Here is a 60,948-nt window from a genome sequence, read left to right on the forward strand (position 1 = left end):
TCGAACTTTTCAGTCTCGAAGCACTTTATATTACATGACATGTTTGTTTACGTCTCATCCTTTATGTCAAAAATTGGATAACGTTAGCGTTAGCGTTGTTATGATATACTTCGTAGATTGGATACTAGCGACACTCACGTCTCTTCTGGAATTCTCAGTTGACTACTTTCAGGAATAATGCTGGGGAGTAAACATTGGTTCCAATCTAAACAAGAGTAACAGAAGCATGACTGTCGCTATTCCCGGCCACGCCCATCTTTACCATAACTAGGGATAGGGAAGGAAATGTTGATGTAGTACTTACTTAACGATAGGCCACCGACTTAGCGACACCCTCATAAGTGCTACGGAGTTGGAGGGTTGGGAAGGGTATTCGGTTAGGATTCACCTCAAGTTGGCGATGCAACCAAAAGTATGTATTGTTTATTTGCTGTTTATTTAATCTCTCGATAGCCGGCTATCGAAAGAACATATTCATTTTGTTTAGTGATCATGAATTTTAAGAGTCATGACGGAGAGCTTGGGATTAAACCCATGATTTTCTGCTCAGTAAGCAAAAACGATCCCTCCAGGGTCATCGAGCATCTCAGAACCATAACGCTTCGCAAAAATACAGGACTACATTTTCGCCTGATATGCAAATAGTTTCCGAGGTTAATGTTCAATATCAAATATACAAATGATGGTGGCGATTTATTGTGCTGTGGAAGAGCTTGGGGTTAAATCCATGATTTTCTGCTCAGTAAGCAAAATCGATCCCTCCAGGGTCATCGAGCATCTCATAATCCAGAGCGCTTCGCATCAAAGTACGAATATATGGATAAAATATCTATTATTGAATAACTATTATTTACGATAATTACATGAAAGAAATAAAATATAAACTACAAACAAAACGTGACTACTAAAATCTCAAAAAGATATTCTCACAAATATATTTCACGCAACCAGGAATCTCAAAACCATTAGACGCTATAATGAAACTCTGCACATGTTAGACACAAAAAGAGGCCAAAAAGCAAGCGTCCGACACACAAAACCCGCCAAATCCACTTGCAGTCACAATCAACGATTCTACGAATCGCGAGCGCTCACGAATCATAAAACCGCTGACTGCGACACTCTGAAAGCGAAATTGACAGGCTCTATGCGTCAAACACCCATCCTCCAATATCCTCCTGCATCCAACAACACAAATCTCCATTACAACATCTAACGCATTCAAAACTCCGAAAATCACGCTTCTATAGCAAGTGAGTGGAAGCAACCCTACATGCAACCATTCTTCATGATAAACTTTTTCTGCCTATCTTTCTATTAAGCCTGTGGACATGCGTTAGCTTCGAAACTTCTAACCAAACTGGAAAAATTTTCAGATCACAAAAAAAACATGAAAAAAACTTTCAAAGGTTATTACAAGTAAAATAAATTTTGATTTTTTTACGCAAAAACGAGCAAGTAATATTAAATCTCTTTTATTGTATGCTAATGCTAATTGACTGTAACAAAAATAATATGCTTAAATAAAATAAAATATTAATAAATCCACTATCCACGGACTCCGTTTTCTTGTATTGGACCGCAGCTTGGTATATCTCATCCTCCGTTCATGCGGTCTCCACTAACATCCTGCGATGATGAATCTCTCTAACCAAATCTTACATCCCCCGGTTGTGTGTGGCATTTTTTTTTATGGATTCCTTGATACCTGTGTTTTTTTTTTTTGGTATTAAAGATACCATTTGCGGTTAGTATTCTTACTACCAAAAATCAGACAGCTAGGAATTGGGAAAATGGAATACCAGCTTAAACTCCATCCATTGCTTCTCACAGAATCCTCCCTCTATGATGCATGGCATTATAAATGTATCACCCTTTATCTACATATTTTATTCGTGTTATAAAAAGTAGAATGACACCTTTCAGAACCATTTGTTGGCTTATCACTGGTAATTTAATATAAATCTCGCGAAACATGTGAAAAGGCCTATTAAATGTTACGCGAGAAATGCTATTTTTTTCAGTTTTATGTCTCAAAAATCACTATGACAAGAATATTTTTATGGGATTTACATCACAGATTTTCTGGAAAAAAATAGATTAAAAGATTTTTTAGAACTTAAATACATATCAAGAGCAAATTTTCATTACGTCGAATGTAACAAAGGTAAACAAAGTCGAGCTATCAGTGTCAATCGATTCTCCTGCTATTACACTATACTGCCGGTAATCGCAAGTCAGTCCCATCTGCATTTTTATCAATTTTGAGTTAGCATCATTATTCAGTTTATCTTTCTATGTTTTTTGAGATATGCTATTGAAAAAAGGTGGTTTGTTCAAGGAAAATGAAAAACAATACCAAGTCAAATTGTCCCACAGCGAAAAGTAACCGCAAGTCAGTCCCATTAGAAAAAATATGTTAGAAATGTTAGACAACAAATCGCATCATGAGATTTGTGTCAAGACAGATTTTGCCCACTTTCCCTATGGTATTTGGAACATGTCCGGATGTGGCCAATATAGTGGTTACGATACTCAGTTTGACCGCCAATCGATTTAGCTTTGCATTATCATGTGATTTGATATATAGCTTGATGAAAAAAAACGGATGTACCACTCCCCCGGGGATACCCGGAACATGTTCGGGTGTGGCCAACATGGTGCTGGTCACTCATCATGACTCTTATTGATCTTATTTTTGAATTGTCATGTGAATTGATTTATCGCATGGGGGTTTGGCTCGTTTATAAAAAGTTCTGGTCTGATGAAGACCCATACTCACCGGAGTATGTTTCTGCCATTGCTTTGGAACCAGCGGAACAAATCCATGTTTCAATAACGTTCTATGGGACCATGGTATCTTTCTACTGTTCAATACTGAGCTAAACTAATGCAGCATCGTCATGGAATTGTGACTGACTTGCGGTTATTTTTCTCATTCACGTTAAATGTAATCGCAAGTCAGTCCCACTCAGATTTTAGCCATAAAATAAAGATTTTACGATATTTTTCCAATATTTTTGGGTAAACATAGATCCATTCTATCACATTATATGTTTATTTTTAAATTTATCCCTCCAACATAAGTGTCAAATCAGAAAACTTGAAAAATCTTTGAACGCCGTTTTCTCATTTCCAGTTTTTTACAGATGGGACTGACTTGCGATTATGGGCAGTATATACTGTCCGAATATAGGATCAAATCCCATTTTTAAATTTATTTACTAGTCAAATTGCTTTTTGACGTAATCACCTTCCGATCAAAATAGTTTTCGATGTTACTTAAGTCACCCAATTTCTATGGAGATGCCGTTTGACTTAAGTAACAGTGCTGAGAAACCCGTGAAAAGTGTACGTTCGTCGTTTCGCTTTCTCATTATTAAAGTGAATAAATCGAACTGTTTGTTGCTAAGATGATTTCGGTGGTCCTAAAATGATGAATGGGCTGCACGTAAGGAGACGTAATTGATAATTCTCCCGAATATCCTGGTAAATACACTTTGACTTAAGTAACAACAGGGGCCACCAAACGACGTATAATAACTTTTGACTCAAAAACCAGTATTTTTTAGCATGAAAGCTAGCGATTTGCATTTGTATGATTAAAACCCTGCTAAATATGTTAAACATTGCTATCACTATGAGATTATATGTGTTTACTTGGAAATAGGAATAACTTTTCGGTCATCAAAACAAAACTTTATTTTTCTCGGATTGGTGCGAACGTTACTTACGACATAATGAAAATTTGCTCTTGATATATCCTTTGACATCCCTGCAAACGACACTTATATCACACATGTTCACTGCATATATCCCTATATCAGTCCCATATGGAAAAAGTAGGCATTGAGAAAATGGCCGTCGAAGTTACAAAGTGCAATTTCCATGTAAATATTTAAAAAATCAAAGTTAATTTGGTGATATTTTTCAAGTGTAAATCAGTTGCAATGAAGCCTGCATGTTTTTTTTTTTTATTTACAGCGAAAAATATGGCGATTCGAAATGTAGAACTTTAACTTGGATTATGAATTCATTCCACTGCGTCCCAGCAAGAAGTACGGTCGACTTAGTTCGCGCTCCGCTATTTTGGAAGTTTTCTCGCTATTCGCTTGATTTAAATTGTCAGTTTTTTCTCGCTTAGAGTTCCCAGCTAAATAATTAACTAAAAGTGAGTTTTTTTCTGAGAAGAAAGTGTGTTTTCGGCATCATCGGAAGGAAAATTGTTTTTACGATTGCCAATTCGCCAACCATTTTGCGCACCATCGGTGCGTGGTAACGCATACCTGCACACGGATCATCGTCATCGAGTGTCAGCATCTGCCTCCGCATTTACACCGCTCATCTATCATCGTGTGTTCAGCTGAGTGCCGACCCTCACATAAGCACACACCAACGAAGACCACCCGCACACGCTGATCGAAGATCATCCACGCTGCGCGTCGCTCCGCTGCTGCCGTTTATACGCTCGGTGGTAGTAGTATAGGATTATCAGATAAGTTTTTGTTCTTGTTTCTCTCTTTCGCCCACAGTTAAATTTTAAGTTTGTGTTCTGAGTTTGTAGTTTTTTTTTTTTTTGTTTTGTGTCCGAGTGATTATCGTTTCAGTGGTAGAGCGTTTTTCGCTCCCACTAGTACGGCAAAATGGACATTTTGTCGCAAGACGAAATGGACGTTTTGTCGGAAGATGACACCACTTTGCCACGCGATGGCAAGAAGGGTCGAAAACGTACGTCATCTCTCCCTGGTTCATCGTCTCAGTCTGGCAAAGGACAGGCTCAGATAAACCCCCGATCGCGAGCCTATCCAGATGACTCGACTGGCCCATGGGTTGTCTACTTTCAGCCCAGAAACAAACCTTTGAATGTAATGCAAATTACTAATGATCTGACGAAGCGATACTCGGCCGTGACTGAAATCACGAAGGTTAGGCACAATAAACTTCGTGTCTCCGTCTCTAACCTGAAGCAGGCTAACGAGATTGCTGCCTCCCAGCTCTTCACGCTCGAGTACAGAGTTTACATCCCAGCTCGTGATGTGGAGATCGAAGGTGTGGTCACCGAAGCGAGTCTGACCCCCGAGATCTTGGAGAAGCAGGCGGTTGGCCGTTTCAAGAACCGTTTGCTTCCTCCGGTGAAGATACTGGATGTCCAAAAACTGGGCTCAGTATCTGTCAGCGAGGGTAAAAAGAGTTTTACCCCCACAGACTCGTTCCGTGTGACCTTTTCTGGTTCAGCCCTTCCTCACTACATCGAGCTGGGAAAACTTCGACTACCTGTGCGTTTGTTCGTTCCCCGGGTCATGAACTGCCAAAACTGTAAGCAGTTGGGACATACGGCCTCCCACTGTGGCAGCAAGGCACGCTGTTCCAAATGCGGAGAGAAGCATGGGGATGACACCTGTGCAGCTACCGCACCAAAATGCGTGTACTGTAAGGGAACTCCTCATGGTATCTCGTCATGCCCGGTGTACAAACAACGCGGGGAGAAATTACAACGCTCACTTAAGGAACGTTCCCGGCAGTCTTTTGCAGAAATGCTGAAGACGGCCACGCCATCGACCAACGACAAAAATCCCTTTTCTCTTTTGTCAGATGACGAGACTGACTCTGACTTGGCTGAGGAGGGAACTTCTTTCTGTTTTTCAGCACGGAAACGAAAACGCATCCGTTCGCGGAAAGTTGAGAATGAAGAACCCCAAATCAGCTTGCCCAAATCAAGGAGTGGTGGAAAAAAGGAAGTTTCTACTCTTCCTGGATTCAGAAGAACTGACTATACCCAGGATTTTCCACCTCTCCCGGGGACATCCAAAACCCCTGATGTCCCATTTTTAAGAACAGAAGCCCCTTCTTCATCTGGGTTGTTCTCATTTGATAAAATTGTGGACGATATTCTCAAGTACCTGAATATTTCTGATCCTCTCAAAAGCATTGTTCTGGCAATGCTTCCTACTGTGAAGATCCTCTTGAAGCAATTGACATTGAAGTGGCCCCTCATTGCAGCAATCATTTCCTTCGATGGATAATTTTCCAAACGAGGTTGGGGATTTGATCACAATTCTACAGTGGAATTGTCGAAGTCTTATTCCTAAATTAGACTCTTTTAAGTTTTTAGTTCACAATAATCATTGTGATGCATTTGCTCTTTGTGAAACTTGGCTCTCTTCAGATATAGATCTTCCTTTTTATGATTTTAACATTATTCGACTGGATCGTGAGGATTCGCGTGGAGGAGGGGTACTTTTGGGGATCAAAAAGTGCCATTCTTTCTATAGAGTGAATCTTCCACAATTTACGGGTATTGAAGTTGTCGCATGTCAGGCTATTTTTAAAGATAAGAGCCTTTGTATTGCTTCTGTTTATATTCCTCCTAGAGCCGTTGTTAATCGAAAACAACTTTCAGATATATGTTCGGTACTTCCTGCTCCACGGTTGATCATGGGAGATTTCAATTCCCACGGTACAGGCTGGGGGGAACTGTATGATGACAACCGTTCTACTTTTATATATGACCTCTGTGATAACTTCAATATGACAATACTTAACAATGGAGAAGTAACACGTTTGGCTGGACCATCTTCGAATGGAAGTAAATTAGACCTCACACTTTGCTCTAACTCATTATCGTTGGATTGCACGTGGAATGTGATCCAGGATCCCCACGGTAGTGATCACTTGCCGATCAAAATTTCGATTGCCAGTGGGTTCAATCCGTCGGAACCCGTTAACGTCGCGTACGACCTCACCCGTAATATCGATTGGACAACGTTCAAGACCGCGATAGAGGAAGCCGTGTCGTCGGTAGAAGGGCTTCCACCGTTGGAGGAATATAACTTCCTCTCCAATCTGATCTTGGACAGCGCGCTTCGAGCTCAAACTCGGCCGGTTCCTGGAACGTCTTTCCGTAGGAAACCTCCTTCCCCTTGGTGGGACCACCAATGCACTGAGGTTTATCGTAAAAAGTCCGACGCGTTTAAGCTTTTCCGGAAACGTGGAACACCCGGGTATTTCGAAGCGTACTCGGCTCTTGAACGCGAACTCAAGAGCCTCATCAAAGCCAAGAAACGCGGATACTGGCGGCAATTCGTGGACGGATTATCGCGCGAAACGTCGATGAATACGCTTTGGAACGCGGCGCGAAGGATGCGTAACCGGTCTTCGAACAACGAGAGCGAGGAGTACTCAGATCGTTGGATTCTCAAGTTCGCGCGAAAAGTATGTCCTGATTCCGTGCCGGCACAGATGATTCCTCGCGAAACGACGAATTCTGTAGACGAGATCAGCCAGCCTTTTTCAATGCTGGAACTCTCACTCGCGCTCCTTTCGTGCGGCAATTCGGCTCCGGGGGCTGATAGAATCAAGTTCAACTTGTTGAAGAACCTCCCAGACGTCGCTAAGAGGCGCATGTTGAACTTGTTTTGTCAGTTCCTGGAGCTCAATATTGTTCCGGATGATTGGAGGCAAGTGAGAGTTATAGCCATTAAAAAGCCTGGAAAACCCGCTTCAGATCATAACTCGTATCGTCCCATCGCGATGTTATCGTGCATTCGAAAATTGTTGGAGAAAATGATCCTTTTTCGCTTGGACAAATGGGTTGAGACGAACCACCTACTCTCAGATACTCAATTTGGATTCCGTAGGGGCAAGGGAACGAACGACTGTCTCGCGTTGCTTTCCACAGAAATTCAGTTGGCTTTTGCTAAAAAAGAGCAAATGGCTTCTGTATTCTTGGATATCAAGGGGGCTTTTGATTCAGTATCGGTTGAAGTCCTTTCAGACAAACTCCACGCTTGTGGCCTTTCTCCATTAATAAATAACTTTTTGTACAATTTGCTGTCAGAGAAACATATGAGCTTTTCTCATGGAAACTCTACAGCTTCTCGATTTAGTTACATGGGTCTCCCCCAGGGCTCATGTTTAAGCCCCCTTTTGTATAATTTCTACGTCAGAGAAATTGACAAATGTCTAAGTGACAACTGCACGTTGAGACAACTTGCAGATGACGGCGTAGTTTCTATGACAGGGCCCAAAGGGGTCGACCTGCAAGGACCCTTACAGGATACCTTAGACAATTTGTCTACTTGGGCTATTCAGCTAGGTATCGAATTCTCCACGGAGAAAACTGAGTTGGTCGTTTTTTCTAGGAAGCATAGCCCAGCACAACCAAAGCTTCAACTTTTGGGTAAACCGATCACTCATTCTATGTCCTTCAAATATCTTGGGGTCTGGTTCGATTCAAAATGCACCTGGAGATCCCACATTGAGTATCTGAGACGAAAATGCCAACAAAGGATCAATTTTCTCCGAACAATTACCGGAACGTGGTGGGGAGCCCATCCGCAAGATCTTCTAACGTTGTACCGGACAACGATTTTATCGGTTTTAGAATACGGTAGTTTTTGTTTCCAGTCGGCGGCTAAAACTCACATCATCAAACTGGAACGTATCCAGTATCGTTGTCTTCGTATCGCGTTAGGATGCATGCACTCGACTCATACGATGAGTCTCGAAGTGTTGGCGGGCATGTTGCCACTATCGGATCGGTTCTCGGAATTGTCCCTCAGGCTCCTCACCCGTTGCGAAGTTATGAACCCACTGGTAATCGAAAACTTTGAAAAGCTTCTTGAGCTGAACCCTCAAACTCGTTTTATGTCATTGTACTACGTGTACATAACACAGGATGTCAGCCCTTCACAGCATAATCCTCATCGTGTATGCTTCTCCGACTTCGGCAATTCAGTTAGTTTTGATTTATCTATGACGCGGGAGATTCGTGGGATCCCAGAACATCATCGTTCAATGATTGTTCCGTCAATTTACGCTGCAAAGTTTGGCAAAGTTGATTCCGCAAGATCGTTCTTCACAGATGGATCACTAATAGAGTCGTCCGCTGGTTTTGGTATTTTTAACGAATTTCATAGCGCCTCTCGAATGCTTCAAGCTCCTTGTTCCGTATATGTTGCTGAGCTGGCGGCAATACATTATACGCTAGAAACGATCGCCTCACTTGCACCAGATCATTATTTTATTTTTACGGATAGTCTCAGCTCTGTCGAGGCTATTCGCTCTATGAGGCCGGTAAAGCACTCCTCGTATTTTCTCATGAAAATACGAGAGCTTTTAAGTGCTTTATCTTTAAGATCTTTTGTCATCACCTTTGCATGGGTCCCATCTCATTGCTCGATTCCGGGCAATGAGATGGCGGACTCACTTGCTAAGGTGGGCGCTATGGAAGGCGATATTTACGATCGACAAATCGCCTACGATGAATTTTTCTTCATTTATCGTCAACAGTCACTCGTCAGCTGGCAGAATAAGTGGAGTGAAGGGAGTTTGGGACGATGGCTATATTCGATCATCCCTAAGGTGTCGAAGAGTTCTTGGTTCAAGGGGTTGGATGTGGGTCGAGACTTCATTCGTATGATGTCTCGCCTCATGTCCAATCACTACTCGTTAAACGCTCACTTGTTCCGTGTTGGGCTGAAGGACAGCAGTCTCTGTGAATGTGGACAAGGTTACCAGGACGCTGATCACATCCTTTGGTCTTGTGTGGAGTATCGTGGAGTCAGATCACATTTTTATGATTCCCTTCGGGCTCGAGGTAGACAACCTAATGTTCCAGTTCGGGATATTTTGGCTAGACGCGATCTGGAGTTTATGAAACTCATATATGTTTACTTTAATAATATTAACATTAGATTGTAAGTTTTATTAACCTTGTGTTTAGTTTGTATTTTGTACGTGTGGGTTTTTTTTATGTTTGTTTTCAAGATGAATAGAAATTAGTTCATGTTTTAGGATTAATTAAATATTTGTATCGTAAACCACATTTCAAACCTCCCTTTCCCTTTTCCCATCCAAAAAAAATTGTAAATCCCCACTAACCTCGAGACAACCGCGAGTATCCGGTCCAGCTCCTTTAACTTTAAATATAAGAAATCAATAATGTATAACAAAAATGATAACTCGGCTCTGTAAAGTTTATTCGATTGAGCCTGTACAAATAAAGTAATTAATAAAAAAAAAAAAAAACTTGGATTATGAACGATTAAATTTCAGGATGGGACTGATATGAGATTATTTTGATTGATAAGACAAACTGACTTGATGTTGTTTTAACATTTTTCATAAACAAAGCCGATCAGATAATATGAAAGTAGATGCCAATTGATAGTTGTTATCTATATATATTTACGAAAATCCATATGGGACTACGATACAGTATTCAAGAGTGATGTAAATTGTATATGTTAAAACGACCCTCATCACTGATTCACTTCTGACTGGGATCGTAAATCGTTTTCAACAGAGTAAAATATGAAAACGATGTACTCAGGATCTGGAACGACAAAACAAAAATGTCCACTTGAAACCCGCTCCCAACCGCCTGTTCTCCTTTCAAACTCACCGCCGAATAACTCGCCAACGAAACGACGGAGAACTTCATGGCCGTCAGCTTTTGCCACTTCCCGGCGCGAGTCATGACAAACAGAAGCGATTTCTGGTACCGTACATCTGCCGTGTTCCAGTTTCCTTCGAAAGCGCAATAGGCGATTTGTGAACTCTGGAAATTTAGAATGCTAATCAATGATCCTATTTAGACAATTACACAATTTCATAATACCGCTTCAATCAGTTTGTTCCCGTAATAGCACAGCAGAAACACTTGAACCAGCGACGAAATCAGAAACAGTATAAATTTGAACAAATCGAACGAGCTGATATCGGATGTCGCCTGGAATCCAACCAGGCAAATGATGACCGAACTTCCGACAAAATTTACCAAAATTGAAGGTGAGAAAATTCCCTCCAACTGATTGCACAGCTCAATTACTGCTTGGTGCAATTTCACGCACAGTTCCAGCTCCCCATAATCGCCTTCGGCATTCCTCAGTCGGTAGGCCAGTATGTCAAACTGCAAGCAAATCAGCAAGATGATCGCACAAAACAACAGATCCGTGCTGAGGTTGTACACTGCCGAGTCGAATGCTCCCCAGTTCTGGTGAAAGAACGTTATCTCGTAGTAGCCTTCCCGGTGCCAATCGTACCAGTACCACATGAAGTACGGCAGTTCCTTTTCCAGCACTCCATTGGACAGGTAGTTCACCAGCATCGAAACCAATGGCAGTAGATTGAAGATCCAAATCAAGATCATGTACAATATGGAGAACGATTTCATCACCACTTGCGATTCGAGGTTGTACTGATAGGTCCGGTAGCGTTCCTGGTCGACATGGCTCCTTGGAAAGAGCTCATTCAGCCGATCCAGTATACCGTTTAGTTTTGCTTCGTTCGCCTTGATGGTCATGATCTTGACGATCGAGAGCGCCGTAAATCCAATACACGGAGCCAGGGCTGTCAGTTCCAGGAAGTTGGTGAAATTCCCAGCTGCTTTTATGAAATAGATGTGTTCGATGATGAGGCAGAAAATCGTATTAGCGTACGAGCTCCAGAAGAACGCCTGCTTCAGACGAGCCTTCCACGTATCCCGAGGTTCACCGTACCGCGTGATGCCGATCATGTCGAAGAAGATCTCCGGCACCCGAATGAAAGATTCAAACTTTACCAAATCGTTCATCTTTCTTCGGTTGAAAGCTGCAATGGCGCGAGTGAAATGTTCACTCAGGTTGCATGGGGAATTTATGGCATTCAGTTTGGTCATTGTCAATCAAAAAGCGATTAGCAAAACAAACAAAAAACTTGAATTATTCAATCAATTTCAACTTGATGACTATCTCCTGCGATGTGTCTTGAACAAGGACCAATGCACTAATGAAGTGTGAAACTGCGCTTTAGGTTTTCTTTTTCGAGCGTGAGAAAGCGGACACTTGTCAAGTCAGGCCTAAACCGGTAATTAAAATAATACACATCCACGGTAAGGGCACTAAATCCGAATGTAATCTTGTAACCAATTGTAATCTTATTTCGGTTTTAGGTATGACATTCATACCAATATTTTGAATCATTGAACACGTCCTGTATGTAGTGGTATGAAGCTTATAGCATTTCCCAATTCAATATCAACATCCCAAATCAATCGAAACCACACGTACCACCCCTTATCCTGATTTATTTTTAAAACCTCTTCTAATTTGGCTGCTCCGCAACGGCCGCCACCGACGATGCCTCAAGAACTGCTCAAACGTGCGTCCTAGTGAGGGCGTTTCCTTCGACATAAAGGTAAAAATAATGACGGACTGGATCGCGAATCACACGGATAAGGATATCACACAATGTCGATAATTAAGAATTGTATGCGTCCCATGCACACACACACACAACCACAAAAAAACGGTCAGACACATGGACAAGCAATCTCCGGTTTGGGATAAGAAGGATTTTATGTAAGTACAAACGACCGCTGGGTGTACGACGGGATTTTACACTTTTTTTTCTCTGGCTTGTTAGGAGCATCATCTCAACGTTCAATGATAAGTGGATGCTTCTACACCGGCACAGACAAACAAACGTAACACTTGCATATGTTTTTGTCGAACAGGTATTAGACACTTTTAAAGTATTAGCACAAGACACTGAAGAAGTCTGAACATTGTAAACAAAATACGCGTATCTGAAAAAGGATAATCAATTAAGTTCTGCTGTCTTTCTTGATACCAGGTATTCCACTATAGACGCCCTCATTCATCAGGAGTTGGCAATTTAATGTTTTCTTAGTTGGTAGTAGCGCCACCTGCGGTGCGCATAGTCAATTCCCTTGCGTTAGACCTTTCACACTACCGCCATCTGTTGAGCGTACTGCCCGTGACAATATGCTCAACAGATGGCGGTGGTAGTGTTTTAGCTACGATGTTGTACTGTGAAAAATATTTAATGCGTTACGTCTGGTTGTCTGTGACTACAGCTTGACTTGAATATACTACGCTATGGGTCCTTGAGTAATACAACCGATGCCAAAAGGTACAGGTTACAGAGTGGAAGCTTCGGGATGTTTAATATTTCCCTTCATAATGATTGTGTTAAATTAAGACTATAACAACTGCTTACACCTTAATAGTAGACTGAACTTATAACATAATAGAGGACGAGAAAAAAAATAGGGGAAAATTATTTTTTTGAAGTTAAAATCTTGGGAAAATCGAATGCAAGTGGTTTGAGGTAAACTGAGATACAATAAGCAGTGCTGCAAAATCTCGAAAATACACGGTGAAATTCACAATTCTACTTTGGTCACTCATTTGAGCTAACAGTCATCGTCAAGGCAAACCATGTCAATTGTCAGTGACAATGCTGTCAGTGAGGAACATGTGTAGATTTTGTTTATTAACTAAATGTGTAACGAAATTAAATGACTTGAGTAAAACAATTACATGGAGCCCATTAACAAGCAAACCAAAATCTCAAATCTCAGAACTGTCAATAAGTAAAATGAGTTCACAGAGCCGCGCGGTGTTGGTCTACAATATATTGAATTGGTACCGCTTTTTGGTAGATCGAAATTCTATCCGCCAGACTATAAATATAGCGACTTGTAAAATATTTCAACAATGAACTCGAACAAACTGTTACACTAAAGGCTGGAACACGCAAAAATTGGTCGACAAAAATATCGTTTCTTTCTGTCAAAATTCATATAACAAAAAATTTCTTATTTTTCTTTTGGTAGTTCAATTCATATATTTAAAGGAAAAAATGATCGTTTATTCTTTTGGTTTGCCAAATCCGAACTGCCGTGCCTTCCGCTTAACCCCTTCCATTTAATTTTGCACAGTGGTCACTGTGCGGTATCAAATACCCTCCGCATAGAGATGCGAGCCGCTCACTATCCATCACGCACATAACCCTGCGTACATAACAATCGGCAGACGCGACCGGTGACAACGAGAACACGCAGCAATCGTCTCTTGACCTCTTTGTCCTCGGACCACGACCGCGTTCGGACGCATAGGTAAGCTCTCCGGAGAACTCTTACAACAGACACCAAACCATTCCTCGGGACAATCAGGCTTTTCTCCGGATAGGTGGAACCCCACATTGGTGATACTGCCAGGAGGATTACTATCCCGAGAACTACCATCGGATTTTATTTTTTTTTCTCTTGACTGAAATATGGATGTGTCTCGCAGACCATCGGAGTATCGAAATAACCTAAAAATGCGGTGGCGTGTCTATATGACCGCCAGAATAGTGGTGTCAGTGGTTTGTGACCTACAATGTTACTCACAAATGCTTTGTTACATGAAATGGTCCAAGGTGCGTCTAGAAGATCACCGGTATGATGCTTATAAACGGTTTGTGGCCATTGACATGAAATAGTGTAAGGTGCGTCTGGAAGACCACCGGAACAATGGTCGGAAATTAAATATGGTGCGTCTGGTAGACCACCGGAACATTGATCGAAAGTAGATCCTGATGTATTTGGAAGAACACCGGAGTAAAGCGGTAGAGGAAGTTGACACTCTACACTTAGTTTTATTGCATTTTTTTTTAAGGAGTGTGGAAATTGTGAAAATGCCTTCCATTTTTCCATTTGGTAGATAACACGGAATGTTTGACGAAGGAAAATATGTTCTAACCCCGATCGTTTGCAACGATTCGGTGGATGAGTTGAATGTAGATCAGGTTGATGGATCATCTTATCACGCAGACGAACTCGAGGTTGCTGCTCACGAAACCGGTGAGAGTACGGATGAAAGATTGCGCCATTTGGAGGAAATGGTGGGAAATTTTTCGGAAAATCGTTCGCCTATAACTGTGCCAGTGACGGACAATCTTGACCGAAGCGGAAGAAATTACTTCCAACCATATTTCCACGCTGGCCTTGCAGAAAGAGGATACAATATCCGTTGGGATCTTATCCCTAAGTTTTCTAAGGACATTCCATAAACTATGGGAATCTTGGCAAAGTTTCTTTGAAAATTTCGAGATAGCAGCGTCGTTGTCCACTTTCACTGGGTCATCAGAACGTGCTAAATTGTTGTACCTCTCGATGGGAAAAAGTCTTTAGGATATAATTAATGCAGCAAAGGTAAGCACCTACTTCAGGTCGATAACTGACACGACCGCGGAGCATGAAGCCTTCCAAGCAATGCATCAAATGAAAGGTAAATCAATCGTTACGTTCCATGCCATATTGACCCAGAAAGTGCGACTTTGTGATTACAGCACGATCGACCAAGCGCGTTTTATTCTTACTCAGCTGCTCAAAGGCATGGAAAACCGGAAGCTAGCAATGACTGCTAGGACATACGGACACGACGCGAGCTATGTCGTGCATGCAGCTACGAGAGTTGAAGCATACGATGCAGGAGAGCAAAATCCACGCAAGCATCTTCCACATGGTTGGACAAAGGATTCAGGTATGAATTCGATGTATTTTACCCTAACATGAAATGGAAAATTAAGATTTCCAGGACTACTCTCCGAACCCTATTCGGTTTTGCTCATATCCGTTATTGACAAGGAACAAAGTGCCACTGAACTGTCGTCAGATTGAGGTTAACCCCGACGGTGCAAAACCTTATATAAGTAATGTTTAACAATTGAACAAACCCAAAATATGAGTTAACTACACGGTAAACTGAGTGTACCCAAAGTTGGGTGAATCGCTGAACGCAAAGATGGATAGTTTTATGAATATCATTTATTTACATCAAATCAAACAGAGTGATGTTTCTTTTTTAATGTAAGAGGGGAATGTGCGGTATCAAATACCCTCCGCATAGAGATGCGAGCCGCCTACTATCCATCACGCACATAACCCTGCGCACTCCTCAGCATACGCGACGGGTGACAACGAGAACACGCAGCAATCGTCTCTCGACCTCTTTGCCCTCGGACCGCGACCGCGTACTGACGCATAGGTAAGCTCTCCGGAGAACTCCCACAACAGACATCAAACCATACCTCGGGAAAATCAGGATTTTCTCCGGATAGGTGGAACCCCACAGTCACATCGACCTTCGCCGCCGAACGCCAGTTAGATTTAAACTGCTGCTCGTTTCCATGGATTTATTAGTTTTTTTAGATTCCGTTTGACCAAGGCCCAATACCGTTCGATAGGGCGGAGTTCTGGGCTGTTGGGAGGATTGTGATCTTTGGGTAACACAACCACGTTGTTCACATCGTACCAATCGATTGCCATTTTCCGATAGTGGCAGCTCGCCAAGTCCGGCCAGAACAGCAAAGGTCTATTATGTTGCTTAAGGAATGGTAGCAGCCGCTTTTCCAGGCACTCCTGGACGTAGATTGATTGATGGTTTCCGTAGTAATGAAAGTACCGCTTTTTAGACCACACGTGCATATGGCCTGCCAGACGAGATATTTTTTCGGGAACTTTGATAGTTTGATGGGTATGAAAATTTCAGCCAACTTCCCTTTTCCTGATGCGGTATAAAACTCCTATCCCGGAAGCTGCTTGAAATCCACCTTCACATAAGTTTCGTCGTCCCTGACGACACAGTCGAACTTTCTGAGCAGATTCGTATACAGCTTTCGGGACCGCTGCTTTGCCGACGTGTTTTGTTTGTAATCTCGGTTCGCCTCCTTCATCTTCTTAAGCCTTGACAACCCGGCTCGTTTCTTGGCCCACTGCACAGTAGTATGGGAGACATTGAGCTTGCCAGTGACGTCCCGGATGGAGAGGTTAGGATTCCGCTTATATTTCACCGCCACCTTCTTCGTCGTCGCTGCCACGTCCGGATTACGATTGCCACCGCTTCCAGGCTTCCTGGCGGTCGACAGACGCTCCCCAAAACACTTTTAAAACGTTTGTCACGGTCGATTTGGCCACATCCAGCAATTTTGCCAACTTGGCGTGTGAGAACGTCGGATTCTCTTGCTGCACGAGCAAAATTTTGACACGCTGCTCCTCTTGCTTGGACGTCATTTTGAAAACTAGAGAGCAAACGAAAACTAGAGAGCAAATGAAAACTCATCATAGCAACCATATATACACTCAACTTCCAAATGCAGCATTTCAAGTTTTGTTTTATGCATTTTTAACAGAAATACAACAATTTGAAGTTGACCAATTTTTGCGCGTTCCAGACTTTATACTTAGCGCCAGTGCAGCTAGATAGTTCATTTTCTGCTTGCTACTGCTTGGATGCTGCTATTGATGCGATGATGCTGATCAAATCACTCGACGACTGGGTAAAGTTGTACAACCCAAATCCCTAAGGTCGTCCACTTGTCACTTAAACACTGTGGAAAAAAATGTTTGCGGATCTCGATTCAGCAAATCGTTTTACTGAATTTGAAATTTAAAATTTTGTGTGTAGGAATACTCCATGAAATTTGTTTTGAAACTCTCCTACGAACTCTCCACAAAACTACTACCATCAAATACTCCTCAGAATCGCCTTAGAATTGTAGTCACAACTATCTTGAAGTTCAGATTAGACTTCACTGAAGTTATCCATTAGTATTTTTATTTGAATTTGAATTTCCATAGATCCCTTATTATTTTAGTCTTCTAGTCAGAATAACCTTAACCTTACTGCTGCAATTTGAACACCAGGCCATCATGTCAGACATTGTCGAACGCTTTTTCAACGTCCAACAACGCCATGGTAGATGTTTTCGAAACAGACTTGTTCCGTCTGAAAATGTTTGATACTCGAATCAGCTGGTGGATGGTCGAACGACCTTTCCGAAAACCAAACTGTTCCTCGAGTAACAAGTTGTTTTCATCGGCAGATGTTAGGAGCCGGTGGTACAGTGCTCTTTCGAACAGTTTTGATAACCCTGAGAGAAGGCTGATTGGTCGATAACTTGAAGGAGAGAACGAATCCTTCCCAGTTTTCCGGATGGGTATGACTTTAGCTGACTTCCAACACGAGGGGAAGTAGCCAAGTCTGAGGCACTGATTTTTTTGAGACGGTTTGAGTTCCAGATTCAGGATGTTGTCGAAACCTGGGGCCTTCATGTTTTTAGATGATTTTATATAGGCCAACAGTTCGTCAGCCGTAATCTGGGATTCCTCTGGAAAAATGTTAGGAATCTGAAGAACTTTGGTTGCATTTTCAGCAACCTCAGACTCATGAGGGCTGACGATGTTTTGTCCGAGATTATGGGAGCTGACGAAGTGTTGACCTATCGCGGCAGCCTTCTCTTCAGGAGTTATCAGATAAACCACTGGATCGCCGGGACGATCCAGTGGGGTCAGTGGTGGAATGGGCCTAGGCTTGTTTTTAAGAATTTTTGTAAGTTTCCGGAAGGGCTTAGCACAATCTGGGAGAGAGCGGATCTTACTAGCAAAATCGTTATTTCTGAGATCCACCATCCTGGCCTGAATGATCTTTGTTAATCGATTACAATTGGTCTCCAAGTTAGGCAGGCCAGTACGCTGGTACTGCCTACGAATGATGTTACGGAGTCTAATGAGATCTTTGGTAGGGCTGTCAAGGTCAAGAGTGTTACTCACCTGTCTGGATACTGGCACGTGTTGTTCCCTGGCCCGGGAGATCGCCTCCTCGATGGTTTGTAGACACCGGTCAACATCTTCTGACGTCCCCGGTTGGTTATCGTAGTCGATGGTTGTGTCGACGCAGTGTTGATATTGCGCCCAGTTGACTCGATGGTAGTTGCGCCGGGAAGCTTCGAATCGGTTTACCGAGGATCCAACTTCGGCCACCACCGGGTAGTGGTCCGAGCTCAGCTTCTGGAATGCCACAGGTTGCGAGATGTTGTGTCCCATGTTGCTTACGAAGATGTCGATGGTCGCATGGACCCCAGACCGACTCAACCGGGTGGGAGAGTCCGGGGCCAATATTGTATAGTAGCCCTCTTGCAGGTCTTCATTCAGGATGATGCCGTTTCTATTGCTCAGACCGTTGCCCCAAGCTTGGTGTTTTGCGTTCAGATCGCCAGCGATGATAAAGTTCCCGCTCCTCCTGTTGAGTTTGATGATGTCTTTCCGGAAGGCCACTGACGACCCGTCCCTGATGTTGGCTTGCTTGGGGCAGTAGGCCGCGATGATGGTGATTGGACCAAGTGATGTGGTCACCTCCACTCCAATGGTTTTAATTGTTTTCAGCTGGAAGTTTGGTACCAGCCGGCAACTGATGTTCCGTCTTGCAGCGATGGCCACTCCTCCACCTCCAGAGCAGGTGCGATCAAGTCTGACGAGCCGAAAGTCGGGAAGGAATATGTTCAGTTCGGGCTTCAAATGCGTCTCGGTGATGATAGCAATGTCGACCTCCTTGGTGTTGAGGAAATCGAGTAGCTCTCTATGCTTGTTCGTCAGTGAGCAAGCGTTCCAATTTTAAATTTTTATAGCTTCACGGTCCATACTTGGTGACGAGTGACAAGGCAGCATGAAGCTGTTCAGATCGAGTCTTGCAGGTACGCATGATGATGATGACCTCGGCCACGAGCGTCACAAGTTCCTCCGAGGTGAACGGAGAATCGTCGACAGATTCACCTGAGACAGCACCAGCGTATGATAAACCAGGGGCGGTGGATGAACCTGGAATTGGCTGGGCCGCAGCAACAGCGAGACGATGCTGAACTGTCCGACTGTTGGGAACCATTTGGATACTCGCAGGATTGGCTTGTTGGTTGTTGAGCGGAAGCGGGGCTAGGTTCGGAACATGTCGACGGGGCTGGAGAGCTGGGTACTGGACTTCCGTTAGTACAGGAGGCGAACGATGATTACGAAGGCGACCGAGCTGGTTATTTATTGTGGCCTTCCGACGGATATTAATGAACTCCACTCGCTTGGGACATCCAAGGCAATGCAAGAGCATAAAGGGTGATACGGTCAAAATTTGGTCAAGGGAAAACGCGTGTAAATCGGTGAAATCGTTTATTTAAAAAATCAAATTAAATTTCTTTTTCAAGTTCAATTAGTATAAAATTCAGGAAAAATATTCAGTTAGGCTTCCGCTTTTCCAAATCCGAATTGCCGGGTCTTACGCTTGACCCCTGCCATCAGATTTTGTACAGCCACCTTGTCCACCTTCTTCGCCGCAGAAAGCCAGTTTGCCTTGAACTGCTGCTCGCCCTTAGCAGTTTTTTTGGTCTTCTTTAGGTTCCGCTTGACAATAGCCCAGTATTTCTCAATTGGGCGGAGCTCTGGTGTGTTGGGAGGGTTCTTGTCCTTGGGAACCACCTGCACGTTGTTGGCGGCGTACCACTCCATGGCCTTTTTACCGTAATGGCAAGATGCCAAATCCGGCCAAAACAGTACGGAACAACAGTGTTTCTTCAGGAAAGGCAGCAGACGTTTATTCAAACACTCTTTCACGTAAATTTCTTGGTTGACAGTCCCGGAAGCTATGAAAATGCTGCTTTTCAAGCCACAGGTACAGATGGCTTGCCAAACCAGATATTTCTTTGCGAACTTTGACAGTTTCATGTGCTTGAAAACATCTGCTACCTTTCCCCTTCCTTTTGCCGTATAAAACTCCTGTCCCGGAAGCTGCTTGTAGTCGGCTTTGACGTAGGTTTCGTCGTCCATTACCACGCAGTCAAACTTCGTCAGCATCGTCGTGTACAGCCTCCGGGATCGCGCTTTGGCCGTCGTATTTTGTTTATCATCGCGATTTGGAGTCACTACCTTCTTGTAAGTCGATAGTCCGGCTCGTTTTTTGGCTCGATGCACGGTTGTAGACGATACACCCAGCTTATTTGCGGCATCTCGGAGAGAGAGGTTAGGGTTTCGCTTGAAACTACCGGCAACTCTCTTTGTCGTCTCAGCGGCTTCCGGTTTTCGATTTCCCCCCGATCCAGACTTCCTGGCTGTCGACAAACGTTCCCCAAACACTTTAATTACATTTGTAACGGTTGATTTGGCAACTTTTAGCGATTTTGCCAACTTTGCGTGCGAGTAGCTCGGATTTTCGCGATGCGCGAGCAAAATTTTGATACGCTGCTCTTCTTGCTTGGACGGCATTTTGACAACTGAAGAATGAATTCCAAAATCAAAATAGGAGCAACATTCTACACACACACACCTTCAAAATGAGGGGTGTTCAGGTTTTTTAAATGCAAAATTGAAAGAAATACGTCAAGTTGATATTGACCAAATTTTGACCGTATCACCCTTTAGTGGGTGGGACATGTTGTGAGAATGCCAAAATTAAAATCACGAAATACCATTGTATGCCTCGAATCCAGTTGGTTCAAAATAAAGACGAGCACATGTCACAACAGCAGCACAATACAGATCGAAAGAGCAGTAGGGATCATTCATCATACAAACTTGGCCCACCCTAATGCTCATGGATCGATGGGAGAAAACTGAACTCCACCTGAGATGAACATTGCGACCGACGCAGTATTGAGTAAGTGGTATACAGCAAAAAATTCATTTTAATATTACATCCAAGAGGATGCACTTCAATCATGTCGAAAATCGCATGTGTAATTTTTATGGCCACAAAAATAAACAAATGCAGTAAAAGCAGCGCAATGTCAGTTCATGAACTGTAATAATGATAATTTTGTCCCGTTTTGGCAAGTAATATTACACCATATTTTTGACACGATTGAAGTGCATCCACTTTGATGTGATATCACAATTCATTTTTGCTGTGTAGGCATAAGATCCTCTTAAATCATGAGAGCTAGAGAGCTAGCGAGCTAGAGAAAATTTCTATTTTTAAATCTTGATAAATTCTACGAAGGAATTTCTGAATCAGCTGTGTATTGTCCCACTTCCTGGCGCTAATTTCGATTTTCCCAAATCAAAAGAACCCATTCTATTCCACACAAAAACAAATCCGTCTCTGACCATTTTGCGGGCAGCAGCGTGGTAAATTTCATCATTATCAAATTTACGAGTGGCAGTTCGTTTCCTGCATCAATTCGCTTCAAGTCCTTCCCAACATTTGACTACTTCCTCCTTCCCGCTGTGTTTACCAACGAGAAGGAAGCTTTTGTTACACTGCGGATCCCTCTCTTTTCATCATCATCATCGTCGTCATCATCATCACCGCTTGCTGCTCTACCTTCGCCACGTGGTCTATCGGTGGGTCCGTTTTTCCCCATTGATGTGTGCATTGATACTCTATGTATATCTATTTGTGGATGGCCATACTTTTCCCCACTTATCCTTCTCATTATCCTCACTGCTGCTGACTAGCGAAAGAACACGCCAACAGGGTAACGAAAAGAATGTTCCTAGTTTGCCAACCACCCAAAAGAGTCGGGACGGGGAAAGGAAAAGTGGAGGCAGCTTCTTTGAGCCATCATCAGCAGGACGGCAGCAGAAGCAGCACAGGAACAACAATGAGGATCAAGGACGCGTCGCATCAACCTCAGCATCATCAGCAAGCAATCTTGAACGCAATCCTCACCGAGACGCGCAACGAGAATCTATTTAAACCCTCGCGGAGTCACCCAATTGCTTAGTTATAATTTTAAACTCGCTCGCGTTGGATCGGGAACATCGGGAGTAGGACACGAACCTCGTCGTTGTCAATCTAGGTGACAGTGTGGATGTAGTGAACAGTTAAAATGCACTGACTTCTTTGACCAAGAATATTTTTAAGGGACATCATGAACTGCAACACAACAGGGAATTTAATATTTTTAGTGAAAATGTTTACTAGCATCTGATGTGTAGTGAGCGTAAGATAAAATATTAGTGAAAAGTTCAATGAGTGACAGTTAGTGAAACAAATCGCAACGTTAAGTCTGGATTAACCGTCATATCAATTGTCCCAGCATCTACGGAAAAATTTAACAATTTGTAAGTAAGTGTTTCTGGCGAGCGAAATCCGAAGTCGAGATACCTGGACGTCTCCATGAGGCAAAATCAAGTGCAAAAAGTCTATCGGAAATAAGTTTTATCGCTGCTCTCATTAGATTATGTTGTTTATGTAAATTATGCTATATTATGATGGCTTCCAAGCTTTTGGGATGATTTTTACAAAAGAGTTATAGAATTATCAGTTTTTATTTGAATACCTACCTACTTTGTGAACAAGTCAAGATCTGCAAAGTGACAGTTTCGCTAATTTTTTGTAACTAGAGTACCTGCATCTTGATAAGTTTACCTAGAATAAAGTTTGTTTAGTTTTGTTTTTATTTTTAGTGAGTTTCAGCACTGATGAAGCAAAATGGCAAAATGCGTATATGTCAATATGCATATATTGTAGTGGAATTAAATGGAAATACTTCTCCATATTTTTGCTTTAAAATAATATTCCGCTAGTAATCTCTTCTTTTAATTTTATATTTTTTATGGTTTTCAACACTCCATGTAGTTCGGGTTTTTCTTCTACAAAAGTTAGTTTAAGGTGATTCGCTGTGACAACCTTATTCTCGTAACCACTTCGAAACTTTAAGTGCACAAATATAAGCTTCTATGACACGTGCAACATTTAAATTGTTACTCCACGTTTGCTGCACTGCAGCATATATAAAGTAGCAATTTTAAATGAAATGGGGCACTGATTTCCGAGATTTGTGTACTTGAAAATTCGTAGTGGAAGTGCATGTATAGCCTACGTGGTGGCCATTTGTGGACTCTACAAGTAATCACCTTAAGTGCTTGAGGGATCGTTTAAAAATATTCCATTCCAGAGATGGATTAAACATAATCTATTCTACATTTTATTTAACGGATCTTAATAAACTTTGCCTATTGTTTAAGATTTTATGTATAAACTCGATTCGTAATGAATAATAACACGTGCTTGCCAATATCATCCGATTTCTTAGATTTCATCCACTATTCATCGTAATCTTGGATGAGTCAAAATTATCTATCTATTTATATTTACCCTAATAAGTTTTAGTGCGAGAGCACGCACTAGCCTTTCAATACTACGCAGCCTGCTGTCCAAATATTTAAAATCATGTCATTACTGCATTCATTACTTTAAATACACTTTCAATTTTATTAAATACTTTAATTTGCAGTAAAATCGGTAATTCAAATTATTTTCAATACTTAAAAGTATTCAAATTCAAATGAGTACAGTATTGAAATGATTACGACGTGTTTTAAATGTCACGCACTCATACCAGGAAGTCCGTGCCCCTTGTTTTAGTATCACGGCGAATGAGAACAACTCAAATCTGAGTTTTGTTCACTCATAATCGCCAAAAGTGCAGGAGCTCAGCGATGAGTTAATTTGCCTCATGTTTTCCCAGGTTTTTCCAGGATTTTCCAGGGAAAAATTTCCGAATTTGAGAAAAGTAAAGATTGGATTCACTCAGTCTATTGGTACTACTCCGAAACTGAATAAAATTTTCGTCAATTTCCTCATTTTCCGGTAGATTTTTTAGGTTTTCCACAGGAAACCATGAGACAAATTTAACTCATCGCTGCGTTCCTGCACTTTTGGCGATTATGAGTGAACTAAACTCAAATTTGAGTCGTTCTCATTCGCTGTGTGTGTTTATGTTTACTGTCAGTTTCGTGATCACGCCTGGTGCATCCTCTTTGTGATATTTTCAAAAGGCTATAGACGAGTGCACGGATGGATTTGAGTTCACTCGCTCGACAAAAAGTGACACAACAGCGGGACCCTGTTTACTAAAAATGAACACATATGCGTTTATTTTTAGTAAACAGGGCCCCGCTGTTGTGTCACTTTTTGTCGAGCGAGTGAACTCAAATCCATCCGTGCACTCGTCTATGCAAAGAAATTAAAACAATATTAAAGGGCCACCCACATTAGATCTGTTTGCGTTGCGTTGACCTAAATTTGACAGTAGATTTAGCTGTCACTTTGCCGCAAAGCGTCCGATCCGGATCTAATGTGCGTGGGCCTTGACCCTCCGTTACTCGCGCTGTCGTACTTTGTAAAACACACATATGAGTTTACCATTGCCATTTTGTTGCTGAGTTACCAATCGATCTGAAACCAACGAGTATGCCTCAAAAAACTTGTTTTGATCGAAACAAGCTAAACTTTGATTACAGTAAACACCTAAAAATGCGGATAATAGGGAAAATGTAAATGGAAACCGCGTAAACTGTGACCATATTTACTATGTGGGATTTGATTTAATTAATTACAATATGGAAAATATCGAGATCCTGACCAGATAGAAAGTTACTGTCTTGGACAAAGTTGTTCAGGAGATCATAGCCTTGTCGCTGGTGGACAGTAGTTCAGAATTTTCTCACTACGTAGCGCTAACATACATGTGAAATTCTTGCATGTGATATGTCTCGAGATCCTGACCAGATAGAAAGTTACTGTCTTCCACAAAGTTTTTCAGGAGGCCAAAGCCTATTGCTTGGTGCTCAATAGTTCAGAATTTTCTCACTACACGACGCTAGTATACACGTGAAATTCTCATATAAAATATCTCGAGTTCCCAACCAGATAGAAAGATACTGTCTTCGGCATAGTTGTTCAGGAGATGATCAAGGCCTTTTCGCAGGTGAACAGTAGTTCAGAGTTTTCTCACTTCGCGGTGCTACCTTACATGTGAAATTCTCGCATATAAAATATCTCTAGATCCAGATAGAAAGTAAATGTATTCGGCATAGTTTTTCAGGAAGTCACCCAACTAACAATTTTCGCAATGTAAACGCTTTACTCATTTCATTTATACAGTCTCAAGCTGTATTCAAACGTTATACGATATGAGGAAACCTTTACTCAACCTCTATACAAGCAAATTTGGCGAACTTAGTCAGCTACTTATGGCTGTTGGAACGGTCGGGAGAAGCTCTTATTGCATATCCATTAACGCTTCTATACAGCTGTTATCCTGCTGTTTAGTTGTATGTGAACTTGAAAGGCGCTTATTCAACCTTTTCCCGGTTATCCAATAATCCTTACACAGCTTTCTCTTGAAGCCAGGGTAAATACTGTTTACGCTTTTTTATATGAAGGAATTTATTGAGTTTATTTTGCTGTGAATCAAATTAATCGAAATTAGTTACATTTCATCACCAAATTATTCACCGGAACCTGGAATCAAACTCGAGACGACCTCATTGGCAATCCTTGACACTACCAACTGTGCTACGCCAACACTTTGAACTTATGTAAACAAATCAACATTCCCTCCTACAACAAAATCGCTGAGTAGAGGCTTTATAATAGTGCACATGAATCACTTTTCTCGACTAGTTATAAAAGAGCAGAGTAAAAGCTGTAAAACTGCACACGTCTAAAAATAAATCTAGTTGACTGTGAAAATGCTTCCGAAGTTGCTCTAACACAGTTTATAAGCTGAGTACAGGTTTTTTAGTTGTTGAAAAAGCACTTTTGATGTTTATGTTATTCAGCAAGAGTGGTTGGTTGTGTAGAAGCCATCAAATGAGTAATATATTCACTTTGTTAGTTTTGTTTTGCAGCTACAAGTTGAAAGTTGGGTAGTGTGTGTATAGAAGTGACATTAGCGTTTATTGGCTGATGTTATTCAGTGCGACTGACAAATTGAATAATGGTTGTGAGAAAGTTGAGTAAACGCTCTCCAAAACTATTTTGCTAGCTTTTGCTTGTAGCTGTATCTGCAGCTTCTTTTCAGCTACTTTACAGCACAACGTTGGAAAAGTTGGCTTACAAAGCTGAAAATGTTAGTTGGGCAAGATCTTTTTGTTGGGTGACAAAAGTTCAGAATTTTCTCAATATGCGGCGCTAGTATATACGTGCCTTTCTCGCATATTCAGCTCGAGATCTTAATCAGCTAGAAAGTTGATGTCTTCGTTGAGATCCAGCAGAATAAAATACCGAGCTGCTCGGTGGTGCCCATCTCGGCAAAAAATCTAAGCGTTTAGGTACATCCAAAGTCATAAAGAAAAGGCCTGATAATATGAAACTATCATCTCTTTCATTATACCGCAATTCCTACGCTGCTACGAGTGTGACGTCGAATTTATGGTTACATACACCTTATCCTAAATCTAAACGAGAACAATCTACTCAGTTCGTCTAAAATGTGTAATGTAATGTAAAATGTATAAAATATATACACACGAGTTAGCCAGTCGAGCCATAGGACTATCTCAGTCGTGAGATTGTTTTACTCAGTTGTCTGGAGAAATTTTCAAAATTGTAGTTCGTTCAGCGTTGAGTAACACACACTCCCGATCATAAGCTTAAATACACCCCCAAAATACATGCAAATGTGTTTTGTTCAAAGCTCTCTCATTTTACGTCCAATTTTTGATCTCCTTAGGTTATTTGAATGGCATGAATGGTATAGCATAAGCACAGACAAACAGACATAACACATTGAATATTTCTCACTGTAAAACATCGTCGCTAAAACATTACCGCCATCTGTTGAGTACACTGTGGTGGGCACTACACTGAACAGATGGCGGTAGTGTGTAAACGTCAAACGCAAGCTAATTGACTATGCGCACCACAGGTGGCGGTACTACCAACTACGATACGTTTAAATTGTCCGTTAAATGCTTGTTCGATGAACAACTTGCGAGTGTTGTGTCTGTTTGTCTGTGGCAAAAGGGTTCTACTACTACTTTTAATTTCAAATATTCTGAGAAAATCAATTCTGATTCTTCAGAGTAAATTTTGAAAAATAGTGTAACTTTAAATGAACCTTTGGTATACAAAATTTGATATTATATTAATTTACTTCTTCGTATTTCCATTCAAAATCTTTCAAATGTTCTAAAAAACCAAAATTGTACGTAAAATGACAAAGGTATGAACATAACACATTTGCATGTTTTTTGGGGGTGTCCTTAAACTTATAATCGGTAGTGCAAAAGTGCCTCACTCTCTGAGTTAGTATCGTTGTCCGTGCACACGTAAATACAGGAATTTTTCTTTTTGTTCTAGACCCCTTGATAAGACATTTTGAAATTAGCCTAAAATGAAAGGGAGACACTAAGCATTCATTTGGTGGAAGTTTCAGCGATATTGATCTTTTAAGATAATGTTTTCCATCTGAGATACGTGTTACCACTAATTCATCAGAGGTATACAAGTTGAACGACTCACCCCAATTTATGTATCAACAAATCTGCATGAAAATCTTCACCAGTAAAAGAAATCCAGCATATATTTGTCTTATTCCATTTAGGATGATGTAAATTGTATTTTTATTTTATGATATTTGATATCCGAGAATTGCCCGCCAAGTTTTGAGAAATTTCTGAACTAGATTTCATCAGCCAAAAGATCTTTATATCCTAAACAGCTTTGCCAAAAACAGTAAATTTCTAGCTGTTCAGGATCTCGAAATATTATACATGCAAAGATTTCATGTATTTCTTAGCGCCGCGTAGTGAGAAAATTCTGTACTGTCGACCAGCGAAAAATTTTTGATCTCCTGGACAACTTTGCCGATGACAGTTTAGCAGGTCTCGAAATATATCTAATGCGAGAATTCTACGTGTATACAACCACAATGATGTGAAAAATAAAGAATTTCTGTACATCAGCCAAAAGGCCATGGCCTCCTGAACAACTTTGCCCAAGACAGTAACATTCTATTTAGTCAGGATCTCATGATATTTTATAAGTGAATATTTCACGTGTATACTAGCGCCGCTTAGGAAAACACCAAGCAATAGGCTTTGATCTCCTGAACAACTTTGTCGAAGACAGTAGCTTTCTATCTGGTCAGGATCTCTAAACAAACCACATGCGAGAATTTCACGAGTATACTAGCGCTACGTAGTGAGAAAATTTAGAACTACTTTTCACTAGCGAAAAAGTTATGACCTCTTGAAAAATTTTGTCGACGACCGTAACTTTCTATCTGATCAGAATCTCGAGATATTTTACATGCGAGAATTTCGCGTGTATAATAACGCCACGTAGTGTGAAAATTCTGAACTATTGTGCACCAAGCAATAAGCATTGACCTCATGAAAAACTTTTTCGAAGACAGTAATTTTCTACCTGTTCAGGATCTCGAGCTATAGCATACGTGAGAATTGTACACGTTTACTAGCGCCACGTGGTGAGAAAATTCTGGGCTATTGTCCACCAGCCAAAAAGTCTTGACCCCCTGAACAAATTTGCCCAGTAACTTTCTATCTGCTCAGGATCTCGAGCTATTGTATATGCAAGAATTGCATGTGTATACTAGCACCAGGCATGGAAAATCATTTACATTCATTTCATACATTCATTTACATTCATTTGCCTCTAACTTTTTTCATCAACAGCATTCTGCAAAATGATGTATCGAGCTTTTGTAGGTTTTGTTATTAACTGCAACTTTTGCTCATAAATCAAATCTATATCTCTGATGCATCACGAACTAGAGCGGGCAGAACTTGTTACTGTTTTTCAAAGAATGTAAAATACATTCACTGAAAAACAGTTGTGGCTCTGTTCGCTCTGGTTTGTCATGCATCAGAGATACGGATTTGACTTGTTAGCAAAAGTTGTAGCTAATAATAAAACCTACAAAAGCTCTATACATTATTTTGCGGAATTCTGTTGATGAAAAAAGTTAGAGGCAAATGAATGTAAATGAATGCACGAAATGAATGCAAATGATTTTCCATGCCTGACTAGCACCGCGTAGTGAGAAAATTCTGAACAACTGTCCACCAACGAAAAGATCTTGACTTCCTGAACAACTTTGCCAAATACATTTACTCTCTATCTGGTCAGGATGTATCACATGCGAGAACTTAACATGTATACGAGCGCTACCTTGTTACTGCCTAGCCAGAAGGGCTAGTTTAAAGGTTCCCCTAACCTCTGGTCTAGCCACGGAGATCGTCTGGGGTGTGCTACATCCGCCTCTTTTTACTGGCTAGCTCGAGCTTGAGGCCTCTCACTCTCAGGGTCGGCTTTTATCATGGAATCGCTATCCAAGAGTCCAATCTTTCATAGATTAAACGACACACAAATTCACTTTAATCCTTTTTATTTCCTAACTAACACTTACAGTGGGTTGGGTGTGTAATGGTTGGCCGGCCGGCTGCTGAGGGGACACGTGTTCGCGGGCGAGTGGTCGGGGGGGACCGTGATGATACTGGGCGCCGTCGTCTGGTTGGGTGCGCTCAGGGAACCAGTCAGTGTGATTGATCGTGGTTCGGGCTACGGCCAGGGTTACCGTCGGGCGTGGCTCACACAGGGAAACAGCACGCGATGTCGGGATGAGCGTCGTCGGTTTAACCTCAAAACTCGAGGGCCGGCTTGGATTGCCGAGATTTGGTCCACAAGGGAGTAACACTGGGAGCTAGCGTGGGTCTTCGCGTCCTGATTGGCGACAAAACACAAGCCGATAAACTTCAGGATACGCACGGTACAGACTAACCCCTTTGGTTCCGTGGGTGTCTGGGGAAAAACGGCCACAATCGCTCACGAGGTTCTAGCTTCGTCTAGCACGATGATCTGTTCACTTCCGTGGTACTTTGGAAAAAGCCTCGATTGTTGCTCCAGTCCCAGTAGCTAGCCCTTCATTTCTTCTTCTCCTTTTTCTGTTCCTTGCTTTTTATTCGTCCTATATCCACCCGCGACAATCCAATAACCGTCCCCTGCAGCAATTTTAACGTGTTGTTGTGTGTACTAAATGTGTATTTTAACAAACTTTGTTCTTGCTTTTATTATGCATGTATATATATAACATTTTAACTTGTAGAGTGTGCAGGTAACTTGTATATTCCTAACAAGAAGTTTATATTAACTATCATATTTATTTTTAGACATATACACATAAAAATTAGACATTTAACAATTAATAATTGAAATTTTAATACGAATAGTTTTTTATTCGGCAAGCAAGTTGGGATATTACGTCGCAACGGTAACAACCTAGTGATGAAGATTCTAAACTACTGTTCACCATCAAAAAGTTTATGATCTCCTAAACACCTTTGCCCAAGACAGTAACTTTCTATCTGGTCAGAATCTCGAGATATTAAATATGAGAATTTTACGTGTACACTAGCAGCGCTTAGTGAGAAAAATCTGAACTACTGTCCACCTGCAAAAAGTCCTTAACCTCCTGAACAACTATGCCGAAGACATTACCTTTCTATCTGGTTGGGAACTCGAGTTATTGTATATGCGAAAATTGCACGTATATACTAGCACCACGTAGTGAGAATTTTCTAAACAACTCTCCACCAGCAAAAAGGTTATGATCTCTACAACTTTGCCGAAGACAGTAGTTTTCTATCTGGTCACGATCTCGAGATTTTCCATGTTGTAACCAATTAAGTCAAATCCCACGTAGTACGGACACCGTTTACGCGGTTTCCATTCACATTTTCTTTATTATCGGCATTGTTTGGGAGTAAACTGTGATAAAGTTTAGCTTATTTAGTTAAAAACAAGTTTTTTAAGGAATGCCCGTTGGTTACATATTGATTGGTAACTCGGCTGCAAAATGGCAATGGAAAACTCACACTGTTGTACAAAGTACAACGCGCGAGTACTCGTGTTACAAAAGTTGGCGCGAGTAACGGAGGGTTAACGATAGTTTCATCGGACTGCAGTGGATTGATCACCTACAAATAAAGCTGTAAATCGAGCAGCAACAACAACCGCCCTCATTGACCGATATTCCGCCCAGTAAAGCAATCGGTTTTGGAAAAATATCAAAAAATTAAATCTCACCAAAAAACAATATCACGCTTGATTTTCGTAGACAAAAAATCAACAAGGAAACAATAGCGGGTGATATTGCAAGTTGTGATATCGCTGCTCGGAATATCAAGATAACCAAACTCACCAGCAGCAAATCTCACCAAACTGTGGTGAGATTGAGTTTCATGATTATTGTTTTACACCAGAACGCAACTGAAACATCCATAACGTCTGGCAGCAGCCGCTTCGTGTCTGCCATCCGTGAAGAGATAAAAGAGATAGCCTTGTTATACTTTCTATGGGGCTGTCCATAAGCTACGTAGACAGTTTAGGGGGGGGGGGGGGGGCAATTATTCACGGCCCATACAAATTTAAATTTTTGACGTAGGACTACGTCTGTGATTTCTATATGGGGGTACACTTTGTGGAAAACCAAAAATGGAACATGTAACGAAATTATGAAAGATTTTAAACATTAATAACTCAGCTGTCCCTGGACCAATTTAAATAATTTTATCATTAATCGATCAGAAATGTTTCTACGTATCGATAGAAATATTTTTGAATATATGTCCGGTCCGATCTGCTGATCCATCTGCTTACACGTCATCATCTTCCACAGGCTTTAAGCCTGTACTGCAATCGGCCCTTTTCAGGGCCACTAAGATTTTTCAAAAGAGTTAAGTTACTGAACATTCTAAAATTCATATCAAAAGATTCCTTTCAGGGCAATCATAGTCATATTAAAGAGTGTTAACAGAGAGAACCCCGCTCAAATTCCTATTCCTACACAAAATACAGGCTCCTACTGCAGTTAACAAATAACATTTATTACATAAGACCACGTAGTCTTACGTCACCATTGCGTACAACCCCTTAGGGCTGTCCCTTGTAGTTTTTTGTATGGACAATTGTGTACGCAGGGGGAGGGAGGGGGTCAAGAAAACTCCCACCGACCTCGGCTGGGATTGAATCCAGACCCTTTGGGGTGAGAAAGCAGTCACGCTTACCATTACACCACCGGCGCCGGTTTCAATAACAATTCCACGTACTCAGCAGCAGTTGAGAACAAAAAAAAAATTCCGCGTCTATATCCACTTTTTTCTCCATTTCTTCCTGAATTTAAAGGAAGTCATCAATATTTTTCACACGATTTTTTTCCACAGATGAAAACAAAAAAATGGCGAATGTCGATTTAGTGCAAAGCTTTTTTCTACATCACTGACGTCGTTTTTATGAGTACGTATATGCGCTGTCAGTCAATTTGACAGAAACGTCGATTTGAAACCAAAACATTGTATTGGCCATAATATCAAAAAGTGTAAATATGGATGTTTAGTCGATTTGTAAAAATTATTCAAAACACTGAAATAATCGATTATCACTAGTTTTATCAAATTGGTGCACATTTTGCAGCTTTTGAAAGCATATGCAATAAAAAACCGTTTTGTTTAAATTTTGCGACATACGTCCACTTGAAAAAGTACTCGAGAAATATTGATTTTTTCAAAGACATGTTAAAAAGGCATTCTAAACTCTAAAGGAAGGCAGAGTTTGTCTGAAGGTGCTATTCCATCAGGTCCTGGTCATTTAGATGCGTTCAAGTTTTCCAGTGCTTTGAGGATTTCTTGTTGGGATAGTTGGTTGACGGATATGTCATTTGAAAATTCTGGGATGAATGCAAAGTATTCGTGGTTACGGTCCTCTTCGAAGAATGCAGTGTATACTTCCTGGAAGAAATGTTCAAAGAGATTGCAGATTTCTAAAGAGTTACACGGTTACACTGTACACATTGTATTCTGGAGTGTAACATAGTAGCCATGAGTTTTTTACTCTATTCTACGCACCAGAAACACCAATGTTGCCTACACGGTAGCCGCAAAATATCCAATAATGACTATAAAAGACTAGATATTGACTACAAAGTAATCCTCGAAAATGAGTACACTGGGACTATGAGTAAAAAAAATACCCATTTATGAGTATTTGTTACCCACAAATGAATACTTACTACTTATTTTTGTAGTTGTTATTGTATGTATGAATGTATGTATGTAAGGTAGCCACTATCTCTTCGAAGATCTTATCTTGTATGCAGCTCCACTTAATAGCAAAATCAATTTGAGCTACCGATCTGAATTCACAATATCGCTATATGAAGGGCCAAAAACGGAGGGGCGGACCCGTAAGCAGATGCAGTTACGCGAAATCCACGGAAATTTAAGAATCTTTTTCCAACGATACGATCCAACAAATCGAATAACGCAATTCGCAATACTTATTAAGCTTCCTACAGGATGGTTTGTTAAGAAGGGCGCGTCAATCTCACAACTGTTGGAGTAGAATTCACACCATCACAATCGAATCGGTAGGATAAAGAAAATGATAGTGTTTATTTCCTCCTAGACTCCGGTTGTCAAACCAACCGGTGAAAACTAACGATTTAAAAGTGGCTCACTACTTGACTAGCCTATTGGTCCCAAGCAAATAGATTAACGTACCCCATTCTAGTCGAAATTCTAGTACTACACTATGTTTGTTCTGATTCGCTATGAAAGTTTGAAAGATAAAATGAGGGGTTCGTAGATTTTCCTATGTTTCGAGGGGTGCATCGATTCACTTGGGACCGAAAATAGTACCAGAGCTGAGCCAAAAAGTTGAGCACGTTTCTTCGTGACCTTCTGGTCTAAGAGTTACCTCTATGGTCATACCACTCCAATCGTCTAGCTCCTGGTCAAATTGATAGGACTAACAATAAAATTGAAATCGAATGTCATGTGTGACGAAAAAAAAAACTTGGATAATAAACTAACGATTTAAAATTGGCTCACTACTTGACTGCCTATTGGTCTCAAGCAAATCGATTAACGCACCCCATTCCAGTCGAAATTCCAGTACTACACTATGTTTGTTTCGAGGGGTGTATCGATTAGCTTGGGACCGAAGAGAGTACCAGAGCTGAGCCAACAAGTTAAGCACGTTTCTTCGGGACCTTCTAGTCTTAGAGTTACATCTATGCTATGCTCGCCTTGTCTTGTCTCCACTCAACATCTAGATCAATTTAAGTTCACGATCTGAATTCACAATAACGCTGTATGAAAGGACAAACTCATTTTTGTAGTTGTAATTACTCATAATGGGTAGCCCATGTTTGCCTCAAAAATGCTTACTTTTTAGTCACTATTGGGTATTTTGCGGTTACCGTGTACTAAACAGTTAATTAATCATAATCAGAATTCAGAAGCAGTGACACATTTATATGGGATTATTTTTTATTATTTCAAATTTTTGAATCAGTATAATGTCCAATCTACTACTCTTCTTTTTCTTAAATAACTCAGATCCAAAAACGTTGCCTTTCGTGTTTGCCGTATCAGATGCTAGATTGCATGACATTTTCGATACACAGTTCGAGGATGGAAGTTATAAATTCTATCCTCGAACTGTGTATGTCGAAAATGTCCGAAAATGTCTTTACAAGACCATGGAAATCCAAACAGAAAACCGATCAATGTACAAACCTTTGAATGGCTTTCCGAAAAATCTTCAACATACAAAACGTCAACTACTCGTTGTTACCCTACTCAGCTTCAAAATTGGTTCTCTATCATCCCCATAGATTTCTTCCTAGCCCTTCCTACTTCCAATCTGTGAAAAACTTCCGCCGATTACTAACGAATGGCTAGCAAAAAAGAAAGACTTTCACGTCCAACTCAGCCACCGATTAACGTGATAGTGTTTTGTCTCGTGAATATCGCGGATGTATACAATAATAATGTACAAGATACGTATTTCAACAGTGCCACAGGACACCCTCCCCACCGGAAAAACGCTTGTACAGAACATGAGAGGGATTGTGATGCCCTCATCCGCAGAAGTGAACCAAAGAATAGCCTATCATTAGAAAAAGAAGATCACCTACCCCCCTCTGCAATGCGCACCCACCGCCGGCCGTCATCCTGCCGAGCCAAAAGTGGTCCGGGGTTCGGCGCGGAAAATCGCTGACACGGCCACTTGTTTTCATCGCGAGCAGCTTCTTACATCCATGGGACGTGCTACGTTATGCAGAGATTGCTCATGATAGGGATGTCTAAATTTAGACGTTCGCCAAAGGATACTATCAGACGGGATATTGTGTGTTTCAAGAGCGCATGAAGTGCTCTGAACAAGTTTAATCTTGATGCAGTTAATGCGGTAAACTCTGTGCGGTACCGTCAGTACTGTCTAGGTGGTTTTATAAATCGTTCCTACCACTTTTCCATGGTGGTTCAGTGCTGAGAACGGGCATTGTCATTGAAAGTTTCCATGCGGTATTGAGAGAATAATTTTTGACATTTTCACTGGAAGAAGTAAGTCTCACAGCAGCTTTAGTCAAAATGTCATTAATTTTTTCGTCAATGACAAAGATTCACCTGGTAAAAAAAAAGTCTAATTTCGTGAGTTCTTTTACACATTACTGTTATCCATGCTGTTACGCCCGTCCTGAATGAACTATATCCACCTTTTCAAGGTGGTTTGTTTAAAAGGACGTTAATAGATGGAAGCATGCTGTTACGGGCGTAGATGCTTGTACATTTTGACGACGGCATGGATTGATTTTGTTTAAATAATTCATTTAATTTCGTTACAAATGTTATTAGCTTCATTGCCTCTGACAATTGACATTGTTTCCCTTGAAGATGATTGTTAGCTCCAGAGAGTGACGAAAGCTGTCAATATCGCCATGTACCAATTGACTCAGATACCAATTCATATACCAATTAACCACTTTATAAGAGCTGTTAAAATGACGTTTACTACCACTCGAACTTTGAAATAAAACATTATTTTGAGATTTTTTCTTCTAGGACCTCGAGAAAAGTAGCCAACATTTGTGCGTTTCATGAAAAAATAGAAATTAGTTGGTCCAGTTTTGTGAAATCGCTGGTAGAAAGTCACGCCAAAACTGCTTGACAAAGTGGTCAATTGACTCAGCTCGACGAGATTAGACAATGTTTGTGTATGTGTGTGTATTTAAAGAAAAAAAAATGTGTGTATTTAACGAAAAAAAAATGACCAAACGTTTCACAGATGATAGTTTTCCTGTTGATTGCCGAGAAACACCCTCACTATTCCTTAAGGACACCTTGACAAAGGATTAATAATTTGTTTACTTTTTCTTTTCGTAATATTCTTCGATGATCATTTTCTAAGCGTATTGGTAAAATTCATTCGAAGCTCATGTCACCACGCCAAAAACTGTCCATGTTTCATAAATATCAACTTGTATGGTGAGGAAAATTTTACCATTTTTTTATTTCAATACAACAGCAAATGTGACACCACACTACCTAGCGCATAAGAATGTTGTAGGCAAAAAAATCACAGTGCCAGACCGCGCTGTATGAAATTGTGTTTACACTCCCGAGAGGTAAAATGAATGACAGATTACGCTGCCTGCCATCTCTCCTGTTAGTGTTTAATTCAATCTTCTGTTACTTTTTTAATTGAACCGGTAAATGGTTGTTATTGTTTTATTTATTCAGTTTCTGATATTTAATCACCAATAAATACATCAACTCATCTACATACGTTAATGAGTCAAACTTCGCAATTACTTGTTTCAATAAACTCAAATTCATTGCTAGAGACAATACATCTGGTAACACTTTTTCAATGATACTTATAACACAGACAAACAGACATAACGCTCGCAAATTGATATATGCAATTATCAATATGATCCATTCATGCCTTTTCCAAATGTTGCAATGGTGACCCGCAAATATTGCTTCACGCACCATCTAGTGTTGAAAAAGGTCAGCAACAATCATTCAAGGGGTGCGAATAGCACTTATAACAAAAGTAAGAGTCAAATTATTTTCACTAATTACATTGTGCATATTACTTTAAAATTTGTCTCACATGTCACTGTTGTCATCAAATAAAATAAAATGCTGAAATAAATTTATTTGAAATATTAAACAAATATTCATTTGGTTTACCCCTCGTGACGATAAACAAATACATTGGTAGGCTTTTTGGCCACAGAGGTGCTTTCATCGTAACGTTTTAGAGACGATGTTTTACAGTGAGAATTAATCAATGTGTTATGTCTGCTTGTCTGTGCTTATACGATTATATTCGATTTTCCTCGTGAATTGCAAAAAACTATCCTCCAAATTACAATTCACCTTAGAATTTCGTTGCAGCTATTATCAGATTGAGATTCGATATAATTTTCGAAAAATCTCTTTTCATTTCTCGTATCTACTCGCATCGCGCATCATCTTTTTGCAGGAAATCTTCAAAATCGTGATAAATCTTCTTTCTATCTACTCAGCGTACGCGCATCGTAGATAGAGTCGTCCCCCTCCCTTGCAACTCTTTTCAGGATACCCTTGTGTTTTTCGTCAGGATTTCCTTGGAATTTCGAACCATTTTTTTCCATTTTCAAAATTCCCTGAAATTTTTCGAAAACTCCTCTTGCATTTTCCATAACATGTCGAATTTGTCTCTAAATTTCGTTCAAATTCTCCCTAAATTCCATTATGATTTTTTTTAATTCTGTTAAATTTTCTTCAATACTCCCATGACACTATCCTCAGATGTTGTGAGTAAGAATTTCCATGACATTCAACTTAAAATTTCAGCTAAATAAGGGGCTGTTCATTAACTACGTAGACAGTTTTTTGGAATTCTTGCCCCACCCCGCCCAATGCGTAGACAATTGTCCATACAAATTTTTTAAAATTTGTCTGTTTCTGTGGATAATTGCCAACCCACCCCCCTTCTAAACTGTCTAAGTATTTAATGACACTATCGAGAATATTAAAGTCTCGCTAGAATTCCTTTGGGATCGAACCAACTTCAGATTCAGATTTCTTTCGAATTCTCATCATAATTCTCTTGCCATTTATTAATTCCTATTCCTCTTTTAACACTATAATCAACCGGTGGAAACAAGCGATTTAAAATTGGCTCACTACTTGGCTAGCCTATTGGTCCCAAGTAAATCGATTAATGTATCCAATTCTAGTCTAAATTCTAGTACTACACTATGTTTGTTTTGATTCTCTATGAAAGTTTGACAGATACAATTGAGGGGTTCGTGGATTTTCCTGATTCGAGGGGTGCATCGATTAGCTTGGGACTGAAGTGAGTACCAGAGATAAGCCAAAAAGTTGAGCACGTTTTTTTTTTTGACCTAGTCTTATACCCCGTTCACATTACAGCGTATATCACGTGATATACGCTGTCTTGCAATGAGCACTCATACATCTAGTTTTCACTGGAAATCCTATGTATGAGTGCTCATTGCAAGACAGCCTATATTACGTGATATAGGCTGTAATGTGAACGGGGTATTAATGTTATCTCTATCATTCAGTGTTCGGAAAAACTCAAAAACTCACTAAACTAACTATGAGTTTTACCTTGCAAAATTCAACGTCGCAAAAATCACCGATGAGTTTTCAGGTTCAAAAATTCATTGCTTTATATTTTGGCGTTATTCATTGTTATTACTATTGTTTGTGCATCAGGGGTTTGAAAACTAACACAACATGCATAGGCATGATATCAATTGACGTTTGAGTGGATTTTAAGAGTTTGAAGCTGGAATGATTTTTCGGTGTTGTGAGTGCCAGTGCGTGAGTCACACGCGAGTTTATTCTCGCAGGGAGGCTCAATGAATGAGATTTGAGAATGATGTTCTGAACACTGCGCTCTATGATATAATGCATTATAATGCTTTATATCAGCATTATATTGCACTTTTACCATTAACGGACTTGATGGTGATGCTTGATTTGATTTATTTATTATAGAGACTTTCAGCCGTTGGCTGGTTCTCAGGTTATTCCGAAGAGAACTCTTATGGAATTCTGGAAAGTATTGTTGAGGAATTGCAAGGAGACTAAAAAGTCATGTTGAAATTAAATTCAAAGGCTTTGTGGGAAAAAGCTAAGGGTACATTTTATGGATATTTTGAAGGGAAATATAGGTAGAATTACATGGTAATTCTGAAGAGAACTCCAAGAAGATTGTGAGGAATAGTCCAGGAGAATTTTAAAGAATCTCGAAGAAGAACTTACTTAGGATTCAGAAGTTAGTTCCCAAAAATATTCAAAACTCCGCAACTCTAAGTAAATAGTCTCAAAGCAATGATGACAAAAAAGTTTCCATCATAATAAATTTTAGAGCCCAGAATGAATGTGAAAAAAAAGGAAGCTTGAAATATGTTTATAGAACAATACAACCATTAAAAAAAATGATAGGTTGGGCAGGCCTGATCTGGGACAACCGAATAATTTTGGAGTTCTGATTGTAATAAATATTACAGAACTTACTATAGAAAATTATGTGTTCAAAACTGGTCATATTCGAGGCATAATAAATTTTCAAATCGTTCTGGAGAATTGATCTTAAAGATCTACACACTTAGATTTTTTGCCGAGATTGGCATTACCGAGCAGGCTCGGCATTTATTTTTACTGAGATCTCAGCTAAATTTATGTTTGTCAGCCGACATCTTGGCAAAATTCCCGTTTGTTAACTGAATCTCGGCAAATTTGTCACTGAGATCCATCAAAATAGATTGCCGAGCTGCTCGGTGGTGCCCATCTCGGCAAAAAAAAATCTTAGTGTCTACATGATCAATGAAGCTTTGCCGATGATCCGGCTAAATTTACGAGTCAGTAGAACATCGTGGAACCTTATTACATTATTTGATAGTTAAATTTGTTTGAAATAATATTTGCGGTTCTCCAAATTATCTTTGATTACTGATCTGGATGTTCTACAGACTCAACCAAGTATTATACTAAAGGGCGTTACGATCAAAATTTGTTCAAACAAGGATGCGTGTAAATTTATTTTTTTTATTAAAAAATGACGATATTTTTCTTTATTAAGTTCAATTAGTACAAAATACAGAAAACAAATATTCAGTTAAGCTTCCGGTTGACCGAATCTGAATTGCCGGGCCTTTCGTTTAACTTCTGCCATCAGGTACTGTACAGCCACCTCGTCCACTTTGTTCGCCACATAATGTCTGTTTACCTTAAGCCGAGCCTTAAACCATAGAGGTAACTCTAAGACCACTGGGTCCCGAAGAAAATCATTATTATTTTTGGCTCACTCAGTACCAGAACAACGGTCCCAAGCAGTCCCAAGCTATTTCACTCACCCCTGCATGTTCTGCATGAATCCACACACCCCTGATGTTATCTGTCAAACTTTCATAGCGAATCAAAACAAACATAGTGTAGTAATAGAATTTCAACTAGAATAGGGTACGTTAATCGTTTGCTTGGGACCAATAGGCTACTAAAGTGGTGAGCCAATTTAAAATCGTTAGTTTCGTATTGATTGTTGCTTAAACTGCTTCTCGCTTCCAATAGTTTTTTGGGTCTTCTTCAGGTTTCGCTTAACAATGGCCGATATTTTTCGATTGGGCGGAGCTCTGGCGTGTTGGAAGGTTTCTTGTCCTTGCGTACCATCTGCACGTTGTTGGCGGCATACCACTCCATGGTCTTTTTTCAGTAATGTCAGGATGCCAAATCCGGCCAAAACAGCACGGACCAACCTTCGGAACAATCGTGTTGCTTCAGGAAAGGCATCACACGTTTTCCAACTAGTTTAAGTAAATTTCCTGGTTTCGGTTCTGGTTGCAATAAAAATGTGAAACTAATGTTCTGCCCCACAACAACTCATCAGCACGAGACTCCTTGAACTGTTTCTCAGAGTCGGTGCATTACTGCGCAAAATGGAGGGGCTACGAGGACGAAAAGGCACTCAAGCTTTCAATTAAACTGAAACACAGCGCGAGGCTAACCGAACGTCGGCTGTAGTGCGATGGCGGGTTGGTTTTACCGGGGCTGGTATAGCGGTTTGTGGAGATGGTTCCGATGCACAGGCGCTTCCTTCTGACGAAGCCGGTCGACGACGGCAAGGCCGCCCTCTGTCGAACTGGGAAGGGAAATTCTCCTTGGTGCTTAGGGTCTTCAGCCCGCGAACGATGTCCTTTACGTTTAGGTGAAGGTAACTAAATGTCACCTAGACCGTAGCGTGCAATGGTGGTCCTTGACTCGCCAACCAGAAAACAATTTGAATGGTTGAAAAAAAAGGTCCTAGTGAGGAGGTAACATCCATTAGTTACCTGAATCAGCTGAATTGGTAATTTACACTTCACCTTGATTCACTACTCGCACTTAGTATTCTGGCTATTCTATAAGCATCGCAGAACCCTTCAGCTCATCACCCCGTGACTCCGTGTCATAATTTTGCCGCGGCCATGCGCGCCCTATTCAGCAGTCGGCCGTTAAGCAAGGCCGTATCGTCTGCCCAGTGGATTTCACCGCAAGTGTTAAACAAATTTATTTGAATGCTCGATCACACGATCATATTTAAAATATTGTATTGGACCTTTGTAACAGAACGGTTACAAATGTCGCTTTTCATGCCACAAGTACAGATAGCCTGCCAAACCAGATATTTCTTAGCGAGCTTCAACAGTTTCATATGCTGGAAAATGTATGCCACCGTTTCCCTTCCGGTTACCGTATAAAACTCCTGGCCAGGAAGCTGTTTGAAGTCTGTTTGAAGTGTGAGTAGTTCGGATTTTGGGCAGCGCGCGAGGGAGGCGACACATCTAAATCTCAATTCTAGATACTCAACAAATCTCACACTAGCGAACCGAACATCGAAAAATCTTCTTTCATTTCTTGCATCTACTCGCATTGCGCATCATCTTTTTGCAGGAAATCTTCAGAATCGTCATCAATCTTCTCTCTATCTACTCAGCGTGCGTGCAGCTAACCACAGCAAAACACAATTTTTCCTGCATTGTAGATAGAGTCGCCCCCCTCGGCTGCGCGTGTAATATTTTGATTCGTTGCTCCTGTTGCTTGGATGGCATTTTGATAACAAAATGAGAGGTGTTCAGGTTTTTCAAAAGCTCCATTAAAATAAATGCGCCGGTTGGTTGTAGTACCGTTATACCATAGAGGTAACTCTAAGACCAGAAGGTCCCGAAGAAACGTGCTCAATTTTTTGGCTCAGCTCTGGTACTCTCTTCGGTCCCAAGCTAATCGATGCACCCCTTGAAACAAAGAAAAATCCACGAACCTCTCAATTTATCTGTCAAACTTTCACAGATAATCAAAACAAACATAGTGTAGTACTAGAATTTAGACTGGAATGGGGTACGTTAATCGATTTGCTAGGGACCAATAGGCGCCAATTTGAAATCGCTGACAGACGGAGCGGCTCGAAAACTTTGATGACGAACCTGTTATTGCAATTTTTCAGTGTTCCACATGGCAACACTACTACCATAGAGGTAACTCTAAGACCACTGGGTCCCGAAGAAAATCATTATTATTTTTGGCTCACTCAGTACCAGAACAACGGTCCCAAGCAGTCCCAAGCTATTTCACTCACCCCTGCATGTTCTGCATGAATCCACACACCCCTGATGTTATCTGTCAAACTTGCATAGCGAATCAAAACAAACATAGTGTAGTAATAGAATTTCAACTAGAATAGGGTATGTTAATCGTTTGCTTGGGACCAATAGGCTACTAAAGTGGTGAGCCAATTTAAAATCGTTAGTTTCGTATTGATTGTTGCTACTACCATAGAGGTAACTCTAAGACTAGTAGGTCCCGAAGAAAGGAGCTCAACTTTTTGGCTCAGCTCTGGTACTATCTTCGGTCCCAAGCTAATCGATTCACCCCTCAAAACATAGGAAAATCCAATAACCCCTTATTTTATCTGTCAAACTTTCATAGCGAATCAAAACAAACATTGTATAGTACTAGAATTTTGACTAGAATGGGATACGTTAATCGATTTGCTTGGGACCAATAGGCTAGTCAAGTAGTGAGTCAATTTAAAATCGTTAGTTTCGTATTGATTGTTGCTACTACCATAGAGGTAACTATAAGACCAGAAGGTCCCGAAGAAATGTGCACAATTTTTTGGCTCAGCTCTGGTACTATCTTCGGTCCCAAGCTAATCGATGCACCCCTCAAGACATAGTATTAACAACAATCAATACGAAACTAACGATTTTAAATTGGCTCACTACTTGACTAGCCTATTGGTCCCAAGCAAACGATTAACGTATCCCATTCTAGTCGAAATTCTAGTACTACGCAATGTTTGTTTTGATTCGCTATGAAAGTTTGACAGATAAAATGAGGGGTAAGTGGATTTTCCTATGTTTCAAGGGGTGAATCGATTAGCTTGGGACCGAAGAGAGTACCAGAGCTGAGCCAAAAAGTTGAGCACGTTTCTTCGCGACCTTCTAGTCTTAGAGTTACCTCTATGGTATTAATGTATTTTACTGTGGTTAGCTGCACGCACGCTGAGTAGATAGAAAGAAGATTGATGACAATTCTGGAGATTTCCTGCCCAAATATGATTCGCGATGCAAGTAGATGCGAGAAATGAAAGAAGAGTTTTCGAAGATTTATTCGCTAGTGTGAGATTTGTTGAGCATCTAGAATTGAGATTGAAATCCACGAACTCCTAATTTCATCTGTCAAACTTTCATAGTGAATCAAAACAAACTTTGTGTAGTACTAGAATTTTGACTAGAATGGGATCCGTCAATCGATTTGCTTGGGACCAATAGGCTTGTCAGGTAGTGAGCCAATTTAAAATCGTTAGTTTCCACTGGTTGCTACTACCAACAATCAATACGAAACTAACGATTTTAAATTGGCTCACTACTTGACTAGCGTATTGGTTCCAAGCAAATCGATTAACGTTCCTCATTCTAGTATAAATTCCAGCACTACACTATGTTTGTTTCGATTTGCTATGAAATTTTGAGCTTGAGCTTGAGCTTGATTGACCGCCCACGGTTGCTACTCTGTTATTGCCAGATCAGCTGTAATTACACACCACCTGAACCAATAGACGATGCTTGGGACTAGCAATCATCCTCAATGTGTGAAACTGGTGATCTTAAATTAGGCAATACCAGCGCCAGCCGCGCCCGAACACAGGTCAAGAAAGGAATGGGAAGGATTGTGTTGACATGACACTCACTTTGATGGAAGCCGAGAACACCTCTGCACTTCCACGAGGAATCACTGGGATGTTGGATAAGAGGGTTGGGTTTGCAGCAGGGTTCGTTTTGGTAAACGATAAGCTGAATTGATGTCCTAACGATCATATAACGCGAAAGAGCTTGGGACTAAGCCCACGGTCTTCTGCTCAGTAAGCAAATACGTTTGCCACTAGGCAGACGAGCACCTTTTTAATCACCGAGTTGCTGTTATTACCATGTAGTCATATTAACAAATAAAACGATTGACGAATCTTAAATGTTGAAGGGCCTGAGATTAGACTCATGATGTTCTGCTCAGTAAGCAAAAACAGTTGCTCTAAGGCCACCGAGCCCCTCATATCACATAATACCGTTGCTCAAATTTTTGTATCCATTCAAACCCGGAACCAACGACAACAACGAGTTACGCAAAATACACGATACACAAGCGATTTTACCATAAATCTCTTTGATATGTAAGGACCTGGAACCGCGTTTTACTGCTCAGTAAGCAGGCCACTGTAACTGACGATCTTTCAAATCCGAAAACTTAAAACTACGAAAAAGTACTTAGGCCTTCATTAAGTTCCACTTTCACGCGACGTTCAATGACAGGGTCCTATCCAGGATTACATCTGAAAAATCCAAATCTGTCCAACGCCCACCCTAAACCTAAACCTGTTCTAATCCACCTGAAATGACTAACGAATGGAAGACTTCTGGCACCACCCAGGGGAGACTTGGTCCTGTACCCAATGCTTAACTTATCTCCATTCCACTCAGCTACTCGCAATTTCTTGTGATATAGTGGGCGGAATATTATTATATGAGACAATGCAATGCAGACGTCTTTCCAAATTTGGCAGATCGACAGGTAATCGGTGAGTTACCACGATAGTTGCTATTCAACAACTCGACAACGTCCCATCGTCAACGCCTGCTATGAGAATTTCCCATTGCAGACGCCAACGAAATGACGTCATCGAGCTATCGATCAACTACCCTGGTTATCGACTGGTACCTTATAGCACGATGCTAGGAGGCGAACCGGAAGAATCGATGAGCTACGTTTTGATTCGCTATGAAATTTTGACAGATAAAATGAGGGGTTCGTGGATTTTCCTATGTTTCGAGGGGTGCATCGATTAGCTTAGGGCAATATCTATGGTCTATTCATAGATATGAATAAATTTGGTCAGTTCAGGCAAAAATCGTTGCAATACTCAATTGCAACGATTAATTTCCTTTATACTTAGATAAGATTTAGTTTTAGTTTTTAGTTTTAAGATATCAATTTTTATACTGACACGCAGGTTTAAAAAAACTGTTTAAAATACTGAATTGCCAAGAGAGGAACAACGTAAAAACACTTAGCTATATATCATAACAATTAAGGCTGGTAAGTTACTGCTCCTAGGTTAAAATGAAATGTAATTTATTTTGACATTGGAACAAATAAAGAGTTAAAAAAAAATTATTTGGTCAGCCTTTAAGATACACTTGACACCACCAGTTGGATTATTTATTTTGACAACCATTTCGATTGACTCCGCAGCATTCAGGTTAACTGATTAACTGATAAAAACTAATTTTACCGTGGACCCCCGGTAATCTGAACACTTCTTAGTTTGAACGAAGTCAGTGAAGTGAAGTGGAACGAAGAATCAAAAGAAAACAGCAAATAAGGTTACCAGAAACTCGCTTTTCTGCTCGTCTACTAGAAGTTTAAATTAAAAAGGAATCCCATTAATTTAAACGGGGCGTCGTTCAGATTAACGGGGGTTCACGTACATTGCTGTATGTATTTATTTGACTCAACATATCACAAACTTTGGGGGCCTCCCTTAGCTCAGTCGGTAGAGACGCAGCTACAAAGCAAGACCATGCTGGAGGTGGCTGGGTTCAATTCCCAGTCCGGTCTAGGAATTTTTCGGGTTGGAAAATTTCTCGACTTCCCTGGGCATAGAAGTATGATTGGACTTGCCACACAATTATACCAATGCAAAAATGGTACAGGCATCGAAAGCTCTTAATTAATAACTGTGGAAGTGCGTCTAGAACACTAAGTTGAGAGCACGCAATAAGCTAATATGCGATATGCAATAAGCTTGAAATGCGAAGAAGAAGAAGATATCACAAACTTGTATGTGTAATTATAAATATTTATTGATGTACTATCGACAATCGATTTTACTCTCGTTCTGTACGTTGAACATAATGGAGGGGTGTCGGGAATAGAAAAAAATCTGACATTTTTTTTTCGTTGATGCGGATATTCGATATGTGGATATTAATTCGACAGAATTGTTCAAAATTCTTTGGAAGCGTTTTTACAACGCTTCAAACTTCTCAGGTAAGTGTGATTAATATCGGCAGACTCTTTTCCTTCGGAAACCTTTCCATTTGAACTGCGTGGTAACCAGTTGTTCTATTATGGGAAACTCAAAATCAGTCGCATTTTGTAGTGCGTATATTTTATTAAAAAAAAATCTGGCATAACAGGATTGTTCAGTCGTCAAATGTAATCAGATCAAAGATAAAAGACTAAGAAATCGTTTGAATGCATACTGCGATGTTTTTTTATGGCAAAATACTGTGAAATTAACGTTTACATTTTGGTTGCCGCAAAAAAAAAATGGGTGCCGAAGCCGGCATTTACACTAGGTACCATGACATTTTTTGGTTTCATGGAATAAACAAGTTATCTTTCCTCACAGCGTCCATGATAAAATTTGTATGGTTATTTTGCTTAAAGACGTGTACACGATATCATTCAAGCCGTTTGAGGAATAGTTCTATCGTTTGGGTTATTGTATGGTTTTTTTTTTATTAAAGGTTCTTGTTGCCCGTAAACGGTATCCCTAGAAAACGAAACAGTGGAACATTTTGTTTCTATAATATATTTGATTAATTTCGCCCATCCCTAACCCGTCAGAACAATCCACCTGTTTTGTTCGCTCGGCTTACCCTCTCCATCCATAATTTTACGTCACATTGTTCTACATTCAAATATCCTTGCATAATTCATTACGCCTTGAGGAAAACCCATGCGAAGGGTGCACCACTCGAATATTCTTCCTCTCCCACTTCGGAAAATCCAACCACGAATAGGCCACAGAACGACGGTCGACATTGTGGTGTAAGTTTGATGAGTTCCACTAATAGCTCTGGAGAGCCTTTTGAATTATGACGTTAATCGTTCGTCTTTTTCCATCCCCATTTTTTTGCTCACGTTCGACTGCTGGAGTGGATGGTGTCCCTTGTATGCCTGTGCCTGGTGGGGGTATATCAAGTTGTAATCACAGCCTGTTTTTTATCATTTGACCTTTTGATCTGAGCCCGAGCGGGATTGGGGAGTGCTACGCCATGTATCTCGATCTTCTTGGGGCTTTATCGCTTATATCTAGCTAATTGAGTTCGCTAACCCTTTTATATTTGGTTCCCTCCTTTATCTCCAATCAGGTCATGCTCTTAGATTATGATATATCGCTATTGTTAACACTAGTGACAGCATGTATCACAGGCATCGCCGGAGAGCATTACCAGTAAGTAAATTCCGTTCATGTTTCAAGAGCTATCTTATAAGTTAACAATTTTTCGCCCATTAGAACCAGCCTCACCTTCAATGACATCCTTCCGGAAGACCCAAAGCTGTATGACAAAATGCGTCCGCCCAAGAAGGACGGCCAACCAACGACGGTGCTATTCCACGTGACGGTCATGGGTCTTGACTCAATCGACGAAACCTCGATGACGTACGCGGCCGACATCTTCTTCGCGCAAACCTGGAAGGATCACCGACTGCGGTTGCCAGAGAACATGACCTCCGAGTACCGGCTGTTGGAGGTCGAGTGGCTCAAGAACATGTGGCGGCCGGATTCGTTCTTCAAGAATGCCAAATCGGTAACGTTCCAAACGATGACCATCCCCAACCACTACATGTGGCTGTACAAAGACAAAACAATCCTGTACATGGTCAAGCTGACGCTGAGGCTGTCATGTGCGATGAACTTTCTCATCTATCCACATGATACGCAGGAGTGTAAGCTGCAGATGGAGAGTCGTAAGTGACATCTAGCTCTTGGCAAACGCTTGTAATCGCAAACATTGGTCAATTTCTCCTACAGTATCGCACACAACGGACGACATGATCTTCCAATGGGATCCGGAAGTTCCCTTGGTAGTAGACGAACACATCGAACTGCCTCAGCTGGCCTTGGTGAAGAACAACACGGCGGACTGTACCCAAGTCTACTCGACCGGTAACTTCACCTGCCTTGAAGTGGTGTTTGTCCTGAAACGACGTCTCGGCTACTATCTGTTTCACACATACATTCCAACCTGCTTGATCGTCATTATGTCGGTAAGATCTCCAGATTCGGTTTTCTTAGGATCAGTTTTGGGTTGGCAAATATGATATTTGAAATAATTATTCATTTTCTTATTATAAGTTCAAAACTCTTTTCATCGTGCAAACCCAACAACGCGCACTCATAACAATAGTATTCCACCAAATCTTTGGCAACTAATTACTCTTTCCCTGTTCCTTATCTCATTTTAACCACCCCAGTGGGTCTCATTCTGGATCAAACCGGAAGCGGCACCGGCCCGCGTAACGCTCGGAGTGACATCTCTGCTAACCCTTTCGACGCAGCATGCCAAATCTCAAGCTTCCCTTCCGCCGGTTTCCTACCTGAAAGCGGTCGACGCGTTCATGTCCGTCTGCACGGTGTTTGTGTTCATGGCCCTGATGGAGTACTGCCTGGTGAACATCGTTCTCGGAGATTCGGAACCTCCGTATCCAGAGCCCAAGCCACACCCTCCAAAGATGGATCGTTTCATCGATTACACAACCGGGGGAAAAAATGGAAAACGTGGTAGCAAATCGCTGGAAAACAGTGAAACCACGACGGTTAACACTTTCCAGAGACAGGTAGTCTTACCGAAGTAAAGGTACCTCCAAACCAATCTCATTCTAAAAGTGAATTCTTTTCAAAATTTCAGGAAAGCACCCTACTGTTGTCACCTGTGCCCCACATTCAAACCATCCCGCCACCGCCGTGCAAACCGGCTTCGGCTATACCGAAACTCACACCAGCTCAGATACGGCTAAGACGAGCGATCAATATCGATCGTTTTTCGCGAGTTTTCTTCCCGCTGCTCTTTACGGTTCTGAACACCGCCTACTGGATCATGTTCTATGAATACATATAAAACCGTGGCATGCAAATATACCTAACAAAAAGAAGACATGTTTTAGCACGAGTAGGCCTATCGAACTGTTCATCTAATCTTAATCTGAAAGTTTAATGAAAGCAAAATAGTGCGTTATTTTTGAGAAACTGAAAAAAACATACGAAATTAAAAACAAACTGTAAATTACTGAAACACCATGCGCCTCCACGTGACGATTTCAAAAAATATAAACTGATAGTGAGTAGTGGAAAATGCAAACAAAAATGATAGCCGGTAAATGGCACAAAATAAATGATTAAAATAAATCTTGATAAGTCAACAAATTAGGGGGGTGGGATACTAAAGAGTCTACTTAAAGGTCATCTGAAAACATGCTAATAAACACAATGACCTTAAGTTGAACTTCCTTAGGCTTAACTAGTAGCCTGGTTATTCTCTAGTGCATAATACGCTACATATAAGAAATTCTAGATACGTATAATGTTATCTACAGCTGACGTTATTTGTTGAAAACTATGTACACTTAATCGTACTGCAATATTGTAAAAAACAGTTTTGTAAATAGAGCCTCGAATCGGTTAATAAATATTCCAATTACATTATTTGTTTTTGTTTTCTGTTAAGTACGAGGAAGAAAAACAACTTTGATCCAATCGTACCGGTCGTACTCGTTTCACTCCACATATCCAGTGGAGATGGCCGTGTGTTACCACTCTACTCAGCTCGACGACATCGGAAAATGTCTGTGTGTTAAACGCAATTTTTTTAATCAATTCTGGCACCACTGCAAAAAATGTTTACTTTCGATTAGTATTTGGTTGGTTTGAAAGAAAATCACGAAAAAAACCGTCGTATCACCCTGCCGGGAATGAAAAACTTTCTGGATCTGGATTGAAAATCTGCATTCCGAAGAAAAGGAAATTCGAACCCGGTTGAGATCCACGACGCTAAAAAAGGTAAAGATGTCTTGCAAGAAAACCAAGACAAACGTAACTGATAGTAAATCCTAGGTTCTCACCAGCAGCAGTCTCAGAAATCTATAGCAAATTACACCAATTGCTTGTTCCTTCTTCCCAGGTGGCACGTGCCCATTAGACTGATGCAAAATTTGAAATTTTTGCTCCACAGTGCTCAAACGGTTCCAAATTGGGCCCTGATTACCCTCCCAAAACTTGAACTCATTTAGTGTGAAACTGACTTGGAACAAACCATTTGAAGTTTATATTGAAATTACTATGGGAAACAAAACTTTTTGTTCATTATCTTCTAGCTTTTTTAAAAACTGTACTGTAAACAAATTCTATTGCTATTCTTGTGGGAATTTTTATCAGCTACAACTTTGCAGAAAACCGTTTTTCAGCCAAACGTCAAATGAAATAGTTATTAATTGTTTAAGAGATTGATAATCTTATGGCAAGATTAAGCAACTGTATTGTGGGCAACACTGTATTCTGCAGAGTGACATAGTAGCCATGGTTTTTGTCCTTTATACCCCGTTCACATTACAGCGTATATCACGTGATATACGCTGTCTTGCAATGAGCACTCATACATCTAGTTTTCACTGGAAATCCTATGTATGAGTGCTCATTTCAAGACAGGCTATATTACGTGATATAAGCTGTAATGTGAACGGGGTATTATTCTACGCGCCATAAACACCCTTTGTTGCCTGCTGAACAGTTGATTGAGCATAATCATAAGACATCAGTGAATTGAATCGTTAATAATTTTTGTTCCTTACATTTGATCGAAAAGTGGTCTTGAACAAAATTGTAGCTGAGAAAATTTTCAACAAGCTCAGTTATCATTTTCTAAAGTAGAGTGAACTGGTGAATTTTGAGATAGATATGAACCAAAATTATGGTTTTTCCATGTTTGTCAGTTTCTCACTAAATGAGTTCAAATTTTGGGAGACTAATCAGGGCCAAATTTGAAACCATTTGAGCACTGTGGAGCGAAAATTTTAAATTTTGCATCAGTCTAGTGTAGAGGTGTGATGTGGAATACTAATTCGTAAATCAGTGATTCGGAATAAATATTATAGTTTGACTTATATGAATTGATTTATTCGGAGTTGTAATAATCACTCATCGATCTGAATAAGAAATTCCTTTTTTCCCTGATTGTAAGTTCGGAGGGACGACAATACAAGTCGTCTGGAAGAGTAAATAGTCGAGGTTTTCCCCTTCCAGCAATCGTATATTAGGCGGTTGTGTTGAGTAAGGCAATTTTTATTACCAATACTTTTGAACCGAACTGTATTATGATAACGCGGCTTAACCGTTTCTATCATTGCTATGTGTAATATTGAAGACATCGCTAACGCAACTATGTACAGACGAATGACTAGTGAGGGAATGCTTTGTACAGATCAATTTTGTTTTACTTCCAAATTACAGTTCTCTGGTGGTTAGCCAAAAGAGGAATAAATGGTTTGAGGTAGTTAACCTCTCGAATACCATTCAACAGGTTATGGGCCCAGCAACCCATATCCGAGAACGACAAATTCTGAAGAATGGATCAGAAGAACCAGTCGGCTGCCGATAGCAGTCAGGAGAGCAGTCAGGCTACGGATAGTAGTCAGGAGAGAATGGAGCTCAGAAGGCGCAGACAAGCCTCCGGATCTAGGAGCGTGGATCGAAGCAGAACTTCCAGTGGTATCTGGAGTGGTAGTCCATCTGGTGTTAACTGGAGTGGCGGAGCAGCCAGTAACGACCAGCCCGGTGGAGCAGCCGGTAACGACCGGCTCGGCGGAGCGTCCGGTAACGACCGGCTTGACGGAGCGTCCGGTAACAATCAGCTCAGCGGAGCGGTAATGACCGGCTCAGCAGAGCGTCTGGTAACGTTCGGCTCAACGGAGCGTCCGGTAACGACCGGCTCGGTGGTGAGTCGGGGACAACTGGCTTGGTGAACCATCCGGTAGCAACCGGATTGGCGGAGTATCCGGTAGCACCCGGCTTGGCGGAATATCCGGTAGCAATCGACTCAGCAGAATAATCAGTAGTGATCAGATTGATGTATCGACTGGTAGAAACCGGAGCAGTGCCTTGGAATTTCCGACAATACAAGTAACCGCGGGAAATGGAATTCGGGTTGCGGAAACTAAAAACAGGATGGAAAATCCTATGGTACCAAATGCATCCACAGTGATACTTATCGAACGCCGTAGTCAGCTTGTTGGTATATTTCAAGGAGATGAAAAAGAATTTACTCCTTGGAAATGGCGTCTTATGCATCACCTTTCAAGACTCAAGCTGGATTACACCTTGCTGCGTACTCCTCGCCAAGAATCATATGGAATATCAGACCCTTGTGCGTCAAAAGAGGAGGAAGAGCAACGGCAGGCGTTGTATCAGAAACGCTGTGAGGATGATTGCGAGGCAATTGACGAAATCATCTTCACCATCTGTAATAAGCCTCTACAGAAACTGATGCATTGCCAGTATGCAAAAGAGTGCATGGATGCTTTATCAAATGCATACCAGAGGGGCGGAACACTGGTGGCAATTTCACTACGTCGCCAGTTGTTCAGATTGGGAGACCATCAATTTCGGACGTTGGAGGAATTATTTAAGGAGCATTCACGTCTCTGTATGGAGCTTGAATATGCAGATCCTCAAGCTACCCACATGGAAAAAGTTCAAACACTGCTCGGAGCAATACCAGATCGCTTCAAGCATGTGGTGGCGGCTGCTTCCTGAGGCAGTTCTTAAAAAGAAACCTCTCGATGACTTACATCGTATGTTCTTAGATGCCGAGATAATTCAGCGACCACAGCGACAGGTGCCAAACGTGGCGATGGTGATCAACCCAAAAGACAGCATCAAGTGTTTCGGATGTAATCAGATGGGGCACTACCGAAATAGATGTCCCAATGAAGCAAAGAAAAAGAAATTCATTAGAAAGAATTTCAATCAATCACACGTGGGAAAGAAAGATCGAGAACATGCCTTGATGGTTTCTACCAGACCGATAAACCGAAAACAATTTGTGATTGATTCAGGTGCTTCAAACCATATGATTAACGACGTGTCTATTATGAGTGATGTCGAAAATCTGGATGTTGATATGATTATCACTACAGCAAAAGAGGGAGAATCGATGAAAGCTACCAAAAGAGGATCGGTAGCTCTGAAATCTGTCATTGTAAGAAATAAAATAAAGAGTTTGAAGCTGTATAATTGTCTCTTTACTCCTGGGCTACAGGAAAATCTGATTTCCGTGAAAAGAGTTGTTGCTCTAGGGAAGGAAGTCCATTTTTCCAATAAATCTGTTGTCATTCAAGAGAAATCTGGTGAGGTTATTGCTAGAGGTCACCTTTTGAATGGCTTGTATTATCTCAATGTTTATGGATCCTCTGCCGAAAACAAAGCAATGTTGTGCAAGAATGACGATTTAATTCACTGGAATAAGCGATTTGGACATCTAGGACTATCAAACTTGGAGAAACTACATCGAAATTCAATGATTGAAGGATTTAATATTCAATCAAGTGAATTCAATAATTGTAAAATGCAATGTGTGGGAAACAAACAAGAGAAAACTTCAAGAACTCAGATATGCCTCGCTCGAACAGACCACTTGAGTTAGTGCATTCTGATGTTTGCGGTTATTTCGAAGGATCCACCTTTGACGGATATCGATATTTTGTAACATTTATCGACGATTTCACGCATTTCACGGTGACATATCTTTTGAAACACAAAAGTGATGTACTGAATTGTTTTCAATTATATGAAGCAATCGCATCAGCTAACTTCGGTCAGAAGATAGCGTGTTTTCGTTCAGATAATGGCACTGAATACTATGGAAATGATTTCATACGATTTTGTGGAGATAAAGGAATAAAAATGGTAGCAACTGTACCATATACTCCACAACAGAATGGCGTAAGTGAAAGAATGAACAGAACTCTTAAGATAAGGCACGGACTATGCTCCACGAGAGTAATTTGTCCAAGGAGCTTTGGGGAGAAGCCATATATGCCGCTACCTATTTGACTAATAGGTCCCCAACAAATACTTTATTGGAACATAAAACCCCATATGAAATGTGGTTTAGAAGGAAGCCGAATGTTGATAAACTAAGGATTTTTGGTTGTAATGCATATGCTCAAATCCCTAAGGAGAAGAGGCAAAAATTAGACAAAAGGAGCAGATTGCTAAAATTCGTAGGATATGCGAATAATGGATATAGATTGTGGAGTGAACTAACGCATACCATAATAATATCCAGGGACGTGGTTTTCGACGAAGAAGTACCATCCACCGTTAATTGCAATGAAAACCATGAAAGCAATACTGCGGTCAGCAATAAAACTGACAGAGATACTGTCATTATTTCCCATGGAAGTCATCCAAGGGAGGAAATTATTGACAATAACCCAACAGCAACTACTGATGAAAATGGAGATGGAACCATTGATGAAAGTTTCGTAACAGCTAGCGATGATGATAGTATTACTGAAGCTGATCCAATTCAACAACAACAGGATAGTATTACTGAAGCTGATCCAATTCAAGAACAACAGGAATTACGAAGAAGTGAACGCACACGACGCCCACCAAAATGGTTTGAGGATTACGAATCTGCATTTCTAGCAGATGGACCATTTCTAGATATTCCGCAAACAATTGAACAGTTAAAGCAGCGAAGTGACTGGAACCATTGGAAAGAAGCCATAATTCAGGAAATGAACTCCCTCGAGGAAAATCGAACATGGATTCCCGTAAATAAACCAGAAAGCCGAAAACCAATCAAATCAAAATGGGTGTTTACAATCAAAGATGATGGTCGGTATAAGGCCAGATTGGTTGCGAAAGGTTGTTCGCAGAAACCAGGTCTTGACTATCAGGATACTTTTGCACCAGTGGCCAAAATGAATAGCATTAGGGTTATGCTTTCATTAGCCAATGAACACAAGCTAAGTATTCATCAAATGGATGTTAAAACGGCCTATTTATACGGAGAACTGAAAGAGGAAGTATTTATGGAACTTCCACCAGACGAATTTGGAAATTCCAGAATCGTTAAACTCCAGAAGTCCATATATGGGTTTTATGATCGTTTTGATAACACAATGAGAAAACTTGGATTTATTCCTTTGAACAACGAATGCTGCATTTATAAAATGGCACAATATAAGCTCTATGTTGTTTTATATGTTGATGATGTGCTTATAATTGGGAAATCAGCAAAGGCTATTTGCTGGATCAAGGATAAGCTATCACATGAATTTCAAATGAAAGATTTGAAGGAAATATCGCATTTTCTCGGATTAGACATCAGAAGAGATATTGAAAACCAAATTACAGAAATTTATCAAGTGGGATACACTAAGAATATTCTGACTAGATTTGGTATGGATAACAGTAAACCTATTCCAACTCCCATGGATGTCAATAACAAATGGGAAACTACAGATGATCCACTTACTAAACATCCATATAAAGAACTTCTTGGATGCTTACAATATCTGGCTTTGTCATCTAGACCGGATATCAATGCTGCAGTTAATATTTTAAGTAAATTTCAATCACGTGCAACAGATATTCATTGGAGCGGATTGAAGCGCATTTTGAGATACCTTAAAGGAACCATGGACACAAAGATTGTTTATAAGAAACATCTGGAAGGACCAATACTGCAAGGATATGCAGATGCTGATTTTGGAAATGACATAGAATGTGTCATAGAATGACATGGATATGTTTTCCAGGTATTTGGCAACATGGTTTCGTGGGCAACGAAACGTCAACCTACTGTGAGCCTTTCATCAACTGAAGCAGAATTAGTTGCTTTATGTACTGCAACTAAGGAAGGAATGTGGCTATCCAACTTGTTGACAGAATTGGAAGTGGATAACTTACCAATTGTCATATACGAAGACAACATCCCATGCATCAACTTTTCAAAGGAACCCCGAGAACACCAGCGGATGAAGCACATAGACATTAAGTTTGTTTTTATCAGGGATATTATTAAAAGAGGACATTTAAAGATAATTTACAAACCAAGCAATGATCAACCAGCAGATGCATTGACAAACTTACCTTACCAATCAGGCTAAGGCCTTGTTGTCCTCTGCTGTCCGAAGAAGTCGTCTCCACTCTAGTCGATCCATGGCCACAGTTCGCCAGCCTCGTAGTCTGCGAAGGGTCCGCAGGTCACCTTCTACTTGGTCGATCCACCTTGCCCGCTGCGCGCCTCTTCTTCTTGTTCCTGTTGGGTCGCTTTCTAGAACCATTTTCACTGGGTCGTCGTGCGGCATTCTTACGACGTGCCCAGCCCACCGTAGTCGCCCAATTTTTGCAATGTGGACGATGGATGGTTCTCCCAGCAGCTGGTGCAATTCGTGGTTCATTCGCCTCCTCCACGTTCCGTCATCCATCTGCACTCCACCGTAGATGGTACGCAACACCTTCCGTTCGAAAACACCAAGGGCGCGTTGGTCCTCCACGAGCATAGTCCAGGTCTCGTGGCCGTAAAGGACCACCGGTCTAATCAGCGTCTTGTAGACAGTCAACTTCGTGCGGCGGCGAATTTTATTCGACCGGAGCGTCCTCCGGAGTCCAAAGTAGGCACGATTCCCTGCCATAATGCGTCTTTGAATTTCTCTGCTGGTATCATTTTCGGCGGTCACCAGTGAGCCCAAATACACGAACTCATCGACCACCTCGATTTCGTCACCGTCAATCTGAACTCGGGGTGGGAGGCTAACATTGTCTTCCCTAGAACCTCTTGCTTTCATATATTTTGTCTTTGATGCGTTGATGGCAAGTCCAATCCGTCTAGCTTCAGCCTTCAGTCTGATGTACGTTTCTGCCATCATCTCAAAGTTCCGTGCCATAATGTCAATGTCATCGGCGAAACCAAGGAGCTGGATGGACTTCCTGAATATCGTGCCACTCGTGTCTATCCCAGCTCTTCTGATCACACCTTCTAACGCGATGTTGAACAGCAGACACGAAAGTCCATCACCCTGCCGTAACCCCCTTCGAGATTCAAAGGGACTCGAGAGTGTCCCCGATACTCGAACAACGCACGTCACTCGATCCATCGTCGCCTTGACCAATCGCGTCAGTTTATCCGGAAATCCGTACTCGTGCATAATCTGCCATAGCTGATCTCGATCGATTGTGTCGTATGCGGATTTGAAATCGATGAACAAATGATGTGTGGGCACGTTGTATTCGCGGCATTTCTGCAGAACCTGCCGAATCGCGAAAATTTGGTCCGTGGTAGCGCGGGCACCCATGAATCCCGCCTGGTATTGCCCCACGAACTCTCTTGCATATGGTGACAGACGGCGGCATAGAATTTGGGAGAGTACCTTGTAGGCGGCGCTCAGCAGTGTGATCGCGCGGTAGTTGCAGCAATCCAACTTGTCGCCCTTTTTGTAGATTGGGCATACGACACCTTCCATCCACTCCTCCGGTAGTATCTCCTCCTCCCAAATCTTGGCAATTACCCAGTGCAGCGCTCTAGCCAGTGCTTCACCACCGTATTTCAATAGCTCACTTGGTAGTTGATCTACACCAGTTGCTTTGTTGTTCTTCAGCCGACCGATCTCCTCCTCAACTTCTTGAAGATCAGGGGCCGGTAGCCTGTCGTCTTCTGCGCGTGCTCCAAGGTCTGTTGCCGTGCCACCTTCGTTTTCTGCTGCTTCACCGTTGAGGTGCTCGTCATAGTACTGCTTCCACCTCTCAATCACCTCACACTCGTTCGTGAGAAGGTTACCGTCCAAGTCCTTGCACATATCGGCTTGCGGCACGCGAACTATTAAGCTTCTCGTAGAACTTCCGTGTGTCGTTTACGCGGTACAGATTTTCCATCGCCTCGCGATCTCGATCTTCCTGCTGACGCTTCTTCCTTCGGAAAACCGAGTTTTGTCTGTTCCGCGCTTGTCTGTATCGCTCCACATTCAATCTCGTGCGGTGTTGCAGCATTCTCGCCCGTGCTGCATTCTTCTCCTCTACTAACAGTTTGCATTCGCCGTCAAACCAGTCATTTCTTCGGTCCGGGATTGCAGTACCTAGTGCCGCTACAGCAGTACTACCTATGGCTGAACGGATGTCCCTCCAGCCATCTTCAAGAGAAGCTGCGCCAAGCTGCTCTTCCGTGGGTAGTGCAACTTCCAGCTGCTGCGCGTAGTCCTGGGCAACTCCGGTGTCCCGTAGTTGCTCAATGTTGGGTCGTGGCGTTCGACTTCGACGTGTGTTATGCACCGTCGAGAGTTTTGAGCGCATGCATACTGCAACTAGGTAGTGGTCCGAATCTATGTTCGCACTGCGGTACGTGCGGACGTTGATAATGTCGGAGAAGAATTTCCCGTCGATTAGAACGTGATCGATTTGGTTTTCTGTGTGTTGGTCAGGTGATCTCCAGGTGGCTTTGTGGATATCCTTGCGGGGGAAAAAGGTACTTCGAACTACCATACCCCGGGAGGCTGCAAAGTTCACGCATCGTTGGCCGTTGTCGTTCGATACGGCATGCAGGCTGTTTGGCCCGATTGCCGGTCTATACATTGCCTCCCGTCCTACCTGAGCGTTCATGTCGCCGATGACGATTTTGACGTCCCGTTGCGAACAGCCGTCGTACACCTGCTCCAGCTGTGCATAGAACGCTTCTTTCTCGTCGTCGGGTCTCCCTTCGTGTGGGCAGTGCACGTTGATGATGCTGTAGTTGAAGAAACGGCCCTTAATCCTCAACTTGCACATCCTCGCGTTGATCGGCTGCCAACCAATCACGCGTTGGCGCATCTTACCCAGCACTACAAAGCCGGTTCCCAGCTCGTTGGTGGTGCCACAGCTCTGGTAGAAAGTAGCCGCTCGATGCCCGCTTTTCCATACCTTTTGTCCCGTCCAGCAAAGTTCCTGCAGTGCTACGACTTCGAAGTTGCGTGGTTGAAGTTCGTCATAGATTAACCTATCGCAACCCGGGAAGCCGAGCGATTTGCAGTTCCATGTTCCGAGTTTCCAATCGTAGTCCTTATTTCGTCGCGTAGGTCTGTGCCGATTGTTCCGATCCGTATTTCTTTCTTCGGTATTTGCAACTTTGTTTTTTTCCAGGGCGGCTTGTTGGGCCTGCCCCAACCCCCTGTCTCGCCGGGGGACCATCGTGCACAGCTCTGTTTAGAGTCCCACGCTGGCACTAGGACGGTGATCAGCCGCTCCTAACATGGAGAACAGACGCCGTTTTGAGCCGCACCTCCATGGTGAGCAGACGCTCAGGTTTGGTGAAGCATTTCCTCTATCACCGTACTATGGTTACCGCGCCAGTGTTCGCGTCGCACCTCTTCACTTTGCATGCATTGACAAAGCCATTGTCAAAAATACAACATAACAAATTGTTCGAATCTTTAAACATAAAAATTGAAGGGAGGTGTTGAGTAAGGCAATTTTTATTACCAATACTTTTGAACCGAACTGTATTATGTTAGCGCGGCTTAACCGTTTCTATCATTGCTATGTGTAATATTGAAGACATCGCTAACGCAACTATGTACAGACGAATGACTAGTGAGGGAATGCTTTGTACAGAACAATTTTGTTTTACTTCCAAATTACAGTTCTCTGGTGGTTAGCTAAAAGAGGAATAAATGGTTTGAGGTAGTTAACCTCTCGAATACCATTCAACAGGTTGCCTTCGAGTCGGCATTCATGATATCCCGTGCCAGGGAGCAACACGTACCAGCATCCAGACAGGTGAGTCATACTCTGAACCTTGACAGCCCAACCAAAGATCTTATCAGGTTCCGTAACACCATTCGTAGGCAGTTCCAGCGTTCTGGGCTGCCCCACTTGAAGACCAATATAAATAGGCTAACCAAAATTATCCAGGCCAAGATGGTGGAACTCAGAAATAACGACTTTACCAAAAAGATTCGCTCTCTCCCAGATTGTGCAAAACCATTTTGGAAGATGACCAAAATTTTGATAAATAAGTCGAGGCCGATCCCTTCGCTTTCCTCTGTTGACCAGAACTTAGACCCATCCCTACTGATAACCCCAGTTGAAAAGGCCAATGCTCTTGGGCAACATTTAGTGATTTCACATAATCTTGGTCAAACCATCGTCGCCTTGACCAATCGCGTCAGTTTATCCGGAAATCCGTACTCGTGCATAATCTGCCATAGCTGATCTCGATCGATTGTGTCGTATGCGGATTTGAAATCGATGAACAAATGATGTGTGGGCACGTTGTATTCGCGGCATTTCTGCAGAACCTGCCGAATCGCGAAAATTTGGTCCGTGGTAGCGCGGGCACCCATGAATCCCGCCTGGTATTGCCCCACGAACTCTCTTG

General features: G+C 41.4%; 2 protein-coding genes across 2 annotated transcripts; one reads left to right on the forward strand and one right to left on the reverse strand.

Moving 5' to 3' along the window:
• Window positions 1-10,270: 10,270 nt before the first annotated feature.
• Window positions 10,271-11,575, reverse strand: LOC135711986 (odorant receptor 85c-like). Its single transcript, XM_065234956.1, has 3 exons — window positions 10,622-11,575; window positions 10,406-10,561; window positions 10,271-10,336 (listed from the first exon to the last, which is right to left on the reverse strand). The coding sequence occupies exons 1-3, from the start codon at window positions 11,573-11,575 to the stop codon at window positions 10,271-10,273; spliced, it is 1,176 nt and encodes a 391-aa protein (XP_065091028.1).
• Window positions 11,576-22,205: 10,630 nt separating this feature from the next.
• LOC135711992 (glycine receptor subunit alpha-3-like) lies at window positions 22,206-49,925 on the forward strand. Its single transcript, XM_065234966.1, has 6 exons — window positions 22,206-22,654; window positions 47,905-47,987; window positions 48,051-48,505; window positions 48,570-48,805; window positions 49,013-49,375; window positions 49,447-49,925. The coding sequence occupies exons 2-6, from the start codon at window positions 47,908-47,910 to the stop codon at window positions 49,654-49,656; spliced, it is 1,344 nt and encodes a 447-aa protein (XP_065091038.1). The 5' UTR covers window positions 22,206-22,654; window positions 47,905-47,907; the 3' UTR covers window positions 49,657-49,925.
• The last annotated feature ends 11,023 nt before the right edge of the window (window positions 49,926-60,948 follow it).

The sequence above is a fragment of the Ochlerotatus camptorhynchus genome, unplaced genomic scaffold (assembly GCF_037179485.1).
Source record: "Ochlerotatus camptorhynchus isolate MF236.1 unplaced genomic scaffold, CSIRO-AGI_Acam_v1.1 ptg000450l, whole genome shotgun sequence".
NCBI classification, from domain to species: domain Eukaryota; kingdom Metazoa; phylum Arthropoda; class Insecta; order Diptera; family Culicidae; genus Ochlerotatus; species Ochlerotatus camptorhynchus.

Excerpts from the sequence above, each read along its gene's own strand:
- LOC135711986 (XM_065234956.1), bottom strand. The coding sequence starts at position 11,575 with ATGAACGATTTGGTAAAGTTTGAATCTTTCATTCGGGTGCCGGAGATC. Across the intron at positions 10,562-10,621 it reads GGAACAAACTGATTGAAGCG|AGTTCACAAATCGCCTATTG; the intron begins GTATTATGAAAT and ends CTAAATTTCCAG. Across the intron at positions 10,337-10,405 it reads CGTTGGCGAGTTATTCGGCG|ATCCTGAGTACATCGTTTTC; the intron begins GTGAGTTTGAAA and ends TTGTCGTTCCAG.
- LOC135711992 (XM_065234966.1), top strand. The coding sequence starts at position 47,908 with ATGCTCTTAGATTATGATATATCGCTATTGTTAACACTAGTGACAGCA. Across the intron at positions 47,988-48,050 it reads ATCGCCGGAGAGCATTACCA|AACCAGCCTCACCTTCAATG; the intron begins GTAAGTAAATTC and ends TTCGCCCATTAG. Across the intron at positions 48,806-49,012 it reads GCTTGATCGTCATTATGTCG|TGGGTCTCATTCTGGATCAA; the intron begins GTAAGATCTCCA and ends TAACCACCCCAG.